The sequence below is a fragment of the Scleropages formosus genome, chromosome 11 (genome assembly GCF_900964775.1).
Source record: "Scleropages formosus chromosome 11, fSclFor1.1, whole genome shotgun sequence".
NCBI classification, from domain to species: Eukaryota; Metazoa; Chordata; class Actinopteri; order Osteoglossiformes; family Osteoglossidae; genus Scleropages; species Scleropages formosus.
Window position 1 is genome coordinate 12,208,915 of NC_041816.1, and position 72,089 is coordinate 12,281,003.

The 72,089-nt window shown below is 42.3% G+C and overlaps 2 protein-coding genes across 6 annotated transcripts in view; one reads left to right on the forward strand and one right to left on the reverse strand.

Annotated features, from left to right (window-relative positions):
* Positions 1 to 20,006: 20,006 nt before the first annotated feature.
* Positions 20,007 to 58,116, reverse strand: arnt2 (aryl-hydrocarbon receptor nuclear translocator 2). 4 transcript variants are annotated; one of them, XM_018763758.2, is made up of 20 exons: positions 57,710 to 58,116; positions 54,468 to 54,582; positions 50,808 to 50,855; positions 49,557 to 49,601; positions 48,631 to 48,844; positions 48,131 to 48,344; positions 38,143 to 38,245; positions 37,017 to 37,082; positions 36,487 to 36,572; positions 34,155 to 34,231; positions 33,416 to 33,550; positions 32,446 to 32,520; positions 30,337 to 30,488; positions 27,277 to 27,352; positions 27,071 to 27,194; positions 26,678 to 26,777; positions 25,420 to 25,558; positions 25,019 to 25,184; positions 21,352 to 21,488; positions 20,007 to 21,139 (listed from the first exon to the last, which is right to left on the reverse strand). In XM_018763758.2, exons 1-20 carry the CDS (start codon positions 57,738 to 57,740, stop codon positions 21,041 to 21,043), a joined length of 2,202 nt encoding a protein of 733 aa, XP_018619274.1. In that variant the 5' UTR covers positions 57,741 to 58,116; the 3' UTR covers positions 20,007 to 21,040. The 4 variants fall into 4 exon arrangements, with proteins under 4 accessions (XP_018619274.1, XP_018619273.1, XP_018619276.1 ...); XM_018763757.2 differs by having other exon boundaries at positions 21,352 to 21,497; XM_018763760.2 differs by lacking the exon at positions 49,557 to 49,601 and having other exon boundaries at positions 57,710 to 58,115.
* A 5,934-nt stretch (positions 58,117 to 64,050) lies between these two features.
* ctxnd1 (cortexin domain containing 1) overlaps positions 64,051 to 72,089 on the forward strand; it is a 12,598-nt gene continuing 4,559 nt past the window's right edge. The window contains exon 1 of one of the 2 annotated variants that reach the window (XM_029256527.1): positions 64,051 to 64,278. The gene's annotated coding sequence lies outside the window, so the exon portion shown is untranslated. The other variant, XM_029256528.1, reaches the window with a different exon arrangement.

Below are 72,089 nucleotides of genomic sequence, written 5' to 3' on the forward strand. Positions count from 1 at the left end.
CAGCATTATGCTGCCACCACTTCACTGCAGGGATGGCATTTTTTAAGGTATGGGCAGTGTTAGGTTTACACTTTACACAATGCTTTGAACTTTGACCAAAAAGCTCTGACTTGGTTTCATTTGACCACAGCACCTTTTCCCACATCCTATCTGGGTCCCTCTCATTCACTGTGGTGAACTCCAGACGTGCCTTTTTATGGATATTCTTGAGTAACTTTCTTGCCACCCTCCCACACAGGCCTGTGTCATGGAGAGTTCTTGATATATTGTGGACTCATGCATATGTACCCTAGTTTCAGTAACTGACTTCTGCAGTTCCTTCAAAGTGATCTTGTGAAAGCGAAAGCGAAAGGCATCCTTTTTCCATCTCTTACCAGTTTAAATCTTGCTTGGGTAATAAGTTTTGATGGAGAGCCTTCTTTACACAGCAACTGGGTGGTACTTTGATATTTTTGTACCCTTTTCCTGACTTAAGTATTTGGATCAATTTGTCTCTTACTTCAGTACTATGCTCTTTAGTCTTCATTTTTACTGTGTGCTAATGACCATGCACAGAGTAATTTTTATATCCAGAAAACGTGACCTTTACTTTAATTGCTCACTGGTAGACACTAATTATTATTATGCCTAAATAAGCAAATGTGTGTTGTTCGGGAGCAATTTGCCACTTAAAGGTTTTGAAGCACAGGGGTTTGAATACTTATGAAAGCAACACACAGTTTTATTTTTAATATTTAAGGATAAAAAACTCATTCAGGCTTTTGAAGGATACTGTTACCATCAAATAGATCTCAGTAATGATAACGACTGGGAGAACATTTGTATGTATCTTTTGAAATTCAGGAAATTGTGATAACTTTTCAGGGGGCTGAATACTTTTGTAAGGCATTGTATTTAGAGTTCACTTTCATTTCAGGTGATGTTGATGAACCTCCCTGTTTAGGACACCTTGTACAAAAGGTGGGGTGCAGATGGAGTGGTGGTAGGTTTTCAGAAAAGCTTGCATCTGCAGAGTGGAGGTCAGTAAGTGTTTGTATGTGTTTTGTTTGACTGACAGCTGGGGATGACCAGGGGTTTGGTCTAATATTTCTCTCCCAAAATTTTGTTATTACAAACTTCAGTTGGGAACAGAATTACAATTTTGTGGGTTTGTAATAACCTCTTTAATTCTCCACAGTCTGTTTCCTTGTACACTAGAGTTTAAAAACCCTTCCTATAAAGGTCATGGCTAAATAGAACTTATAAACCTGAAATAAGTAGAACAGCATTCTAACAAATGAAAAAGCCTCCTTGACACATACCTGAATCCTTAATATCATTGTGTAGTTTATTTTTAACAATTGTTACCTATGCTCCCCCTTCCATTTCAGTAGGGAATGTAGTGGATATTCACTCCACATTTCAGAGCCAAATTTGAGGACTTTTCCGTATAGATCAGAAATCAAAATTCCTTACAGCTGTGTTACTATTAAATCACTCATATCTAATATGTTTCAGTTGATTAAAATTCCTCAAACTACTCAAATAGTAGAGGTCTATGAGGATGTCTGTGCAATGTTACCAAAGGTAACGAATTATATTGGATGTTAGTTTTTTGCTATAATGCTTTGTGGGTTTGCATAAGGGCCATTGAGTCTAGCCGTGTGCAAAAGTGCAATTACGTTGATGAGGAATGTTTTCAACAATAGAATTAGATTATAGTGAAGAGAAGAAAAAGACCTTCACTTGCCTGATTTTGTTGAAAAAAGAACACTTCCTATGCCAAAATGCTTTCCCTTGTGAGTTTTTCTTACCAGTTTGGTCCCTTGATGTAAAAATAATATGCCACTGGAAAAATTGCAATATGGGGTTTGTGTTTTGGTTCTATTGTCTCTAACACAGAGAAATGTCCCTAGGTATTAACAAATGTATGGTCATGACAGAACTTAGAGAAGGACCAGTGTCAATGTAAGAGTTTATAACAATGTTTTAATGGTTAATCTTTTAACATTGTAATAATATTTTTTCTGACCATACTGGCAGTCCTGTGCTTCACTCATGCATAAATTACACATAGTACAGCACAGCAAAATTATTTCCCCAGTGTTACTGAACTGTAAGACGCTGTACTCTTTACCTACACAAAAGACAGACGTCAGACATTCTTTTATGTTTTGTCCCCTGGGAAAGTAATGTGAAATACAGTTGAGTGTAGGGAAATTAAATCAAGAAACCAGCAGAATCATGTATACATTTATTAAGATTGTGGATCTGAGTTCAGAGAAACAAGGGTGTTAAAAACAAAATGACTACAAGCAACTACCATTAAACTCGTGCACCAAAGTAAGCAACTGTCCAAGAGATGTTACAGGGCAATGTTGGGAGTATAACAGCACACACTCAGAAAAGCAGAGCGTGACCAGGCCTGAAGGTCACGAACGGAGGCACTACTGCCTGTCTTTTCCACTTGAGGCAAGCATCCTGTTTACATTGGTCATACTCATGGAAGGACAGCTTCTCCGTGCAACAGGAGCTCACCTGCGCCAACGGGGAGTATTGGCTGAAGCCCTGCATAGACCCGGGAGCAAATTCATTTCTCAGCTGGAGGTCCAACAGAAAGCAGAGGCCAGGCCCAGGAGAACTGCTTCTTTAATGGTAATGAAGGACTGACGCACCGGTGGCAGTTTTAAAAACGATCCGTCTAGCGCGTGCTTTGCACGGTCTAATGAGAGCGGGTGAATCGCACGCCTCTAGCTAAGGATCATCTGACTGCAGACTTTGATGCAGAAATGATTTTTTCAGCTGACTCCTGGCTGTATAGCTTGAATCAATATATTTTTTTTTTATTAAAACTAAATAATGAAAACACAATTAGTTTGTCTGAATGGCAAACAGCTCACAGCACATAGCATAAATGACAGGCCCTTTGTAAAAAAACCCTTGAACACAACTAAATATTCCCAAAAGGCTTCTGCAGAGACTTTATCCAATAGGGATGAAGAAATCAAAAGCACTAAAACACATTTTCTAAAGCTATTGCTCTTAACACTTAAAATGATCAGATTTTACATTTATTTAGAAGATGCTTTTCTCTAAAGTGACTTCCAATGAACTCTATGTAGTGTTATCAGCCCACACACCTTATTCACCGTGGTGACTTGCACTGCTAGATACACTACTTACACTGGGTCACTCATCCATACATCAGTGGAACACACACACTCCCTCTCTCTGTCACTCACACACTATGGGGGAACCTGAACAACATGTCTTTGGACTGTGGGAGGAAACCAGAGCACCCAGAGGAAACCCACACAGACACGGGGAGAACATGCAAACTCCACACACACACACTGAGCAGGGATCAAACCCACATCCTCTCACACCACCCAGGCGCCGTGAGACAGCAGTGCAACTCATTGTGCCACCACTTTTCAGCTTTTTAGTTATTCAGTTATTTAAAGCATTATAGCCATAACCGTGTGAGTAACCAACAGAAAAATTGACCTTAGCTTTGCCTTACAATTTGTTGTCTATGGTACAATATTTATTTAGGCTGGCACAGTTACACAACGAGCAGTGTTGGTGCCTCACAGTTCCTCCGCTGTTAATTCAGATGTTCAAAACTGACTCGGTCTCTTTGCACGTTCTCCCCATTTGCCTGGTTGTCCTCTGGCTGCTCTGGTTTCCTCCAACAGTTGAAAGATATGTTTCATATGAATTGGTGACTCTAAGTTGCCTTTAGTGTGCGTATGGGCAAATGAACGTGTGTATAATTGCCTTGTGATGGACTGGCACCCCGTTCAGCTTGCACCCTGCCGCATGCCCTATGACTCAGGGATAGGCCTCAGACCACCACGACCCTCCATTAAACACAAGGTTAATGAGCGGATGAATGCTTGTTGTCGTTTGTCTGTATTCTGCATAATTAAAGTGAAAACCAAAAAAAATGAAAAAAATTAAGACCAACCTGTATTGCATCTCAAATTATATCAAACAATTCTTTATTAAGTGCAAATACATCTCTTTTTTTGTTGGCTTCAGTCTGGGCTGTGCTCTGTGACACGGAGTCTGTAATATCTGCTTAATTTTCTCGTGACCTCTAATAACCTTTACTGTTTATTTAGTACAATGTGGGCATTGGATAGTTTCGCTGACAGCAGCGGAATTCCACTTTGTAAATGTCACACAGATTGCTTCCACAGAATGGCCAATACTGTAAAGTGGGTAATAAAATAACCAATAATTCTGAAGTGCCACTCATCTACAATACATTTACGTTCATGCATTCGGTAGATGCTTTTCTGTAAAGAGACATACAACCGAGCATACAAAGTGCGTTCAGAAACAGATGAGCATTACAAGCATTAAACAGCACACAGTAATCAAGGCGGGGTTGTTTGTCGCAGTACTTAATCCTCTAAGGCTATCTACAGAACTGACAGCCAAACAGCAAGCACCAAGATGGCAGTGTTAGATTTCGTCGGAGGAATTTGCAAAGATGCCTGGCGATCACGAGAAACATTCGAACAGCAAGCGAAATCTGATGCAGATGAGTTTTGAGATGTTTTTTGAATGCCACGAGGGATTCAGCAGTTCTGAGGGATAGCGGAAGTTCATTCCCCCACACTGGGACAAGGCAGACAATTGGCAGACTTTTGATTTTAGACCACTTGTGAGTTGGCCCACTAAGCACTCATTAGTGGAGGAGTGGAGTGCTGGAGGTGGAGATTGATCAGGGCCTCTGGATATCTGGGTCCCGATCCTTTGATCATCTTGTACAAGGAAGAGTCTTGAACTGCATACCAGCAGCCACAGGAACTGATTTGTGAGAGAAGAGGAAAGAAGACAAATGGGAGCGCTTGGGCAGGCTGAACACAGCTTGCTCTGCAGCATCCTGTATCAGCCGGAGAGGCTTCCCTTTCGAGTATAAAACACCACTCAGACACAACACAGAATAACACAGTAGTGTAACTATAGTGAGTATTGAAGATGCAGATGAATTATTAGCAATAGCAATCCATACGTAAAAACTGAAGGATTATAATAGGCTTGCCTGAGCATTGTTCGGGACATGTGTCCCTGCCTGTCCCCATTGGTATCCCTATGCATTGTCAGGACAGGAAATTGTAGGTATGTGTTGAAATACATGTTGACAGCATAACCTAAAACTCTGAAGCTCATTTCTGGCAGGATTCACACCAGAGTCACACCAATAACACTTTCTCCGTTTCCCTTTGAGTATAAAACACAGATTACATGCCAGATTAAATAGCTAAATGCCAGTGAAGAATCTTCACTACAATTAAACTGCCGGGGGACAGAAACATAACCGGTGCTTATAAAAATTGAACTAGTCATGTATTGCATGTATACTGGTGATGAAAAATGTAGTGAAAATTAAAAAAAAGAAACAGTGAGTCGTAGCACTTGAGGAATAGAAAAAAGTACAGAGAATGAGTAAAGATATTCCAGATGTAATTAATTGTAATTAATTGTCTTATTATCATAACTTTAGTTACTTGTGCAGAATAACATACTAGATAATCTTAATTTATCACAAATGCTGGGAAAAACCTACTGGTTATAATAACATGCTTCTAGCTACTTTTCAAGCATTGCAAGAACATACGAGCGCAATAGACTTCAGGTTGGGACTAGTTTTAAAATTTAATAATTTACAATTAAATATAAGGATAAAAAGTGTGATTAAATTATGTTAACAGTTATTTATGCTTTGTAAAGGACGAAAAGATAAATTAGCAAGTTTTCAGCGGTAACCATGGAAACGGAGGAAAACAGGGGAGGGAAATAAGGCTTCCTCGTTCCACAACAAACAAATTTGCATCCTCTGCGTCCTTCATTGACGAGAAATGACGCGCTGCTGTTGACTCACTTCACCCGTTGCATCTGCCAGGCAACTTCTATCTCAGAATGCACTTTCTTTTGAGAGGACGTCCTGTTGCTGACCTCATACCCTGAATAAACATGTGAAAAGCAAATGCAGCTGATCCCGGCGTTCAGACAGATATAGAAGCTGCACATCCGGTCCGGGTCCGTTGCACTGCTGTGGACGAACAATCAGGTGTAGTGTCAACCTGCACAGTGTGCAAACGTTTCCCACCAAGTTCCAGTACATGGAATACCTCAACCACATCCAGCCTATGCTGCAAGCACTGCCAGTCAGCGTGCTCAGGCAGGAACAAGCTGGAGGTCCCATCCACTTGTGTACAGACCAAGTAGGTAGTCCCTGGGGGGTGGGTGGTGTGGTTGAAGGGAGGCAAGCTGGACGAGCCGGGCAATGATGTGGCAGGATGGGGCGGGCAGCAGAGCAGTCAGCAGAGCCCATGCATGGAGAAACTATTAATCCTGGGGCCTTGCTGGGCCACTGGGGGTCTCAATAACAGTAATACCCCTATACAGCCAGTGAACTAGCCACAATTTGACATGGATCATTCTTAAACAACAAATATTTTAAAATTTACACTGAGTCCTGGTGTTACAAACAAAATATTTATGTATTTTTGAAGATTTTTCCAGATGATTAATTTGCATTTATTTATTTAGCAGACGCTTTTCTCCAGAGCGACTTCCAATGAACTCTATGTAGTGTTATCAGCCCACACACCTTATTCACCAAGGTTACTTATACTGCTAGATACACTACTTACAATGACTCACTCATCCATACATCAGTTAAACACCCTCTCTGTTACTCACACATTCACATGGGTGAACCTGAACAGTATGTCTTTGGACTGTGGGAGGAAACCAGAGCACCCAAAGGAAAGCCACGCAGACATGGGGAGAACATGCAAACAGCACACAGACTGTGAGTGAGAATCAAACCCACATTCTCTCGCACCACCCAGGCACTGGAAGACAGCAACACTACTTGCTGTGCCACCATGCTGCCCGAACGTTGTTTAACATTACAATTATAATTAACAGTTTCTTCACTTATCTCTTTTCTAAAATTTCTGTCTGTTCCAGAGTGAAACCTTCAACACACAGTAACATCCAATGTCAACAGCGATACTGGACTTTACACTGTCACTTTCTGCAACTAGATTTTGCACCGATCCCTCCAAGGGCATCACTTGCATTGTCACTTTTAATTTATTCATTTTTTTTGCTATTTATTGATATTGGTATCATTTATTGGTTTTTTTGTAGTACTGTATTTTGTATCTTGTGCTGTCTATAGTCTGTGGAGAAGCTTTCAAGCAAGAATTTCATAGTGCTTTGTACTTATGACAATAAACCTTGAAGCCGAACTTGAAAACTGTATTTCCACCTCGTAACATTAGTTGGCAGCAAAACACATTTGAAGAGAAGAGGGTCGTGGGAGTGTCTCAGTTCATGTCATTTCTGTGTTTTTACGAATATCCATGGGCGATAATATCAGGAACGCTGAGGAATGTTTATGGAAATAAGTTCTGATTTTCATTTTCAATTAATTTTAATTTTAATATAGCGGAAAGTTAATAAGGATGTTAACATAAGAAGTCTTGAGCATATTTTTACATCGCATTCAAGAAGGATCTCAGAATGATTTGAACCCACTTCTGTCCTGATCTCCTAATACCTCTAATAACTCCTAATAATTCTGCACCACATCAGCTGTCATGATCACCTTTGTATTTCCTATCAGACTCAGTTCTACTAGCAGCTACTTTGGTCAACACATATTTATAATTTCCCATCCTGACATAACTATATGTCTCTTTAGAGGAACAGCGTCCACAAAATGAGTAAAAGCAAATTTAACAATCTGAGACTTTCACGGACTCTCTCACTCATAAACAAAGAAAGTGAGTATTATTAAGCTTTAATGCATTGTGACGTAGTAGTAAAGGGGTCTTTGAATTTACAAAAACTTATAGTCGCAGTCGTGTTTCTAAATTGAGGAGTCAGTGTATAACATGCCATCTCGGGAATACAGCACTATCTGGCATGACTAAAACTCACTAGAAGCCAGAAACCGACCAAACAGCAGTTAGACCTTAAATACAACTCTTTCAAAAGACCCTTGATCACCACAGAGGTGAGAAATTAAATAGCACTAAGCAGCTCACTCATTCAAAAAGGTAAAATATTCAATTTAGAGTCACCAATCAACCTGAAAGACACATCTTTGGACTGTGGGCGGAAACCAGAGCACTCCGAGGAAACCCATGCAGACATGGGGAGAAGATGCACTCGCCGCACTTGCCGAGTCAAATTTCAATCAAACAGCTAGAAACAGCTCAGGTGCTGTGAAGCAGCTGTGCCACTATGCCACGCAGAACAATTTGTATTTTTTGGTGCAGTAACTATCAGGGTTGAATTTCATTAGAAATAAATGTCACCATGTTAATGAATAGACTCGCAAATTATTCACGAAGGACTCCACCTGTTCTATAGAAGCGAAAAGTCTTCTCAGAAGACATGTCCTGGAGGTTCACTGCCTCTGCTTGTTGTGGGTTTTTAATTTTGGCATTTTCTGACGTGTAACAGAATCCATGCCTTTCATTAAATATAATTAAAGTCCTGAGTTGAAACAGATCTCGGTACCTGTGTTGAGGCAATCGCTGTTGCTACAGCACAGGTTCTTCCATAATCAAACGTCTCGGGGGAGACAACGAGCAAAGGATTTGTTCTTGATAACGCAACATGTGCTGATGTTAATACTGCCTTAGTACAGTGAAGATATTATAAGACTATACCTACAGCGCCAGGGGAAAGTGTGAGTGCACTGATTTTGTTCACAAGGGATTCGGTTAGCAAGTTCGATCATGAACGAAGCCAAAATGTCTCTCCAGCTCTTCTTCAGCACTTCCAGAGACGTAGGACACTTGTGCGTCGCTTTGCTTTCACTCTTCCATCCGGTTTGTCCCATGCAAGCGTTGTCCATATTCCCCAGATGGACGCACACTTTTCGCTGGAACTCTATATACACATGTACAACACTGTAAATGAAAAAAGGGGGGAATTTTACCACCAGCACACACAAGCACTGCTATTTATAGAAATTAAAGTTTTGATCAGAAATACCACAGTTTCAATGGCAGCCCTTCAAAGCGTCCGCCTTCGTGAATTCCTTTAAATTATTTTTTCATTTATTACGTAACATTATGATCGAGTTTCAGCATTTAGCCGTTTAAGGCTGTTACTGAAAGAATGTGTGACATGTAAATATTACTCAAGAGATCTCTTTCCATAATTGCAATAGGCTTAGATGGGGAAGCTGCCCCCTGAAAATATATTGCCTATTGAGGGGAACAACGAAAGCACACAGAGAGTAGCTTGATACTCCACTTGTCATATGTCATTTTAAGAGCTTTTCTCAGAGCCAAATGCCAACATGGGGCAAAAAACGGTTCCAAGCTTTGCCTTTTCCATCTTGATGAATAGAAGAACATAAAAACAAGCAGCGTGGATCTGAAAAAAAAAAACATATGCAATGCATGTATAATCAGAGGATGGTTTCTTAACACGGGGGGTGCAGTGGCACAGTGGGTTGGCCCGGGTCCTGCTCTCCAGTGGGTCTGGGGTTCGAGTCCTGCTTGGGTTGCCTTGCAATGGACTGGCGTCCCGTCCTGGGTGTGTCCCCTCCCCCTCCAGACCGTCTCCCTGTGTTGCCGAGTTAGGCCCCGGCTCCCCGCGACCCCGTATGGGACAAGCGGTTTCAGATGATGTGTGTGTGTGTGTGTGTGTGTGTGGTTTCTTAACTGTTACACTTTCTTGTGATTGCAAATGAGGGAAAAGGTTCATCAGAACTGAAGTCAATTTCATTTTGTAATCACAGAAAAAAGGTTTCTTAATCATGATAATATTTACACAGACTTGACAAATCCATCACAAGAACAAAATTCCAATATTGACCCACTTAATCACAAATGAATAGTGTGCAATTGAGAGCAATTTTAATTGAGAGTTTTTGTTTATTGTCCTTTCTATATAAACTTATATTAGTATTGTAATTTATGAATAACAAGGACTCAATCAGCACAGACGAGACCCAAACCATCTCATAGGAACCCATTCCTACTTCTCAAGGTAATTTCACATTTTGAATAGTAATATAGCTCCTGTGTCAGCTGTAATTTTATTGCCATTTTTTATCACACTTGCATCGCTTCGAGAAAAAATGAAGAGGGAGAAATAGCTGAGAAATTTTGTCAGCAGAGGAAGAAAAGAGAAGGAAAAATACTCGAGTCTTGCTGCAATCCTTACATTGCAGGGGGAGAAAGAAGTTTGACTAACTGTGAAACTGGAAAGGAATGACAAGAGTATCAGTCAGGGGAGTGTTAGAGACAATTCCCTTGATTAGAATGAAAGAAATAGCACATCCGACACAAACACCTATCTGAGTTCCCCCGGGGGAGGCTGGCCACCAAGGTTATTATCACAGTCTCACATAACATTTGAGAACAGTTCAATTCCAATCTGGTGTCACAGCAAAACTCTGCAGTGCTCTCAAAAAAAAAAAAAAAAAAAAAAAAGCATATGAATGCTGTGAAAAGAGAATCAACCTGGAAGATTGTTCACAATTCATGGAATTCTGATACCTTAAAGTGTAGCACATTGTCACCTTGTCAGGTGTAGGACAAGGTGACAATGTGCTACACTTTATGGTTTGCTGCAGTTCCAGGATGGGAAAGGCTTCTGTAATCACAAGTCAAGTGTGATTACAGAAGCCTTTCCCATTAATTCAAATCTCTGGCTGTACAATGCGGTATAGCTGTGGTGGCTAGGGGGACGTAGTATTGTCACGCTCACGCCGTCAAGCCAAATGACCGCACCTACTGCGCATCGGACCAATCAAGGATAAAGGAAGCTGCGCCGACGCACAGGGTTGCGGAGTCTCATTGATCCCATCACTTCTCCTGTGACAACCAGCGAAACCTGTTTACCTCCTCGTCCTTACAGTCCCCCCCCGTTGCCCTTCATCCCCTGGTCCCTGTCTTCTCGGTTCCTGATCTCCTGCCTCGTCCGATCAACCTCGATTCCTGTCTCGCCCGAAGAACAACATCTGCCCCCTCGAACGACCTTTGCCTGTCCCCCGACTACGAGTCTTCCCTACTCCCTTGGCCGACCCTCCCAACGTAAACGAACCGGCGATCGGGTCCTCGCCTACTCCTTGTTCCTGACAAGTATAAGAGACAGGGAATTTAAGGTGAAGAACTAGAGAAAGATGATAAATAAATTCATACATTCACATACCTTGGAGGAAACATTGGAAAAGCTATTAAAATTGGCAAGCTCAAAGTCAAATATACAGACACAATCATAACCCAGCCATCGATCCATTATTAATAGGCAGCTGTGCTAATGTAAGGTTATAGTGGCCTAGAGCCTATCCTGGAAGCATATAGCGTGAGGCAGGGTACATCCTGAATGGGACACCAGTCTGTCACAGCACAATTAAACACACGTTCACTCACGTTTACACTTTTGTTCGCACCATTTGTACCAAGCTTGCACCATCGACTGTGGAAGGAAACCAGAGCACCCAGTGGAAACCCATGCAAAAATGGGGAGAAATGTGAATTCCACTCACACTGAGCTGGATTGCAACCCGCATCCGAATCCAGAGTCCAGAATCTGCGATGAAGCGATGCCACCCACTGCACTACAGCAGCACCTCGCAAACATAATAATGTAAAAGACAAAAAAAGAAAAGAAATAGAATATTACCAGGAAAATCCTACATGCAGCGCTCAACAAAAGCTTGAATAACTTAAATATCCTGAAAAAAACATTTCCTTCCAAATGCGCAGGAATGTATTACAGCTGACAAGTGCATTGATTACTGTGTGCACTTGGATCATTGCGAATAGCAGAAGAGAGTGGAAGAGAAGCTGGTAAAGAACAGCTCTCCAAGGGGTAGCAAAATATGACAATATCAAGTGAAGGGAGTTCAAAGACAGCAGCAGCTGAGCAACTAAGATGGACTGTGTTTCAAGTAGGTTTTGTGGATCTGGAAGGTGGCAAGCTCCACGAGCATGTATTCTATTCCCCATTATCATTATCATGAGCGTAATTATGGTAAAGAATGTGGAGGGAATTATATATTTCTGGAGGGTAGCAGCATATTATGTTTAAAAAACTGTAAAGCTGAGCAGTTCCTTCTACCATCTCTGTCGTAGGAGTGTCTTTTCTCGGTGAATAACTCCATAGCTTAGTTCAAACTGCCCCGCTAATTATTCTCCCACCGCACGTGAAGAGGTTGTTAAAAAATATCATGCTGGCCGAATGCCTGCAATGCAAACCAATCAGGAAAACCAACAAGCACCCAGCAGGGGAGGGGGACACGCACCTATCCATCCGGCACTGCATCCTATATCTTTACATCTTTATATGTAATATGACCTAAACAGGCGAGAGCTTTGTGTCAGTTATGATTATTTGCAGTGTTTGTGGGATGGGATGAAAGGAAGCCCCCTTTGCCATACAAATGCTTTCTGCTATGTACGGGACAGCTGATGGTGGGATGGTTAGAGCTGCTCTTTTTACACCCAAAGGTAGCAGGTTTAAATCCCACCTCCAGCTGTAGTTCCCCTGAACAAGGTATTTTACCCTAAATTGCCCCAGTAAACTAACCCAGTTGTATAAATGGGCAAGGAATTGTACGTAACTTAACACTGTAAGTTGCTTTGGAGAAAAGTGTTAAACGAGTAAATGTTAGTGTAATTCTCCCGCAAATCAGGTAATAGATGGACTGGAGAGTCCAGGATTTTTTTGGGTAGAATTTGAAAATAAGGGCAGAGGGGCCAGGGAGGATATACATGGTGCACATTTCCATCCTATCAGTAATAACCATATGGAGGCAAGTTTGGGAGAGATTATTACAGCAAGGAGGGCAGATAGGTTTATCACACAGTCTGATGTATTACCAGCGAAAACGGATCGCAGAAACACGCTTGAAGGTATGCCTGATAGACACGTTCCCTTCCCATTGGATATTATGTGGGAGGAAATCAGCTAGAAGCTGACTGGACAACATCTGCTTAATTTAACATTTTGCAGGAGGTAATGTGAAGATACAATTGTAAAGCGTGAATTTCCGATGAGACCAATACAGGCATTAAAACAGAGCTGGTACATCAGCAGCACATTTTGCATGAGGGCTCCTTCGCTCTCAAAGTGATTGCAAGTCTAACCCATTTATCATTTTTATGCAACATGTTTTGCATGTCATCCATACGTCTGACACGTTATTTTATAACAGTTCCAGTACATTGCGTTTTTCTGCTCTGGCATCTCAGAGGAACGCAGAAAAAAAAAAAAAAACGAAGACAAGACGCCGGCGCCCCGTCCGGGTTTCACAGGCAGGCCCTGGACCTGCAGTTGTGCAATGGTGAGGAGTGGACAGAGTTCAGATAGCGGTCCCAAAACCAGACGGACACTCTTGGTATGTCTGGATGCGTATGGAGACATGCCGGCTGTGCTGGTTGTACGGTATGTCTGCGTAAATGGAGGAGTTGGCAAACCTGCAGCCCACACCTAGTCAGGCCGTTCTGCGGAGGTGGGATTCAAAAGCAGGACTCCTGTTAGGTCTTGCTCTCGTCCCCACGGGGTTCTCAGAGGCCGCCCACATGCCTCTCCAGTCATCCCATGTGGGTGTTGTTTGCTCTTTTGAAAACTCCATCCTCAGAAGCAGACCAGTAGACTAAGGGCACGGCGAACATGAGCATCGGCAAACATTCTGGATGATCGGTCCTAATGAAAACATGTCAAAAGTTGTACCGTCATCTATGAACTACACATACACAGTCAGAAGCTGCTTGTCCCATACAGGGTCACGGCGAGCCAGAGCCTAACCCAGCAACACAGGGCACAAGGCTGGAGGGGACACACACAGGACGGGACGCCAGTCCATCACAAGGCACCTCAGGCGGGACTCGAACCCGAGACCCACTAGAGAGCAGGACCTGGTCCAACCCACTGTGCCATTCCCCCCCCCCCATGAACTACATGTCGATTAATTTTGTACTGTCCTTGGTCTTGTTCTCTTGTGTGGAATGAGTGAGGAAGAGAAGTTGATCACGTCGAATAACCGCACCTTTTAATTGTCCCTTTTGCGACACCTCTCCCTGGCTCCCAGGTAAATAATTACAACAAGCATCATAACATAATCAGGATTATTATAACGAGTGTATGAGAAAGTTGCCGTTCCAGGGCAAGGGTTTGCGCTTCCCGTTTGTTTTGGGTGCTTTGGCAAAAATATCACAGGGCGTACTAATTGTGTGTTTTTTCCACATCGCCTGTCTTTGTACTGTGTGGAAAGAAGGGACATTAAGGGTTTCGAGTACAAGCCTCATTTTTCATCTCAACCTTTCGCATCATCTCTTCAGAGAGATCAAGAGAAGAAATCCCACGTACATAGCAGGGTCCCCCGGGCCGGCCCTCCACACACAAAATATTTTGCATTTCATTACCTTTTCATCTTCTTTCATGGCAGCGTGTTTTATGTGCAGCACAGGGAAGCCAGTGTTTTTGAACAACGTGTCCACTGAATAATATCTCGCCCCCTTTTCCAGGCTATTCGGGATGCGACAGACGTGAAATACAAACTCGGGCCCTTAAAAACGAAAATAATTGCATTTCTCCTATTGCTTCCGTTGAAATCGATGCACCGCTTGGTGATAACTCGCTGCCATTTGGAAGCAGGTAACGGTTCAGGATGGCATACTTGGTGGTCTCCAAAGAGTACAGAAGCACAGAGACTGTCCACTGGATCTGGACTGCAGTTATAATGCATGATACACTGTATGTATGGATTATGCAATGCCACCTCCCTTTTTTCGTGCTTCAGCTTTATTCACACACACACACACGCACACACACACGCACTCTCTCGGAAACGGCTTGTCCCATACGGGGTCACGGGGAGCCGGAGCCCAACCCGGCAACACAGGGGGCAAGGCTGGAGGGGGAGGGGACACACCCAGGATGGGACGCCAGTCCATCGCAAGGCACCCCAAGCGGGACACGAACCCCAGACCCACTTTTGCTAAGCAATGAGCGACTTTATAACATTATTCTTGACAAGCGTTGATGGCAAATATCAAGTCCTTGCAAGGCTGCTCTCTGTATTTACAGCCGACAAATTCTACACACACAAGGCAGCAGCGACGTGTAAATAAGAACAGTAGCAATATAAAGGAACATTATTTTAGAAATCGATGTAAAAAGGGCCAGTGTATCTGCACCAAAAACCAATAATAAAAATGCCACTGTAGCCCCTACGGAGACCCTGTATAATACAAATGGCCCGGCAGACGATGCTATCGATCGAAACCTTGACGGGCTGAAAATCGGTCAGAGTCAAATCCTCACAAAGAACGTGGGAGGAGCGAAATAGTCACACCGCAGAAAATATTAACGCGCGCACGGTTGTTACGCTACTTCATATCTCCCGTTGAACGTATCTCCCCAGCAAAACAATCTACTTCATAGTTTAAAGGACTGTTCGAAATACCTGGAACTGCTGAACTGAGCTCTTACATTATTTCAGCTCAACATTAACCATCATAATATTACAACATGCTGGACGTTTTCTTCCTTTTTTCCATCTGCGCCGTCAACTTGTAACGTAACAAATTACATGGCAGGTTCCTCAAACGCACCTCAATAAAATTCCACTTGTACCGCAGGCGGTATAACGTTAATCCAGGAGGGATTTCCTTTTTTGATCAATCGTAACGCGTTCCAGCGCATGGAAAAACAGAAACGTCCTCTGTCTTGTGGTGGAGCCTCACTTGAGCGTGGCACATCTGATCAGCTGCACGTTCCATAACTGAATCGATCGCAATTATGCATCAACCTGCAAATGCAGCACTTTGCAAAGAGTCCCTGTACTTTCAAAGCGTTGCCCAAGGGAGCCGGCGATTCCGACTCCCACGCGCTTACTTCTCGGGGTCTTGTTTAATTACACCGCTATATCCATATTTTTCCCGCTCATAAGCACACAAAATACCTCCAAAGTCAGTCAATGCTTCTAGGTGTAAATCGTTCAATTGCCTTCACAGATGGTTTCGTAATTATGCATGTACCCTTGATGCTTCGCGGTAGGCAGCTTACTTTTCCACCACGTTACGGAGACGGTTACGAGTGGGTTGAACCGCGAGGGATGTTAACAAGCCGAAGAGTACGGGGACCATTCCTTTGCTTCGCACCACCTTGTGCTGTTTGAACAATCAGAACGTGTCACACATCATGAATCACTCGACGGACCAGCCAACGGAAGGGAGGAGGCCATACGGAAGCGACCTTTTCGTCAACAGTGTCCATTTCCCATCCTCGTGCATCACGCCCCAGCGTGGCTGCGACATCCCCGCGCTCGCCTCGGTTGTATCGCAGGAAGCTCCGTCTCAGATCCGGCAGCAGTTTCCAGATCAGTCATCGCCGCTCTCGTGAACCTGCTCAATGATGTCAGTGCCGTTCCTTGCATCAGAGCAGGCCCACCGCTAAGCCGCTCAACAGATGCAATAAAAATGGCTTTGCGTAAATGGAGGGAAGTTGCCGAGGAGCTTACATTTACAAGTGCAGGAATCCCCGGGGGCTTTGTTTAACAATGCCGGTGGACGGCAATAACGGTGTTATGCATCACACATTATTAGCACAACGCTAGAGCGATCCGGTCCGGCTACTTCTTCAACAGGCTGAAGTACCTGACTCATTCCTTCTGGGAACAAGACAACAATAAGCTCAGCGCATCGACAACATCCACATTCACGTCGTAAATTACGCGCAAAGCCCGTCTTCAAATAATGTCTCCCGGATAACTCCACAGCTGCCTTGATGGCGCTTGTTTCGGAAGCCTGTTTGTTTCGCAAATGAAAAAAAAGTCTACTAGGATGATGGATCGGAAGTACTTTATAGCCCCGCTTTCTCAGAAATCTCAAAACAATAAGACATTTAAGAGTTATTTACATGTTTTCGCGTCGCTGAGCAACGTGGTGCGCCGATGATCGATAACACACATACACACACACCAAATACAAAGATCTGAAACCTCCAATAAATTTAATGACACTAATACGGCTCTCGGATGCAGGGAGGAATTCCAGCAATTTAGAAGTGACCACCTTGTGAAATGCCCACAGGGATCCTGCCCAAATGAAATTCCGCTTTTCAGCGCTTCTCCTCCCACGGTGTGTGCGGCACCATCGCATATTGGGGTTAAGTCTTTTCTCGGTGGATCTCAACACCCGCTTAGAGAAAAACCCTGCTTTCTCTTCTCAACATGGGGCAGACCTGTCTTGTCAGGAAGGAGGAACCCATTCTCCCTGCTCTCAGTGTGGCGTCCTTCAAGAAACAAGGGCAGCGTAAGAATGTGTTGCATACTCACCCAACAGGCTTTTGTACGCCCAACACACGTAAACTCCTGCTTTGTCTTTAACAAATAACTAATTAAATGTGTTATAAACTGCAGGCAAATTCTTTAGTGGTTATATCCCATGAAACTGTAATATCTGCACCTATTTGCCTTGCCTGGCTCTGCTAATTTTGGGCACAGTAACATCTCACCTAATAAGTATGACTCAAGCCCAATCTAATTTTTCCACGAGGACCAATTCTCCACTCATACCTGGAACCACCTTCTGCAAAAAGCAGTGGATGTACAACTGAGTCCAAAGGATCCAAATTAAGCAGAATTTAGCCTTTGGGAAGGATGGAAAGAAGGAATATTATCTTCCCCACACTACACTCAAGTATGCTCTTTCATATAATATGTACAACTATAAGTGAAACACTCATTACCGGCAAATCACACACACACTGGCTGAAACCGCTTGTCCCAAGCAGGGTCAGGGCGAGCTGGGGCCTAACCTGGCAACACAAGGTGCAAAGCTGGAGGGGGAGGGGACGCACCCAGGATGGGACGCCAGTCCATCACAAGGCACCCCAAGCGGGACTCGAACCCCAGACCCACCAGAGACCAGGCACAGGCTAAGCCTGCTGTGCCACCGCACCCCCCCTCATTACCAGCAAATGATATGCATAAATACAATATATTCTTACCTTCACGCTTTTGGTGATGTTAAAGGAGTCTGTAGCCGACGTCTCGGACAGTCCAGCGGTACGACTGAAAAAAGACTCAGCCTTCTTCCACAAAACTACCCCCAGACTAGTTGAGCCCAGTAACATCTTTGTGGGATACAATGAAAATACATCCAAAAACATGTAATGCATATAAAGACCTAATATAATCCTCTCACATGTTCCCCGCATATAAAGCATCTGTGCTGAGAGGCTCACAGAGAGCAGCTCAATCTGGCATTCTTAGGCGTGGAGAGGATAACGAATTCTCCACGAAATGGAGCAACACAAGGACAAATTTGTTTTGCGGGCGAACGTGCGAGAATCATATCATTGTGGTGGAACGCCTAAAGGTCACGTGTGGTTTTGGCAGGGACGAATAAAATGGAAGCCCTGCTCAGCCGGTGGCACGCAGCGCTGTGAATAACTGTGCCAAGGAAGAAAGCAAGCGAGGAAAGCTCAAAGAGCCCCTGCGGTTGTTTACGAGAGCAGATACTATTTTGGAGAGTGTGAGCAGATGGGAAGGCAGAGGTTCTGACGCGGGACGAAAACAGAGATGTACCTGGTGTAGAGGGAAGCGCTTTGCCCACTATGGACACTACGCCAAGCTAAGATGAAGATGAGCAACTTGATAGCGCCTATTACCCACATACCTCATTGAAGACTACCACCTTTTAAGATGTTTCTGAGCAAGTGCTTGTAGTGAACAGACCCCTGCATTGCCGTATGCTGAGGATGCCACCGGCATACCCCTGCGGCTCCGGAGGGCTTTGGGTGCAAACGTAGTGCTGGATGGTGAAAAAGCTAACGCTGCCAAGGAGACCCCGTGCACCGCCTGGCTTGACACCCACGTCGAAAGGAAATGTGTCAAGACTGTTCCACGTTGTGTTATTAGCAGCACGACACTGTAACAACCTGTCTGCACACTCAAACCATGCATATGTGGGCTTCAAAGTGAGCTGAAGTCCTACACTGTCCATTCCCTGTGTATGTGAATACAGAGCTGTGTTTTTTGACCAAATTTTTCCTGCACTTGTGTATTTTTTATATTCCAGCCAAGATTTAACTTACGTAGGTTTTATTCTGCCGTAATTGAATTACAGGGACCGATCTGTCATCTCTTGACTATTTTTTCTGTGTTCAGAATTAGGCTCTAAGTGCAAACCTGAGTCTGACAGCAAATGTTTCCTGCATTTACTCCCAAGACTACCATATTCAAAACAAGTTTTAAGAAATACAAGTTACATTTAAAGAAAATATTTTTCATTATGGCACTCTCAAACTTTCACCAGCTTCTTAGAGGTTCTCAGATATCCAGCATTTTCCATCTGCTTAAACCTTCAGGCAAGCATTTTTCCCAAACGTGTTTTCCTTAGTTCTTCAGCAATTAGACTCTTCAAACTGCCAGCCAGGTGCAAGATAACTATTTCAAATACTAGATAATTAATTCAACAGTAATTATTTTAATTGTTACATGACAGTACTCATTTTTCCATTTAGCAAATTACAGCATATTCCTATCTATTTGTGCTGTATTACAAAATACATAGTGCGAAAAGGTCCAAATAACCAGAATCAGTGAATCTCAGCAGTTGTAAATTATGTGATAAACAGTTGGAAAGACTGGCCAAAATGGGGCAATGTTCCCTCGCCTAGAACCAGCAGAGAGCAAGGGTTAAGTACACGGTCAGTGTTATGTGTTCCAGATTTAAGGAAAGCACCTTGGGGCTCCTGTGACTTGGGTGAGGTCTGTCAGCAGATGCAGGACTCCTCATGCTGCCAGTAACCCTGTGAAAGAGCCAGGGAGTGCCCCGGGAAGGGCTACCGGTGTCCACCCGCCGCTTCCTCCTGCAACGGAGCTCGTACTGAAGGCACAGCCGCTGAGCACACAAAAAAACCACAGCTGCTGTGAAAGCTCTACCAAAAGTCACAAAACAGGGAGATACACATCTGTTCAAGAATGTATTTGTGTAGAAAAAACTGACTGTACACCGTTTAACTTGCCTGACTGAAAGCCATGTAACCAGTAGGAATTTATTGTCACAAGCACATTTGTTTATAAAGTTACACAAAAATAATGGATCACATTTACACAGTTTTTACAAGTCTAACCTCAATTTACAATTACCAGACAAACTAAGGACAAGTAGTTAAATATGCACTCACATTGCACACAATATTAAACCTACACAAATATGTATAGATGTGCATGTATAAGAAAAAACAAAAATCACATTTTATTTACAAAAACATCCATTTAGCAAAAAAGACAGTGATTTGTGACCCCTTTCTAAGTCCACATTGTTATACATTACACAATCTTTTCATGTGAAATGCCCCGACTATAAATCACTGCTTTTCCCTTGAACAGTTGAAATGTAACTCTCATCAGCATTTGCTATACCGCTGTGCTTTAACTGTCTGATGCTCTCCCCTGCTTAAGAAGGCTGGAGGCTAGTGATAGTAGCTTTATGAAGTGCACTTTAAGCTCTGCCTTAATGTTCAGCAACTTCCTTTTAAAAAATAAAACATAAAAAGTAAACTTTTGTGCAGCATACTATATCTGCCCATGCCCACATTAGTTTACCAGGTTATGGACTGTGCTACAAATACAATATTTTATACTGTTAAGCATCATATAGCAATGGTGAGCAGCAGAGAGATAACATCAGCGCGCACAGTTTGGCAATAAAAACAAAGTGCAGGAAGAAAACACTAGCTGAAGTCCGCTTGAAAATGAACCCAGACTGCAAGTCCCACATTCAAGAAATCAGTTTGAGTACAGTGACATTGAGGCAACACTGCCCTTCCAAATACTTGACCGGAACAACGTGACTCTTGAGATGTGTCAAACTGGTTAAAAGAACCAGATGGAGACATGCTCCATCATGCGCCGCAGGTGTTCATGAGTGCGTGTGTGTGTGACGAGGGCTTCCTGAAATCCACTTGGTGTCCAGTGGAGTTTGCGTGGGTGAAAAGAACAAAGAAGTTTCCTTTCCAGCAAGTTCTTTTCATTTGGACCCAACCATTACTCGGAGAAAGGAGGAAACATGCCTAAATCAGCAAAATCCTCAATGTTATAATTGGCGGTGCCCTGCGTTGGATCCCCAGCCATTGGCAGCATATCCTGCAGTTGAGGGAAGGACATGTCAGTCAACCCAAGGAAATACCGCAGACTTCACTGCTGTGTGCAGTTGTCACAATAAGACTCGGTTCAGAGTCGTGGCCTCACTCAGCTTCCACAGCACTGCGTACCCTGCTTTCTGTTCGGCTGATAAACAAACTGTACAACTGCACACAAAGGTAAAGTGCGCTGTTCACAACCCTAAGAGCGTTCACCTGAAAGACCTCGGTTTGGCTGGGCTGAGCGTGCGCGTGCTGCTCGCTCCCCTGCTGGCCGTGGTGCTGGTTCTGCCACTGCGACCACACCTCCGAGGGCCGGCCCTGGAACTGCCCTCCGCTCTGGCTGCCTTCGGCTGCAACATCAGTGACGGGGAACAAAGACAGATAAACCATGGCTCCAGGCACAGGGAGTGAAAAACTGAGCTGCACAGCAGGAGAGCCTTTCTATCCACCCTGTCCTTCTCCACAGCAGTTGTACATATTAACAAGAAAGAATACATTTCAGAAAAGCTCAGAAATAAATGATACTCAGTGTAAACAATACAAACAACACCATTTACAAGAATAATTTGTTAGTGAAGATCCTGTAAGGACTTTTAAAAATGTAACCCATAATTACCATTAATTTAAAAAGGAAAATTTGTTTTTAGACACACACACACAAAACTGACTAGGACTTCACAAAAACACAAATCTCCGTTATCCAAGCTACTTTATAGCAGTGGTGGAATCCCATTTAAATGGATTTACAACTACATTCTTTTTAAGTATTGTCAACATGTTCCCTTATCTGACAGATCAGTATGGGATGGAAAGGAGACGTATTCTAGAAGTAATTCCAAAGTTATACCCTCCCTGCCATACCACACTGCCTGCAAACTGCGAAGTCCCACCGAGTTAACAGACAGCTGAGGAAAAATGACAGACACGCCTACAATCAATGCTGCAATTACTCCATAGCCCCAATTAGCCTGAACAACAGGGAAATAAAAACAACCCATCTGTTCATAGCTCAATGATCAAGTCAAAATTCAAATAAGACTATAAGCAATGAACCTTGTAATACAGGGGGTAAAATGTGCAGATGCATTGCAATTCCACCGACACGAAGATGTATGACTGTAGGATTGCAGGGGTGGTCTGTCACACATTTTTACATGATTAATGTTCCTTCAGTAATTTGCTTGCCTTTGCAAGAAGTGGTGAAGGAACTCGTACCAATGCTCTATAGCCCTTCACTCCTAGGAAAGGACCACGCTTGTGCCAATGACAATTCGGAGACCTTCTGGTCCAACCCCACTCTGAAATACTTTGATCTGATCATGCTGTTAACTAAATTATCTGGCCACATTACATCGATTGACATTATAACATTTGAATTACTGTAAACATTTATTCATTTAGCTGATGCTTTTCTCCATAATCATTTACCCATTTATACAGCTGGGCAAGCTTAAGGTAAGTATCTTGCTCATGGGTAAGACAGCTGGATGTGGGATTTGAACCTGCAACCTTAGGGTCCAAAGCATCAGCACTAACCACTACACTACCATTACCTGTCCCCATGTAAATGGAAATGTAAATGTAATTCTGAATAGAAACATATAGAGTCAAGAGATGAGAAAGTCCCTATAATTCAATCACAGCAGAAAAATGCTACATATCTGAAAGCTTGAGTGAAATATAAAAAATACATAAGCTCCCTCAGGAAATTAAACAAAAAGGAATGAAAAAGTATTTTAAAAATGTCAAACTTCATTCAGCCTCTACAGTTACAGAATTTAAAAAAAAAAAAAACACAACATATTTGCCCCGGTTCAAAAAATAAGAAGAGTCACGCTCCCAGAAAGGGTAGCAGAGGAAACCCGAAGGCTCCAAACTTACAGCTTTCAAAGTGGATTTCCTGTGCTGTCCTTGAACACAGTATTTAACCTGACTGGAACAAGCTAAATATACAATTTAGCTATGTCTGTGTTGCTATGTTGGCTATGTCTGAATGTGTGTACCGGGCGTAATTATCATTAATGACAAGACCACCTGTTCACAGAACAAAAAACATCTAAACCAAACGGCTGATCTTTATGGAAGCTGAAGGTACATTAAACACTTCCATTTCCGAACTCCACGCAATCCGTTGGGCCACAGTGAGCCTTGACAGAACAAAAACACGAGGCTTCAGTGAACAGACAGGTGCGTGACTGAAATGTGTACCTGCAAGAGGCAGTTGTGGTCCACAGGCATGTTCTGTTTATGAGGAACATCTGCAGAGATACTGTTCTCATTTCTACAAGTGCCTGAGCCCTGCTCTCATGCTCTCTCTCACACACACACACACACACACACACACACACACACACACACAAACACATACACAGTTTTTTGTGTGCATGGAGCCCATCAGCAAGAAACAACTGTCAGTCTTATCATTAATACTCTCTCCCAGGCTCTACCAGAAATACCCACCTCCTGAAGGGAATGCGGAAGAATAATGGGCACCATCATCTAACTAGGCTAGACGTTCAAAATTATGCAACAGTTTAATAAGCTTTTTTTTTTTTAAAAAAAAAAAAGACTAAATGCTGAAGTCCGTTTAATATCAGAAGAGACAGGGAGATTTCTTGGGGGAGTGATTTCCAACACATTTCTAAAGGACAGACAACGGTCATACAGCAGACCTGACAAGTCTAAAAAGAACTAATTAGTCAGTAAATATCAAAGAGCTTCCAATTTAATTCTTGGGTTTGTCATCAAGAAAGAATAAATGGCACAATCATTATATATTTGTAACCTTTCCTCTCATCATATGTGTGCAAGTCAGACACCAAACCACAAGTGCCTGCCTGCATAAGAAGAGGGAAAGGAAACATTTCCATTTAGTTAATGACAGCATTTCACAAGAAAAATTATTTGGACATATCTACTGTGCGATTTCCCTAGGCTTTGCAGTTGTTTAAGTTAATGTTTGGTGTTCTGTGCACGATGACGTAATTGTAATGCCAGCTACAGAAAATAAAAGACTTATGGAATCAACAGGACAAATTCAACATTAGGTACTGAAAAGTTAGAGGGAACATGCCTCCAGTAATTCTGTGACTATAATTCAATGATGAACACGAAGAGTCCTCATTCTTAAGAAAGTCTTACAAAAAACCTTTTCACATGTAAACGTATCTGGGAGTTTTCTAACATTCTGAATTCTACACGAAAATATCTCTATAAGCAGCTGTATTTTGCACTGCAACAACACAAGCCATTCTGCATTTTTTCCCTTTACCACAAAACTGAAAATCATGTCATTTACATGTACTAATTCAGCTGACGCTTTTCTCCAAAGTGATTTACAGTGTTAAGCTACCGACAATTACTTACCCCTTTGTACACTTAGGTAATTTTTAATGGAGCAATTTAGAGTATCTTGCTCAAGCATACTACAACAGTAGGTGAGATTCAAACTAGAAACTTTCAGATCCAAAGGCAGCAGCTCTAAACCACTACATGATGAGAAACCCCAACGCAACTTTTATTTCCTTGCACCTAACTATTACAAAACAATATCTGTGATATCGATTAACTTGGTCCTAAATGTTATTAATGAAAAAAATTATAAAACAGTTCTGAATTAAACTGCAACAACTGATGAAATATTTTAAACGAGATGTCAGTCTTATAGGACTGTGCGATATGTGTAAAATTATTCTGAACCGATCGCTGTCTGTTTGGACAGGGGTCAGGTGTTCATCTGATAAGTGCCAAGGAACTACACAGCATAATTCAATGTAAAGCTGGCTTGATGCTACTCTGCACTGAATTTATTTCAACCATTGTGGCTTCAGATTTGCTGCTGAACCTGGCCTGCCTCGCAGCAACATGCAGAGTGCCTCACCAAAAGCTGTGCTGCGGTTGGCCAGGTTGGAGTAGGCATTGCCACTTGGAGATGATGTGGAGGGACTGGAGAGGGGGCTGTAGGAAGATGGGTCGGCTGGGTAGCTATGACCCGACCCAATGCCAAAGGGCGATGACTGTGCCTTGCCAGACTGAGAGGCAATTTGCTAAGACAAGAAAAAAAAAAAAAAAAAGCAGCAATGTCAGAAGAACCCATTAAGTGTAGATAAGCGCACAGAGAAATACGAGAGTGAATCCGCAGAAGTGAGTCACTAAATTATAAGACACCATCTGTGGATGCCACTGGAAGCTCTGCAGCAAGATTTTGATAGACAAAATATGTATCCATCCAATTGGAGCTTGCATGATTACCAGCACAAAAAAAAAGTCTTGGATCCTCACCTGTCCTGAAAACGGGGGGCGGCTTCCTGTCCAGGCCACCTGACTAGGGTTGAGCTGCCGGGAGATCTGGGCCAAGTTCTGACCGGCAGAGGAAGAGGGCTGGATGTCATTCACTCCGGGAACATGGATCACAGAGGAACTGAAATGAACCCCAATTTCTTACGTGACACAATGAACCTCCACCAGCGTCTTTTGTTTTCTGCACATGGCTATGTACTGGGAAACATACTATTGTCAAATTGGTTTAAGCAGTTGAACTTCCACAGGAGCAACTGAGGTCAAGCACCACACTCAAGGTAACAACAGCATGCTGTTAGAGAGCTAAAGGTTCAAACCTCTGGAAAGATGGTGGAACTATAAATTATAAAAGTGCATCCACCCTTCACCTAACAGAGTTAACTGGTTCCACAAAATCACCCCATTAGGTGGGATAAACCTGACATTATTTCTCTGAGATAAAAAAAAAAAATGGGTTCCTGTGCAAAAATAAATAAAAGGTGTTTCATGCATGACAAGGGCCATATCTGTAATAAAAATAATAATTTCTAGCTTGTCATTTGACAATATACTTTTATTCATTAGCAATTACCACTTGTCCAGTGCAAGGTGGCAGTGGCCCAGACTCTACCCTGCAAGCACAGTGTGTGAGACAAGGTAGATGGTACGCTGGATGGAAATATTCTGATAACCTAGCTCACAAATGCATGACACAAAGAAATAAAGTTCATAGCACGCTGTTTGTTATTCTACAAAGCACACAGAAACTACACTGTTATGCTGGCATTCCACCGTGTTACTAACAAATGCCTGATGCTAGATGACTTTAATGGTGTGCGGTGGTACTGTCTGTTGAGTCTTTTTCATTAATATGTATTTTCTCTATGCTGTTCTAGTGATTTTTCATTGTACAGAATCCCATTGTATTATGAGTGAGTGTACTCTTCTACAATTGTTTTAGAATATTGAGCTGTACAAATGAGTGGTATGAAAATGGGAAGCTATACTCATGGCATAAAAGTGATTTTTTTTTAGCAAATTCATAATGAATTATAATTGGTGAACTCAAGAGTACTCTTCAATACTACTCAGAACTATAGTTGTAAGGTTAACAGTAGAGTTTTACTGTGAACCACAGGCTACCAACTCTGTGTAAAGTGTTACACCATCACTATATTAATAACTGCATTGCGAAAGGAAGGATGTCTATCTTCATGGCCTTTAGCAAGAGAAGGCTGTTTTCCCAAGGGGTTTCCCACACCTGAAACTCTTCCCAGCATGCCCAGGTTGAAAGGGACTCCCCTGAGGGTAGAGCTGCTGTCCCCCAGCAGTGGACGATGGCACCATCATCTTCTTATCAGCTGCAAGAATAAAAAGGCTCTCAGGCGAATAAAGACGACACAAGAAAGGATTCAAAGAAATATCTCAGAGAACTATATAAGGCAGCAAGGAGCTCCGGAAGATAACATACACAGTGCATGGATAGACATATCACTAGAAATACAAAAAAACCTCAAACACATAAACATATTCTAGAGCTAAACTTATTTTTGTCTTGAAAAATGTGACATGCACTAGTGAATTAATATACTATGAAGCACTGATAAATGAAGTATAAAACCCTGAGAGTCAAGTGAAAAATGTCAACACATACAGCCAGAAATACTGGTGTACATATCGGCAAAGCGAGGGTCCCTTTCCTGGGAGAACATGGCCTCAGTTTTATCGATGGCTTTCCCCGCTTCATGGACCCCAGCAGGGACAGTAGCCACAGGAACCTGGAGACAGACATGACAACCTGAAGCCCCAAAGGAATGCAAGGAAGTCACTTGATGAGGAGCGGCATGCCGAGTGTCGTACCTGGGTGAGGTCGTAGGCAGACAGACCATCCCTCTGGTGCACCTCCAGCTCAGCCTGCTGCTGCTGCTGGAGCTGCCTGAGAACACAAGGAGGCAGGGTGCGCTAAATGAGAAGTGGGGAGCAAAGGGCAAATACATAGGTGGCAGGGCCCCTGAGTGCACACAGACACAGAGACAGAGGAGCAACTGTACAATCTAGCCATGCATAACATTAGTACTCAACAGAAATGTACTCGACATGTGACCAACAAGGATAAAAAAAAAAAAACAAATCAGAGACTTAAATGTGGAATAAAAATATTGACGCAGGATACACTATTCTTATAACGTGCACTGGACATGTGTTATGTACATCTGCACATCACAATCATGCTTAAAATTTTAAGAAAAGCCATGCAGAGAAAAAATGACACAAACGTCCTCCCAATTTCCCAGGAAACCCTAAATCTGGCCTATGAAGAGCCGTCTGATGACAAACACACAGCTATGGTTCAAAACAGCAGGAGACCCCTATGAAAGGAGAATCCAAAGTCCCACTGAGCAAGTCAAATTAAGAGACTGAATTTTCATCCAAACCCAGGTATTCGATAATAAAGCCCAAGCAGAAACAGTGCTCCCTGAGCCCGGCTTCAGGCTCCCTGAGACAAACAGCACTGTTTACATCTTGAAACATTCGACATCAGAAAGAAAAACAGAGGGCAACAAGAAACGACCGCCCAGCAGCACTGAAGAATGCGAGCGCTGAGCCAGCAGCTTACGTGTAGCTCAAATACTTTAGGATAACAAAGTCTGTAAGTAATTAATGTGACTAACTATAGCTCACTTAAGCTACCAAATCTGAACTGCATGTTAAAGTAAGGCACATCAATCTGAATAATTACTACAACTGTTTCTCCAAATTCTCATTGTGCAAGGCAGCATTTAGAAACTTTCCCAATATATATAGTCAGGGTTACATTACATTCATCTTTAACCCTTTGGCCAGAGGCAGAAGTGAGGCCTGAGTCGACACAGGATCCACCAGAGCGTTCACGGGAATGAGACAAATAACACCTTAGACGTAAGGGACAATGAAGGATTGGTAGGTGAATTTCAATCGATAGAGTCCAAATTACCTCCCATCTCAAATACCCTCAGATACACCAGAAACAAGGTGCACGCAAGCAGTGGCTTTTACCATGCAATGATGTTCATGGCTACATGAACTCCCCCCAAAACAAAACTGCAAAGTTTCTCATCTGTTTCTAATTCATGACACATACGTATACACGGTTACAGGAGCAAAAAACCTCTTAATGGGCGGTTCCCTCTACACAGACGGTGCAGGTAGACAAAGAGCCTGATCGCTATGGTAACTGTGAAGCGACGCGAAGAAGGCCACTCAGCTCCTCTATGCAGTAAACCCAGCAACAGCCAAAGAGTGTATCCCAGGAGCATGCCGTGGATCTAAGAGATCATCGGTTTGGGACTAAACTGGCTCCATAACAAAGGAACCTTCCCTAATCAAATCAAACCAAAAAATTTGCTTTTTAATAGGTTTGTTCATGACTAACAGTCAAAATAAGGTGAATTGCTATATTTGACGTTCTTGCACAAGGTCAGGATATTTTTAGATAAGAGCACCTGATACTCTCCATCCCCCAATGCAACTTCAAAGCCACAACTTAAAGCTCAAAGTTTCAGTTAGCACTGTCCTGGCATAAAATGCATCCAATTACAGCCAGTTCACAAAAGACAGTTCTCTCCAATAATAAGTAGAATTCAATTTACAAAAATGAAAAATGTTCTACACAATAAAATTTATAAATACTATTAAAACATATTGGCATCAAGAAAACATCTTTGACTGAAGCAACAGCAGTTCAAATATACAAAAAGACAAAACATCTATTTATCACAGATAAATAAAACAATAACAATGCATAATACTAATCTCATTGAATTAGGAAAGACCTTGCAGAGTACAAAACCTAATTTTTCCAAAGCCAGTCTTTGCCCACAGTCACCCTTCCCCAGAACTTCTGCTGACAATACCGGTGGTTGCACTGAACGACGGCAAAATCAATGAAAGGATTCATAATAGATGTATGTGCGCAATGAGCTTTTGACTCATACAGGCAATTATCCTGCATCCTGACGGAGTATCTGCATGTCTATCCATCATGACACCTGACACCCTGCTCTCTGTGCTCTGTACCAAGGAGCAAAGCCCTACACAACAAGCCACGCTGCATATGCGGGAGACAGAGAGACAGCCCACACACGTTATCAGTGACACCTGTGTCATTAAGTAAAGCTCAGCATCATACTGTTCCACGTCATCTGTAGTGACCACTGTGCTCACATCTGAAATTAAACTAAATGTTATTAAATTTAATCGTACCACAGGTATTTCATACTAGTACAGCACCATCATTTTAACGAAATCAACCTGGATTATGAGAACTGTTCAAAAAAGAAAATTCCAAGTAGTTCATGAGGTCTTTTAGTGGATCGTGTTTTATATCACAGTGAGATCAGGACTGTATCTATTTTCCAAAGGTGTGCTGCAGGTAGACAACTTAAAAATAAACAGCTACACAAGTGCCCCCTATTGACAAAAATGAGGTTCTCTTATGACAGCATCACAGCACTAACACACGTGCAAAATGCTTTACCTGTTGTGCAGTCATTTACTGTTCATAAAACACAGAGCACTGTCAGTAAATTGTGTTTTTATGCCTGCTACAACAGAAAGATATGCGAGTCCTGTGAGAAATGTCACGTTTCAGGCTTCCTTCTGGAGCAAGATTATGTACACCCACATAAGACAAGGTATAATATCATTTCATTTCTTGGAAAAAAATAACAGCGCTAACCAAAATATATTAGCACTAATCTGCAGAACACTAGTAAGAACTGTCAAAACACTAAAACAGAACCGATTACGTGTATGTATGTTCAAGTCATAATAAATGGGAAATGCAAATGCAGCATAACACACACCCTTGCATATGATGATTGCCACCCGGTTGTTCATGGTGTATATGAGGGAGAAAGCAAACCAAGAAAGACAGCATACTTGACATTGGTGTTGGTGCAGATGATGTACTCAATCTCATCAGAATAGGGGTTCTGGAAGGTGAAGCTGCTGGTGCGGATGAGCATCCACTCTCTGGTCTTCATGCGGAAGCGGTACATCACGGAGAGAACCTGGCCCTTCAGCTTCACGACCTGGGAGCAACAGTAAGTGGAGTGGCGCTGTCATTGCGATGCACTTAGAGGTGGGAGTCATTCCACTAACACGTCAGAGAAGTCAAGTTAAAGCTGTCTGAGAAACACCCTCCGACAAAGTAATTAACACTGAAAATTATTCTTGTCAGCTGAGAAATGGATCACAGATCAATTAAAGCTCTAGAGCACGTACTTTGTGCAGCTAATGCAAAAATGGTATTATCACACCATCTGTGCCGTAATTTAAGCAGAAAAGTAAAACACCAACAACAGTCATTGTCTTCTGACAACAGTCTATACATTCTGCATTCCAAATTGTAAAACCCAGAGTTTCTCAAGAAAAAAAAAAAAGAAACTTTGTATGAGTTTGCAACAAGTCAATGATGACTTTGTAATAGTGGAGATTCAAAGCACAGAAACTGCTGGAGACACCTCAGAAGCCTCTACCACGCTTTGTAAAACAATTATTCTTCGCAGCAAATAATTTTGGTTGAAGAAACAGTTAAACGTGTTCAGTACCTTTTAATTTACACTGGTACACAAATAAACCATCCCTTAAAGAAAATATTCCGTAAGTGTCAATGGTTTTCCGCTCACAGGAAGAGAACTGTACTTTTCTAAAGGGAGGAACACATCAACTTCATCTGTTTTATAACGTCTTCATGCAGGAGGAGCTCATTCCTTCTGTAAACAGGACTGACTACCCCACCTCAATGGAACAAAGTAGCAAAAGAAGCTGATTCTGCAGAGGTTTCTAACATGAGCTTCCTACTGGGCGGGAGAAAGGCCCTTTGTGAATGGAGATAAGACAGAGAGTTGTTATTCTTTGGAACAGAAACAAGAACTCCAAACCCTTTTCTTCATTGCCAGTCCAAATATCTCCTTCCCAGGAAGCAAAGCCCTTGATATGCAGCAATAGCAGTTAAACAGATTACCAATTATTTCAATGCTTCTCCTTTCCATCAACCAAAAGTGATACTGTTAACACCTTGGAAGCACATGAATTTTCCCTTTAAAGGAAGAGCAAGGCCATCCAGTTATAGTTCTATGGAATTTCATAATTTAATTTTTGAGGCCCTTCAACCAATGAAGCAGTAAACTAAAAACATTATCAAGCATAGAAATAAGCGGTCTTACAAACAAGGCTTCTGAGCTTAGTTATAACCACAGTTACTGGTTATTTACTTACTAACTTCTGAAACGCTGAGAAGAATAACTACATAAATGCTTAGTGTGCTCTGTACACTGAATCCACTGAACTGCAGCTAAGCATACAACTGTACAAATGAGATGCATGTGAAACTCTGAAGTAAATCACCTGTTGGAGGAATAGCACTATAAAAAGTACCAAAGTGCCAAAAGACCTGTGCTGAACAATTACATCCTGATTGGCAGATACAAAATGTTGCTTTATGCTGCAGATTTTAACCATTGAGTAAAAGGCAGACACTTCAAGGACTGGGAAGAGGTGTGCCTCAACAGCACAACAATAATGTGTGTATGTCTATCTAAAGTGTGTTAAAAATGGAAGAGCAGACCAGTGGTAGGTCCCGTAAGCTCTGCTGTGTTCTGCTGCTAACACAACAGCTTCAGTCCTCTTGCAAACAAAACCTGCAAAAGTCAGTGAATGTAAAACACTTCACATTCTTGAGAAACCCTTGGCTAACAAGAACTGCCCTTGCAACAATTTATAGTGAACAACAAAAATTCGTCACATGGATATTCTTAGCAAGGCATACAATTCTAATAACACAAAAGCAAAAAATGAGTCAAACGAGTTATAGTGAAACATAGAGGAGAGCCTGGTCACCAGAAGTAACCCAGCTCTCTATCTGACTACATTACTACACAATCTGGTGAGATGCAGCTGCAGTAGGAAGATTTTTCACTACCAGTAATGCGTTCATATGTGAAATTTGGAGAAGGTGGGAGGCCCTCCTGTCTCACGTCAACATACCTGCTGGAAACTTTCTCGCAAGTGGCTCTGGTCCTCTGGGTGGCAGAATTCCAAGATGTCCTTTCCAAGGAGGTCCTGTGGGAGTCAACAGCACATTTAAACGAGAAGAGGGAAGGAGTGGGAAAGTTAAAAAATATAAAACCATTCCCGGAGGCAGTAAGGAAACTGTATAGAACATGGGTCACTCTCTGCACCAGACTGAAGACAAAATATTCGTAGGCCATCAGTCAGTCTTCCAACCTGCTCACAGCTGCCTGGGCTTATTACTCTTTTGACAGAAAAGAACTGATTTTTCTGCATGTCCTAATACTGCATCACTATCCACTCTACTTTCTAAATGTATAGTATATCCATCCATACATCCATACATCCATCCATCAACAAACACTTGTCTAAAGCAGGGTCACAGTAGGCTGGAGCCTATCCTCAAAACACAAGTTGTGGGAAAGAGAGTACACCCAAAATAGGACACGAGTCCACTGCTAGGCAGTCACAAACTCCATCACTCACATATTAACACACTAACGAATAATTACAGTCACCAATTCACATGAAACCCGTCTCGGGACTGTGTGAAGAAACCAGAGCACGTAGCAGAAACCCACAAAAAAACGTGAAAAATTTGCAAATTCCACACAGCCTGAGGCAAGCTCAAACCCACAGCTTATAAGTTGCAGGGTACTAGCACAAGTCACTGCGCTAACTTGATGTAAAAAATGTTGTGTCATATTCTGAATTTGGATGGCAATCCTCTCAACAAGCCACTCTTAGAATAGCGTAACCAGTATCTGGTCATTTAGAAATAAAGCAAAAAGTCAATCTGTCCACTATTACACATAGAATTTTCTGTCAGATGTATCTCGAGTGATAGGCATCAGATGAAAAGGAAACTGTCTGTTCAACTACGATAAATACAGCAATTCCACGGCCTCAATTATAACAGCCGCTGCTCTGCTACGCGAACACAAACCTGGGGCTGATATCCAATCACGTTGATGCACCGTGGGTCAACGAAGGTGATGATGCCATCAGAGTTGTGGCGCGAGAGAAACTCGGTGGGGACGGACAGCCCATTCATGTCCATGGACACAGGTGAGCTGGTGACCTGTATGCGAGACGGCATTGCAAGCTGACACATGGTGCTTTTAAGGACTGCCCTCAAGGTCATGGCCCACTTACCCTACAGTGACCCCAACACACTTAAATATTTAGGTTACCATGTGCTTGCCAGCTCCAGGTCACTTGAATATCAGTGTGTTGAACATATGAAGCTCATAGTGGTGACTGCACTGATCCAAGCATACCACCGCTGATTAATCAATATTGTGTCACACTAACACTAATGCTGGTCATCTAGCTCAAAAAAAATACATAAAATTAAACATTTTATAATTCAATTTTAGCTGCGCAAAATACGGTGAAGTTTTAACGTGAGACGATTTATCTGACACTGAACTATAATTGCCTACTTTCGAATCAACTTGGCATGTTACATAACTATAAGAATTCTGTTATGAAAGGAAAGGCTTAAGAATTCTGCTCCGATATTTACTACCTGAGAAATTCCACATGGCCTCACCATCTTCTCTATTAGTTTAAGCCCATGGAAGGAAGTGCTCTAAGGCCTCATTGCCCCAGGTCAGACGCACTCATCTCACCATGCGATCACAGACCGCTTGTGCAGAAACATCAAAGCAGCACGTTCATACCTGCAGTCTGCCGATGGCAACCAGGCAGTATTTGCTGCTTTGACCAGCTTCAGCATCCTCCTCCGGTATGGTCATGCCTGGGACAGGGAAGCAAGTTGGGTGGCAAAGCCCAAACATAAGGAAAAAGATGTAAAGAATAAAAAACTTTAGACATCATCAATATCATCAGCTAACTTTCAACATGCTACTTTTTCTTTAAAGTTCGTTTGGACTTCAGTAAAAACAAAGTAGTCTAAATAAATAACATTAAAAACATAATATAAAAATAAAAACTGACATCAGGAAACACTGCAAAAAATGTTGAGAGAAAAAAATAATAATTATTGACACACATCTCTTATGGAAACGTGATGTAATAATTTTGTGATTTGAAGAAGATATTAGACAAAGAATACTGTATTAACTACCACATTTGGCTACTTCACACACTATTGATGTAATTTTCTCTGACCCCACAGCTGCCACGGAGATTTGTTTCTTTTTTTAACATAAGAAAAGCAGGTGACGGCCTTTCCATCCACCCCATTTCAATAACTGTTTGTCTCGAGCAGCGCTGTGGCGAATCAGAGCCTATCCCGGAAGCACTGGGCGCAAGGCTGAGGGTGGTACGCCCCAGATGGGACACGACGGCCTGTTCACTTCACACATACGTTTCACTGTGGGTATTCATAAAAGTCAGCAAAATACAAACATTATCATCATTTGCAGCAGACTACTCAGCAGCGTCAACTAATGTCCTATAGACTCTCACTATAGACTTTGGTTTTGTTAATTAAACCGAAGGACTGAGATTGCGGTCTCAGGGCAGAGCTTAGAAAACACAGCTCAAACTGTGGTTTCATTTTATTCTCCATTCCTGCTCGTACCACCCGAGGTAAACCCACAGGTCTACACAGGCCTTTCTTTGACAGAATGAGCAATGGATTGCGCCATAATGAAAAGGTTAGTCGACAAACAGTTATTTCACCTTGATCTGTCCTAGAGGCTTACAAGTCATTATCATTGGTCGGAAAATGCAGTGAGTTTTTAATGCAACTGGCCACCATCAGGTAGGCAACCTGGAAAATTCTTTTCTTGAGCAGCAAGTAAATTCCTTCAATATAATCACTCTGACTTCCAAGTGATTGGGCAGAAATGTGATAATATGGGGGGAAGAATCAGATGCCAGTATCAGACCTTTCCAAGTAAACATTTTACTATATGTAGTAGTACAGCAATAATTTTCTATGTGTACACAGTACATTAAATTTATCTGCAAAATAAGACCAAGTTTAAACATTGTTTTCCACTGACACTCTAAAACCCAAGAGGCCTTTTATATCAATATGGAGTGCAGTTCTGTTGTGAGCAAACCTGCTTTGACAAAGTATTTAGATGCAGATGGGAAATCAATGTAATGGCTATGCCTATGATCATCCTGTCATTTATTTACAAAGCTAAATAATCCAGCTACATTTCCCAGCTAAAAAATGATAAGACGACAAATGTAGTTAAAATATGTCTAATGCACGACAAGCTCGGGGGGGGGGGGGGGTAGGGGGGTGGTGCAGTGGGTTGGTCCAGGTCCTGCTCTTCGGTGGGTGTGGGGTTCAAGTCCCGCTTGGGGTGCCTTGCGACGGACTGGCGTCCCACCTTGGGTGTGTCCCCCCGCCTCCAGCCCCATGTGGGGCGAGTGATTGGGACAAACAACGATCTCTCACGAGAAAGTTACAAATGAACATCCTCTATACCTAAAAACAATATTGTCTATTGAACACACATGAACAAATATCTATCCTTTACAAACATAGGAATCTAAATACTTTGTAAAAACACACTACGTTGCACTTCATATTTTACACATGCAGTGAAAAAAGTGTAAACATTATTATGTATTCTATTTTTAAACCAACTGGGGACCCAATTAATTTGTCTTCTATATGCCGTGATGTCGGGATAATTTCCGGACAAATTCCAGCACAAAAAATTTCACAGTACAGTCCATTTCATGCTGTGTTGCACTGTGTTCTTCAGCTCTGTGAAGACAACAGAGCAGAGCAAGGGAATCCACGAGCATGACCCTGTGTGTGACTTAGTAAATATGGGCTGCACGTGATGTGTTGTTTTTCTCAGCTTGTGCCCCTGTGGCATGTATGTTCCACCACATTCCGGGCAGCCACGCGATCGGGCAAGCGGTCCAACCTGCACTCTGATGAGCAGCCCCACCTCCATGCACAAGGGGGAGGGGGGGGGCGGCATGACGGTCCTATCTGCAAGCATGATCAAAAGCAGGCCCTTGCACAGGACTGGCAGCTGGCCCGCATTAGCAGCCACACGACGTGACAGGACGTACCTGCAGGTGGCCAGGCCTTGATGTACCCCGTGCAGTGTACCACAGAGTACTGCGCTTCCCCCTCCTTGGAAGGTCCCAGGCCGTTCCTACAAGAAACACTCCATCATGTCTCAGCAGATGGTGTCTCACAAAAATAAAAAAAAAAAAAAAAAAAGTAGAGACAGCAGTGGTCCATCCCAAAGTAAATAACCAGCTGTCACCAACACAGAAATCTCAACGTGTCTGTTTTTCAAGAAAGAGTCATTCTGCATTCAAAAGAACTGCCAACAGTTTTAAGTCGCACTCTCAGCAAGTACCCGTTATCTGCCGGGCAGACTGGAACACAGGAAATAATCCCTCCCTCTCAAAGGGTGTTCGTGCAACTCTTCCACTGCTATCAGATGGAATAGACTTGCCTTGGCAGTGCTGTGCATGCACTGGGACAGTGTTTCCACAAAAACAAAGCATTCCTGTGTCTGACAGGGGATGGGAGAAGGCATTGTGTTGATCAACAGTTGAGCTGCATGAAGAAAACTTCCCAGGGTTCTTACCTGTATCTCTTCCTCATGCTGGACAGGCGGTTTAAAGAGATGTGGTCTAAAGGGGCATTCCCACACCTGTATAAAGGATGAGAGTTTGTGTTCTTACTGTGCTGCAGTCAGGGACACAGGGAAGGAGTCCAGTGCCGCCTTAAATATCATCCAAATTGAATACGAAAGAAAAATTCCTGAACAAACACAGGAGTTTGTTTTGGAATACCAGGCCTACTTTGCACATTGCACACAGATGCCATGTTCCATTCTGTGACATTTTAAATGAATTTTTAAAAAAGCAATGCAAATTCTGTGTACGAGCTCTGTAGCACTCCTCGGAAACTTGGAAACATGTCACATGACAACACTACTCTTCACTCCGAAACCTTTCAGCAAATATCGAGCTGGCTTATGTTAATCTAACTGATCAAAGAAATCTTAGGCTAACATTACGTAACGTAAAAGCTATTCCGCTTTGGTAGATCCCAGGGCGTTCCTGCTGTGGTACTGTACTGTACGCAAAAAAACAGCACTGGAGATGTCTGAATGTGGTCATGGATGCAGCCAAAGACCAGTGAATATTCTCCATGAATGACTTCATGTCACACAGGGCCAGGCCTCCTTTAAAGTTGTTTGCTCATTCTGACCATGTCGTTCGCCAGAAGTCTTACCGTGACTTTGCCATCCTGACATGATGTTCCTATTAAAAATTTGCCTTAAAAAAAAAAAAAAAAAAACTTAAGTGCAAACACACTTTCGGCCACATTTTGGACTACAACTACCATTTGTCAAATATCTCACAGCTGAACACGAACCAAATTTTACACAGCAGTTTGAGCTTTCAGTGATCGTGACATGGCCCAATGTTCCTCAGAGAATTCACATCCGTTCTTCATTGCTGAAATGAGACGTTTCTAAATATGGCCATAAATCCCACAAACAAATTCCTCAGCATTCTTCTGTGGACAGAGGAGGAATTTAGCTGAAGAGGTTCAAGCTTTGTGAGCAGAAGAGACCATAAACACTTCATTCAAAGGCATGCAGCTGATGCGAAAGGCTATTTGTGAACCGAGCAAACATGCACAATCATGTAATTCAGTGAAGGATGCATCAATGACTGGTGAACTCTGTAGAAAGTCATTACCTCATCCTGCAAATGAAAGAGCGCCGGGAGCCCATGCACATCCTCATGGAGGATTGTTGACCCTCCTTCTTCACCGTGCCCGTTTTCAGATCCAGGATCCTCCCTGAGGGGCAGCCATGGGTCACAGGTCAGTGCAAACCCGTAACAGTTAACGATACACAATAATGATAAATAAACAGACCACTTGAGTCCAACCTTGTTTAAAAGCAAACTAATTTGCTGTGGTTCATGAATAAAACATATTCAGACACTACTGTGTATTTTCTTAAATCACTGCGTTACTACCGTATATGCTGATTTTTATGACTGTGCAAGAGTTAAATTGCTGGCGTTCCGGCAAAACTTCACAGATAATATTGCAATTTCCACATAATATCCATGAGATTTGGTTTCCCCTTAGGAAATCCTGTAATGTCTGCCTTATGTCAACAGGGTTGTAAAAAACAAACCAAATAAAATCTGATTCATTAGCAGACCTTTTAAAAAAGGCAAGTGCATACTTTACCCACAGAAAAAGATAAGTTGCAGGGTGACATAGGAACAATTTTAAAAATGGTGACTGCAGTAAACCTTGTACCACCATTTCTGAACTTCACAACCCACAGAAAATTGCAGCCCCATGTCTGGAGGAAATATGAAGGATTGCACAACTTCACCAAAAGCATCTGGAATTGGAATCTCCTTTAACAGAGAACATGTGTAATCTGTTCTGATTTAACATCACTGCTATAACCAGTGGTGTCACATGATTGAGAGATGGGTCCTAACCTAACCAGAACATAGAGTGTTTCAATGATGTATGGATGAGTGACCCATTGTAAATAGTGCATCCAGCAGTGTAAGTCACCTTGGTAAATAAGGTGTGGGCTGATAACACTACATTGAGTTAACTGGAAGTCGCTTTGGATAAAAGCATCTGCTAAATACACACACACACACACACACACACACACACACACACACACACACACACACACACATTTTCAGAACCGCTTGTCCCATACGGGGTCACGGGGAACCGGAGCCTACCCGGCAACACAGGGCGTAAGGCCGGAGGGGGAGGGAACACACCCAGGACGGGACGCCAGTCCGTCGCAAAGCACCCCAAGCGGGACTTGAACCCCAGACCCACCCGAGAGCAGGACCGTGGTCCAACCCACTGCGCCACCGCACCCCCTCCATCTGCTAAATAAATAAATGTAAAGATAAACATGAACTGAAAAATGACAAAGCCTACATAAAAAAGAAGGATCAGTGGAGCATCTCTGACAAAACCCCACATCCAGTATAGCTCCAGTTTCTACAGGAAGAAGGCAGAGAACATCAAACTGACAAGCACACATGCAAAGGAAACAAAAGATTTATTGGGTGTCTTGGAAACCTTCTCACAGCCACATGAAAACAAATAGAATGTTGCAGATTTTTCTAAATCATATTAAGAAGCCCAACAGGTGGCGAAGAAGGACATGAAATGGCCATGAAATGGAACCATCCCAGAAAACAAAAATAACAGTTCTTTGACTTGCCTTTTTGTTCTGCCATTTTTGCAATGTAGCTATAGTACAGATATAGTACACAATGATCTAAACACTAAGTTATTGTCACAAACAAATTATTCTGAACACCACTCCATTCAGACTGAAATGGGCCAGGACATTTTCATTAACCAACACTAATTGCGATTTAAATCCCCAAAAAGCATAGGACTGAAAGGACGTTATCACCAAGGTGACTTACACTGCTAGAAACACTACTTACAATGACTCACTCATCCATACATCAGTGGAGCACACTCTCTCTGTCACTCACACACTATGGGGGAACCTGAACAGCATGTCTTTGGACTGTGGGAGGAAACCAGAGCACCCGGAGGAAACCCATGCAGACACGAGGAGAACATGCAAGCTCCACACACGCTGAGTAGGGATCAAACCCACGTGCTCTCGCACTACCCAGGCGCTGTGAGACAGCAGCACTACTCGCTGTGCCATTGTGCAGCCCCATGTTCCAAATGTTTCAAGTAAAGCTCTGCTATTGCACCTTCCCAGCTAGTACATACCGAGAAGGGAAATACAGCTATGCAACTAACTATGGATTAAGCTGATGAAAAACACCTTAGTACAACGTGATGTACATGTCCGTGTAAAAGGTGCAATGCTCAACATCGCCCAGGACAACCAGCCCTCTCTGACACAGATGCTACCTCTCACTATGGCAATCTGGCTGCCATCCCAACCCCATTTAATGGTCTGAATGCATCATACCCTCTTCACCTCTGGTGTGGGACAAGAGATTGCTTGGGCTGCCAAGTAGGTGCTGGCTGGGTGCTACGCAGCTCAGATCATTCTCCCGTCTGCCAGGGTCCGTGGGACTCGAATGCAAAGCAGCAGAGTGTGGAGAACCCATCTGAGCTGTCCTGAACAGGGCTGCCAGGAAGGCAGTGCTACAAGAATCCAAAAGACCTAAGGCTGGTAATGGAATTTCTGTATCAGAGAAAAATATTAAAACTTGTTTGCCTTTGGTAAATTACATTTGCTTCAGCACTAGTTGCAGGAAAACTGTAGGAATTGTGAAATGTGAAGAAACTGTAAAACAGTTGAATGTGCAGATTCAGTCAATTTTTGTCTACTACACTTTTGAGATTATCTGTTATTAATTACCCTGTTCGTGTTTCCCACTTCTGAAAACCTTCCAACAAGCAAACTAGCAACCTGCGTTGAAACCTTTCAGAAGAGCAGAAGAGCAGACGAGCACTGTTTCTTCCAGCTGAGAGCCACACTGGTGGCCCTGCCCCTAATCAGTACTGTGCTCCAGGGCCCGTTTTCCTTTGGCCTGACTGCACAACGGGTAGGCAAGGACACAGCAGGGCGGTGTGTAAGGGAAAACACCACACACCGCCACACTGTCCACCATCACAGCTGGGGAGAAGCACCAAACAGGGCCCTCCAAGGCCTCATCTCAAAATTAACTTTTAAAGGCACCCCTGAAAAAGCAAAACAAAGGATCTAGGTTGGTGAACATGGGAAGAACATGAGAGCATGAAAAGGACATACAACAAAAAAAAAAAAATTCTTAAGGAACTGAAACAAATTTTCCCACAATTCTTAAGAAAAGCATTAATCAGATTTGTGGTCAAATTCCCAGGAAGGGCAAAGTCAAGATGGAGAAAAGAGTAAGAAAGATGTCAAAGGAGGAGTGCGGACATGGACCTTGAAAAGTAGATTTCAATTTTCCTCTGTTGTTTTCCATGTGAGATTCTGTAGGGAACCTAATTACCATCCTGACTGCAACAGGCCACAATGGAGAGCTTTCCAAAGGCATAACAACATAACAAAGCACTTTGTCGCTGTCATCTGGAACACAGCCACCCACCTTCCCATGAAGCTGTAACAAAGCTATATATTGCTTCATTTTAAGCAGAACACTATAAAGAATAGCAAAAATTGCACTTAAATCTCAGTCCCACAGGAAAGCCATGTAAGATTCCTATTAAGTACACAGTAACATTGAAGGTAAGCCGTCTCAGTATTAAGCTGTGTATTTGGACAGTTTGAAGAACATGTTAGTACAGAACCTCCATATGAACTGCACTTCATGGGTAACTGTGTGATCCTCGGTTTACCCCACAACTCAGGGTGCGCCACAGTAAACATCTGGTCAAATCTTAGCTGTCAATGAAAGAGAACACAGCTGTCCAAATTAAGATGACTGCCAAAAATAATCCAAGTACTGGATGCCTATGTCAGCGCAAGAAAAAATTTCACTGAAAGCTCATATGGGCAAGGAAAGGTGTAAGGAGGCAATGAATCAAAGTGTTGCTTCTATCCTTAGGACAAACAATGACAGTGCCAAGTATTAAATTTTCATTAAAAAATGTTCAGATCAGATGACTTGCAGAAACGACACAAAATCAAGATGCTGACTACCACTAGTAACATTCTAAAATGCGTTGAGACTGTTGTCTTACTGTGCAATCAACGAACCTTTTAATTCAACCCGCTCCCCATTACGGGAACGAAGACGGTGGAACCCTGTTACACAAACAGACTACATTTCATGGCCACGTTTAACACATAATCTATGCAGAAATTCGTTTAACACATATAACATAATCAGATACCTAAACAAGTATATAAATATACATTTCACACAGCAACTGTCAATACATTCTGAACACCTCTACCACAACAGTACATTCCCAAGGCAAGGGTGGGCAGCACTATAGCACTATAAAGTCAGTTCAAACTCACTACCTCTGTAAGGCAGTGAAGAAACAGTACGTATTCCACTAAAGGGACAATTACCAAAACAATAACAAAAACAACGCTAAGCACCATATTACTGCATATGTACATGGTTACAGAAACAAGTGTTAATTTTTTCTTACTCCCCAAAAACTGAATGGTAACTGTTAGCTGTAGCAATATGACCTAAGACAGTATTTGTGTGTGCTCTAACAAACACAATGTTGTGATATTGCAACGCTTTGTGTTTGCCTTGCTGCCAGTATGGCGACAGTGGTTGTGTCTTTCCATGGATGCATGTAAGTGGCCATACTGGGATAGCATGCTCTCTTCCAAATGCACTGGGTTTTTAAAGTTATTTTTCACTCTTCAACTGCACCAAAGCAGATCTGAAAAGATAGTTACTGCACATGCAGTTTTAGTAAGTATGAACTGGATCTGGCAGACTTGGTAAATTTGGTATGTGAGATTATTGCGAAACTAATCCTGGAAACAGATTTATGGTAATAAACTAGAACTTTTGTAAAACTGACCTGAACTTTATTACATAAAAGTTTTCAAATGAGCTGGTCTGTAAAAATGACATTTGAAAAACTGACTTTTGGACTTTATCAAACAAAACCTGGCCTGAGCAATGGCACACCCAGAACAGGCATTCAAACTGGGTGTGACTTGTGCAACTATGTTACACCTTCAGGCTTTCACCAGCTAAGAAGTTACATGCATCCACGATATACTTGTCACTGAAGTGATCTTTGGACTTTGCTTTCTAGACGTGCTCATGGCGTGGCCACTACAAGCAAGCAGGTATGGTGCAACATAGCCCTACATCCAGCTGGACAACTCAATTTATCAACATTTTCAGTCAAGACAGGGAAGCAGGTAGTGTAGTGGTTAGGGCTGTCACTGTGCAATCTAAAGGTTCTTGGTTCAAATTCCACTTATGCTGTAGCAACCTTGATCAAGGTACTTGCTCTGAATTAATACAGTAAGAATGACCTGCTGTATAAATGGGTAAATCACTGTAAAGTTGATTATCTAACACTGTAAGTGACCTTCAACAAAGGTACTGACTAAGGAAAAGTAACTACCGAACATTATGTTGAATGCAAAACTGAAACAAGTGCCCCCCCACTGTTTAAGCAAGTAAAATGTGTCCCTAAAGAACGTTTGTATGTTGTAAGGCACCTTGAACAAAGATGCTAAATAATAACTAAAAATAACAGAAGTCCTGGGAGTCTTCACAGACACGAGTCTCCTCCTCCACATACACTATGCATTTAACCTAATGGTGAAGACAGCTCAACATTTACTGGCTCTACACATTCAACATTTGAGAGATCTGCCTGATTCAACACACTTAGTCTAGCTCCTGATGAAAGTTATGATGATACCATGTTCTGACAGTTGGAAACACTTACTGTCTAGTCTTCAGGCCTCCACCATGAGACCTCTAAAGCTGCTTCTGAATGCCATTGGCAAAGATAGGATTTCAACTTGCTCACAAACTGCTCTCATTAGTTTCTCTCCTCTTTTCACTGGCCTCCTGTGACTACCAAGATCAACTTCAAGACTACTTACAGCCAACACAGTGATCAAGGGATCAGCACTACCCTGTCTCTAAGACCCAATGTGACCTCATCCCATCAAGACTGCTGAGCTCCTCCACCTTATGTTTGCTTCAGTCACAAGAGCTCTGGAAACAAAGGCATGGTGGTTTTTGGCATTGCTCTTGATGCGGTGGAATGGACCTCCAGCATTCCTGGACGTGAGGGGGGCATCTAAAAATGGTGTCAAAACTCAACTTTATCAAACACCCTTCAGTGCAGGTGGCAGCATAAAGGAACTGTAATTAAAGACACATTGAAAAGTAGCATAAAGATAGTGGAATGGAAGGAAACTGCACTTAAATGACTTCATTTGAAGCTCTTTGTCCATACCTGAATACACTGCCCACATCATAAGTTACTTAACAGAAGAGAGTCTCTAAATGAATAAGTGCATTCTTTTAAAAAGTGGACAGAAATACTACTCACTTTTTACAAACAGTTTGGAAACTTTGGCCTAAGATGAAATGCATTTTTACTGATTTTTGGCTCAACTCTGGCATAAACAAATACACTGTGCTGTCACTTAAACTGTGGTTGGAGGCTCCCTGAAGGGTGCATATCAAGGCCTATGCACTCCAGTGATATAAGAGCCCCCTGTGGCTCTGGACAGATCAGCCGCAAGCTCGTCTTGAGATAATGTTCAAAACATACTGGGAAATACTACATACTTGTATAAATAAGTCACGTTTTATTGTAATTACACAAATAAGATGCGGTGGTATAAAACAAGCAAACATCCTTACACCAGCACTTTCTCTGTAACTGGAAAAAGCTGGGCTATCAAAATCTCATCAGCACATTTGGGATATTTTATCTGGACTGTCTTTGGGAACATATCAAGTCAATCACTTTGTTTATTCCCCCATTTCATGTCCTTACTTTCAGATTACTTAAAACCAGGTCATCTTTAGGATTTTGAAACACACATTTTTCACATTTTCAGAACCGCTTGTCCCATACGGGGTCACGGGGAACCGGAGCCTACCCGGTAACACACGGCGTAAGGCTGGAGGGGGAGGAGACACACCCAGGACGGGACGCCAGTCCGTCACAAGGCACCCCAAGCGGGACTCGAACTCCAGACCCACCGGAGAGCAGGACTGTGGTTCAACCCACTGCGCCACCGCACCCCCCAGGATTTTGAAACATCTCGTTCTTATTTGTCAAGAACATTCGCACTGATGATAGTTTCCTTTTAATTTTCTACTGTTTCTTAGAAACTGAAGTCATTCTTAAATGCGAAAGTGAGGAAAAACTGTCTATAAATGTCAGGTGCATTTCTGGTCATCGATATAAGCAGTTGTGGTCCTGGGTTTTCTAGTTTAAAGCTTATGTTCATGGGCAGGGGTTTCACTTTAAGACTGGAAGGGATGAAGAAGATGGTACACTGCTTCTGCCCCCACAAAATGTTACTGCGTTTGATAATTACCTAACTATTCAAGTATCAGTCTGCCATTCAACTACTCAAATGACTTTTAATGAAAAGCTTGATCTGTCACCCTCTGGTCTACACCAAAAACTCCCTTCACAAACACCAGGCTTATTTAAGAGTCAAAAAAAGGTAACAATTATCTGTGGAACAAGTTAGTCTCCAAAAGATTAGGTTCACATTTACATTTATTCATTTAACTGATGCTTTTCTCCATCCAGATCAACTTAGTGTTACAGTACACACACGTACACACACACATTGTCTGAAGCTGCTTGTCCCAAGCAGGGTCGTGGTGAGCCAGAGCCTAACTCAGCAACACAGGATGCACGGCTGGAGGGAGAGGGGACACACCCAGGATGGGATGCCAGTCCGTCACAAGGCACCCCAAGCGGGACTCGAATCCTTGACCCACCAGAGAGCAGGCCATGGCCAATCCCACTGCGCCACCACACCCCCCAGTGTTAAAGTATTTAAAGCTATTTACCCATTTATATAGCTGGGTAATTTTACTTGAGCAATTTAGGGTTAGTATCTTGCTCAAGAGTAGTACAGCTGGAGGTGAGGCTCAACCCTGTGACCTTTGGGTCCAAAGGCAGTAGCTCTAGCCACTACGCTACCAGCTGTCCAGCACTTCATTATTGTAATTATTTTCCTTTCAATACTAATAAATACCTGTAGGCACTGGCATTCTAAGTATATTGATTGTGTCACTATATTGTCTATATCGACGGAGTCCTGTTCTGTAGCAAAGCAAAGAAGAAAAAGAGTGGGGAAAGAAGCGCCACTGTATTCCCCTTCTGCCCCCACAAGAGCCTACCTAAGAGACAGACAAAAAAAAATACAAAAAAGAACAACACAATGTTCTGAAGTAACTCATTTCATACTCAACATTTTAACCGTTTGTATTGCGCACACATATAAATCAGGCAAGTCAAAAAAAGATAAGCTGACTAACATTAACCAGTTACTATCAGGCTGCAGCTACATATCCATGAACTATTTAAATTAAGACAGCTTACTGGAGAGATTTAGAGAAAAATAACTGGCAAGACATTAACTACGACATTAACTCAAATGCACAATTTATAGGCAGCTATAAAATAAAGCTACAATTAAACTAAGTACACTACAACATTAAAAACTAGTATCTTCCGTTCCACAATGACTGACGGTGCCAGACATACCGCTGATTTAAGACTGAGTGCATTAATGTTCCTCTGAGCAAGACAGTCAGTTGTTCTGAACAATCAGTCACATTCATCAATATTCAGTCATGTAACCACAAATTACAGAGGAGACAATTTAATCATCCATCAAAATTTAGCGGAACATGGGGACATTACCCATTAAAGTTATGTCTACGCACCACGTGTTAAAATCATGTCTTCTCATCATGCAGAATTTTACTCATGAAGAATTACACCAGCAATTAGATAGCAGAAACTAATGATAAAGTTAATATGACACCAGAGTTGATGTCAAAATCTTGGTTTGACGTGGAGTTAAACTAGTCAGTCTAACAACCATAATAGATTTTCTTAATTAAATTCCTTAATTAAATTTTAAGCTACTCGACTGCTCTAAGTTCCTGAATTCCAGAGATGTAATGGGCCATGACAAGTGATGACATTTATTATGATGAATTTTCTATTATGTGCTTAAAAAGGTACCAACGTCTTTCTGCAGGTTTTTTTCAAAATACCATGTAACACCATCACAAAAAATGTATCATTATGTAAAGTGACTTAAGTATTGAGCCTTGTCAGAGTCCATCAGGAACAAGACTCATTTACATGTGTACAGCTCCCTCTAGTGTTCACAGGCACCCCAACATGACTCTGTAGGGCTCTGACTTCAGTAAGTACATTATACCTTATATAGAGCATTACTCATAATGCAAAACTGTTATTAAAAAAAAAATGCATTAATATACATCAGCATAAAACAAACTAAATTCAAGTGACAAAGAAACTATATTGTAAAATTAATTGTATTTTTTCTGGTAAGGATGTAGGGGGCACGGTGGTGCAGTAGGTTTGGCCAGGTCCTGCTCTCTGGCAGGTCTGGGGTTCGATTCCTGCTTGGGGTGCCTTGCAGCAGACTGGTGTCCCGTCCTGGGCGTGCCTCCTCCCCCTCCAGCCTTACACCCTGCATTGCTGGGTTAGGATCTAGTTTGCAGCAACCCCACTCAGAACAAGCAGTTTCAGACTGTGCGTGCATGTGTGTGTGTATGTATGGTAAGGGTGTGTTAAGCTTGACCGAGGAGGACTTCCGCAGTTTCCCTTTTACAAATCACGGACTGGTAAGTCTCAGACTAACCACATCCATCAATATTACAGGGGTCGCAGCTGTATTTAAGCAAGGAATTTGATCAGAAAAACTTCATGACACTTGAATCTGTACCCTTTATAGTCCTGCACTTAGAGCTACAAACACTAAAATAGTGACTTTTTAGGGACAACGTGAAACACGTTGCGCTGTCCGTGCCATCCTGCTTCAGATGTTAAGGATGACATGTACTATGGCGACAGCTGAATTACAGAAAAAACTGTACTTCAATAATATGCATATCTAAACCCTGTCTATTGTGGGATGCACTTTTGCTTATTCTGAGTTATACTTTGCTTTGGAGAAAAGCTTCTGCCAAATGCAAAAATACAAAACATAAAGTGGGTACTGTGGAGACTGTTACATCCACCCACCTGTCATGGAGTTCTCCGAAGTGCTCAGCTGCTCCCTCAGCTTATCCACGTCATCCGGGTGGACCTGCTCATAGAGTGTGCTCCCAAACCACTCGGACTGCGGCTGGTTCAGCACCGGCGTCACCGAGTCTGACACGTAGATCACACGGCCTGTCTCCGCTGCTACCACGAACAGGAAGCCATCGGCCGCCTCCAAGATCAAGTGCTTCAGTTCCTGAGGAGGGAGAAGAGTGACCATCCAACCAGTCAGGGATGCAAGTATGTGACAAGATCAACATATGCACACGTTATCGAGGTACTGTCATCAAAACATAACAAGCTGTATGTTGTTTTGGTTTTCATTCATGCACTCTGGCCTCTGAGGTCTCCACTACATGACAGCACGTGGGCAACAATTCAGAGACCAATAACATACAAACGAATGTGTCATCTGCACGCCTTCCAAGCTTGCGACAGCGAGCGACTCAGGTCACAAGAGGAACCGCGGCAGCGTTTCACACCTGCTCAGTGAGGAAGGACGGCTTGTAGGCTCCGTCTGTGGAGGTGTTGCCTGTTCCCCGCATGGATTTCATGTGGGACACGGCCATGCGGAGGATGGTCAGCTTGTCGGGCTTGCGGGCAAGGGCGCTGCATGTGGGCACCATGTCCGACAGCTCCGTAATGTACTGGGTCATCTTGTTACGCCTCCTCCGTTCAATCTCACTGTGGTTCTCCCTAGTCAGCAGGAATTAAACAGCAGGTCATGCGGGAAAACGCCACTTGTGTGTCAAGCTGACTGTCGAGACAATCACGGCAAAGACCTACCTACAGTCCAAAGACAACAGAGCTACTAAAAATGTCAGTTAAGTTTGCTTTACACATATTGTGTATTTATGACAGTTAGGGGTAGTGATATCTTTCTGTTGCTTCTCTGGAACTGAGTATGTGCTGAGAATATAAAGAAAAGTGCATCCATTAAAAATGTCAATACAGCAGTTCACACATTCAAAGTAATAAATTCTTCCCATTTAAGCAACGGTTGTACTTTCACATCAGTAGTTAACTTATTTCAATAACACAGACTACTAAGAATTTGAATATGTCCAGAAAGATATGAAAGAAAATTTCAACACAAACTGGGTTGGAAATACGTTCACGTTACTTTATTTAGCAGACGCTTTTCTCCAAAGCGACTTCCAATGGATACTATGTAGTGTTATGAGCCCACACACCTTATTCACCAAGGTGACTTACACTGCTAGATACACGACACAAATATTTACAGATCTGGTATTATCTACTCCTGGATCCCCAAATATTTATTACTGACTTTAGACACTGTTACACACAACACGTGAAAATAAATTGAGTGTAGCTTTCACTGTAGCAGCACAGCGGGGCCCCTGAGCGAGTATTATCCTCTACAACCCCTGCAGACTAGCCCTACCTGGCAAATCTTTCCTTATCACCAGGAATCTGATCATCATCATACCTGAAGAGAAAGCATGACAAGAATACACATCACAAATCAAGCAATATATATAAAACTCAAACTTTATAACGCACCCTATAGCAGAAATGCATATCTATAAGAAAGCACAATTTTGATAAAGTTGATTTAATAAGTATTAAAAATTTTGCGTAACATTCAAGGGGCTATTTAAAACAAGCTACAATTCTAAGGAAAAGAATTTGGAAAGAAAATGAATGGAGTCTTGAGACTGAGCCATGCATGGCACGGGACTGCTAATGATGAATGATAAACAGAAAAACAGCATGCATGGTTTAATGTGTACCCTGAGTCAGATATTCCAAAAGCGGTTCAGTGAGAGCACAGGAGCTTCAGACCATTCCCTCATCACCACACATCTGTGTTTCGTGTGGCAGGAAGAGCCCACCTCAAGGTCATGTAGGAAGACCCACTGTGACAGGGATTCCTTCACCTCTGACGGGGCCTACTGAGACCCACTGAGAACTGTGTTCATGTCACCACAGGGACTAGCAGAAAAGCATAGTCCCTTACCAGCAACAAGCAGCACCTCCACAGGCAAAGCTGAGAGGACAAGATCTCGCATATAGGATGTGGAATTTAAGCCATGAGACCAGAAAATTACTACCCCCCCTAGTATGTCTCTGGCACTCTCAGTGCCCTAATTTGTTTGTTCATTTGGAAAACAATAAGAAAGAACCACATTCTTTGGAACATCTGGGGTTAAAGTGATGTAGCTCTCCTTCTCTCCAGCAGAGGGGACTCTCTCCTTTCCAATGCTCACTCAAGTCATGAGAAAAAAAACATAACTGAAAGTTCTGAACAAAAAGAAAGGATACAGATCCTTTAAGAGAATGGATTAAAGGAAAAATCACAAACTGAAACAAACTGTATACGAGCAGATGTCCGAAACAGCGCACGGCTACCGACAAAGTAACGACCTTCAACAAGACCCGAACACATACAGCAAACAAAAAAGTAAATGTTTTGTTGAATGTAAAAAGAAAACAATACTAAGATGAAACAAAGTGCATGCATGAAATATACACTATTTCATAACGTCAATTTTTAACACAGCAGATATACTGTATTTTGAATAAACACTCAGAGCAAACTGTGCTAATTTAGCTGCATTTATTCTGCAAATCTATTGCCTAAACCATTGTGCACACGGAAATAATAGCTGGTCACTGTTTCACGTTTTCCCACCTTGAAAATTTGCTGGGTCCCTCTCCATCTTCATCATCGAAGTCCATTCTGCAAAACCACAATCAGACATCAAAGAAATGTAGATGTAACGTCATCTTTTCAAGGTCACAGTTCACTGTATAAACGTGGTCATCTTTCATGTAACAACTAAGATAAACCAACATTGAATTAACACTTGAAACTAAAAACTTCACAGTCTTTCAGCTCTCAGAAACATTGCCTCTCTATTAAATTTTCCATGAACGTGATGGTCCAAGCATACCATGGATGCATACGATGCACAGCTAAAAAAAAAAACATCCAGATGGATCTTGGATCAAATCACCCAGAACACTCATTAGAAGCACATATGAGGAAACTGAACTTATCGTGCTTTGGAAGCATTATGCGAAAGACAGATTCTCCAAAAAAATATTACAATACTTGAGTAGAGGAGCAATAATGGGCACAGTCTTTTCAACCAAAGGACGCAAGCAGAGGATAGAACATTCTTGTGGCATTCCATTTATGCAGCACCAATAAGTGACATCAGCTTCACGGCATTTAACAACATTAAGCACCGCAGTACCTTGTCATGTAGTAACACACTACTAAATGCAAAGAAGACATCTATTTCTGTGAAGGAGAATAGTCCAAGTGGCACTGGCACTGTCTGCAGTCAGTCAGCCTTGTTCACTGGGAGAACAAGTAAACAGCCTGGAGACAGTGAGAGACAGCTAATAAATGTTTATGGATCACTCACATACAACAGCAATGTACATGCAGCACATTCATGCTACATTTCTACCAATCAATACTGAGCTATTTTCCACTGTAACTGATCTAATTTAAAGAATATGCAAGTACTTCAACCTAAATAACAACAACAACCACTTTAAAAACACTCGGCAATTTTGGACACGACACAATTATGAAATAACTGTTGCTGGTTCATCTGCTGCAGAAACAACAGAAATAAAACAACGCACTAGACCCAAAAGCAGTACGCTACAACAATGTAAGCTTGCCAGGTAAGCAAATGACCTACACACAACACAAAGTACAACATACTCTACAGCCCAAAGAACTGGCACAGCAAAGAATGCAATGTTAGACTAACCAGATGCTGCAGCTCATTCACGCAGTCTCTTTATAGTATTGTACATACTATTGATTCTGAATACATTAAACTGACAAGTTCACATTTTTCACAAACTTTCAAACCAACCACATGAAGTGAAGATTTAAACATTTACGTTTCAGAATAACGTTTTGTTGTGCTGCCTGTTTATTTTGAAATAGTTTATTAAATATTTTGCATTTTGAATTTAAAACATTAGCCCTGAAATCACCTGTGTGAATTATGAATTCTGATGTACTGCTGTAATACCAGTGAGTGCTTTTTCTTAGCAGTTAACTGTGGCAAAATAAACACACACACACACACACACACACACGCACACACACACACACTTTCAGAACCGCTTGTCCCATACGGGGTCACAGGGAACCGGAGCCTACCCGGTAACACAGGGCGTAAGGCCAGAGGGGGAGGGGACACACCCAGGACGGGACGCCAGTCCGTCGCAAGGCACCCCAAGCGGGACTCGAACCCCAGACCCACCGGAGAGCAGGATCGTGGTTCAACCCACTGCGCCACTCCCCAGTAAAATGTGCATCTGTATGCCAAATATTGTAAGTTGTTTTGGATACAAGAATATCACTTAAGCAATGAAGTTACGAAGAGCAATATGTTTTTAAAGTCTTAAAATCCAATTATCTTTTTCCAGTACCTCCATCTAAATGTGGATAGATATATTAATAACAGATTTTTTTTTTTTTTTGCTGTAAAAACAAAACAACCATTCTCATCTGATTTTACGAATTTACACTGTCAACCCATTAAAAAAAAATGTGAAGCTCATTTAAATATATTACTGCACAAGATGTAACGAAACAGTCCACATATGTATATTGTACATCAAAGTGAAAATATTACATTTACATTTATTCATTTAGAAGATTCTTTTCTCCAAAGCAATGTACATCTGAGAGAACAATACACGGAGTGCATTACATTGACAGGACAGATTTGGATGCAGACACGTGATTCTTGAGTACAGTCCATTTGTCACATCCCACCATATGAACCAGCAGAGATTATACGAGTAGCTGAACAAAAGCTTTTCCATTACACAAACTGTAATTAAAAATTATTAAACACCTGAACGATTATTGCACACTTACGAGATCAGGGGAGAGGTCAGTCCGAAAGCAGTGAGTTTTGAAACCTTTCTTAAATGTAGTGATGTATGATGTATGAAATACAAAAAGAGATTCAGTAACGGTATAATCTGGAAAGTATGAAGGTGGGGGGGGAATCAGCATTTCAGTTGAGAAAATGCACATTTTATTGTTTGGTGTAGCAAACCCAAAATAACTTTAAAATTCAGACAAATTACTGAATAATTGTAGGAATTATTTTTATACATTGTTTATATTTGGAGAACCAATGCCAAACATTACAGCTGTGAGACACCCAATCCCATAAAGAAAAAGGTCTATATCAAGGTTTTCATAAAAGTACTATAAAGCCATGTCATCTGGGTATATGCATATGCAATTATTAACAGACAAGAAGCTGTGGTCATTTACTAAATGAAAGGTAAGACCAGCTTAGGATACAGTTTAGAGAAAGATGAATTCTAGGTATCACAGTTCCAGATGATGACGACATAATAACCATTTCATTTAATGACTGGGACCTCAGTACAACCCCTTCTCATTCAAACATTCGTGCAAGTGCCTTAATTGGTTTATTCACTCTGATAGTATTCTCAAACATTCTTACTTTGATGGTCATTTAGCTTGCAGAAAAAAAATAATAACCTTCATTTTATGAGGCAACAGCAGGGAAATGTCTGTATTAAAGACCATTTCGAGATTATGATAGTTACGTAATTATGTTATTTTGGCCTTACAACACAACAAAAACCACACCGTATTTCAAATATTACCGTTCCTTGTATTCGATTTTGTAATAAGCTTAAAAGACCACAGATTGTTATATAAATGATTCCCCCTGTTAAAGTCACTTTCGACACTCTTGCGCAATTATTACTTTTACTAGACACGTGCAATATCCCGGACAGTATAAAAACTGCAAAATTCACCATTTAGAGATGTGGAATACTGTAATTACAGCAACTTCCATTCCTTCTCCCCATATATGTTAATGAAGTTGTAATAATCGGTACCATTCCAATGGACATATACACATGGACATGTGCCCTCGCATTAGTAAATGTGGCAAAAGGGGGCCGTACACTGTGCTGTATACATGCTGTGAAGTACGCAGGAGTGGGTGGGATGCGGTTCAGTGTGCCTCACCGGTACGCACTGTTCCAACGCTCCACGTACCCGGCACACCAAGGCAAACACACTGCCCTCCTTCGTGCTATAACCCACTGCCGTCAGGAATGACTGCAAACCAACGATGTCACATTTTGCTCATTTTCTGTCACATCAGCCAACTGTTGGTGTGGCACTGAAGCTGAGATCTACTCCCTCTGGGCATCCCCGCTGCCGCAGGCTCATCGTTTGCTTGCCTGGTGTTTCCGTATGCCCGTCCATGAGTCTGTTAGAACCTGTGCGACGTGAGCTGTAAAACGAAACACTCACCCGCCTGATCTCCTCTTGCCCCCGCGGCCAGGCATGGAAGCAGCCATCCGCACCTGTCCGGCACCCACCACGGTGCCTGGCATTGCCACAGGCCCAGGGAGGTCTGTGCCCATCTCTGCATTCCAGGAAGACAACAGCAAAAAGCAAAAAAAAAAAAAGTCATTCACAATAACCCTTCATCATCAAATGTAAACAGAGCACATATACAGTCTACCGCAGCAAGTTAAACGTCAGTGCCGGATCAAGATATGATTCTGGGTACTTTCCCCTCCCCCATTTCCAAGGGAGCAAGCAGCACTTCAGGCCTTCACATGGACACAAACCACAAGGCTGTGAACTAATCAAAGACATTTCACCACTTTCTCTTCAATTTTTACACACTAAAATCTTTAGCGGAACTCAGGGAAGGAAAAGAAAAAAAAAAAAGCCCTCAAAAAAAAATTTAAATAACAGTTCTTACAGCTGAAATACTCTGAGCATGTCAGTGTTTAATAAATTACAAAGGACAACAAAGCTACACACAACAGCATTCATTTTCTCCATGGCAAGCTTTCCACCTTCACAGAATTGCAAGGCAGTGCCCGCTCTGTCAGCTGTATTTCAAGACACTACCATGTTCCACAGCAATTTACCACGGAGTTAAGCCACAGAGAAGACAACGCTGCCAGAACCTCTTCTCACCCTCCTCCCGAGAAACATGCTTTTTCAGATCTGCTTTAACAAGTGCTAACTTCAAAAGAAAACAGTGTACACTCCATAGCAAAAAGAGAAATCCTGTCAGTGTACCCCACCAACCAACTGCAGATACTTTCTGAATTGCACTCATATTTAAGAACTACATCAACAAATCATCAGGCTGCATTCCAGCACATCCAGCCACATCTACGCAGATACGACAGATTTTCCATTTTAGGCAAACAAGTAATTCTAACCATGCATTTTGCAAGCAGAGACTTTAAAAGGAAAAAAAAAATCTATTTTCCTGATATCATTCTAACGACATTTTAAAGTATGCCAAACAATGAAAAAATAGTCTGTGTTGCAGTAAAGCCTTGGTACTGTATCTTATGGCTTCATTTATTTCCATCAATTCATTTAGCTCACAAAAGCATTCTGGACACAAAACAGTGTTTATATATAGTCCAGAGAGATTGTCACGAACCTATTCCCCTTACCCGTAGCCAATGAATCAGCCCCTCCCACATTTCTTGCATAAAAAACCTTTCATTTGCAGTATAATTATTTATGTATGGAAAGTCAGGCCTCCATGTTTTAAACAAATGATTAATGTAACCTTTGCTACACTTTCAGCATTTCAGTTCCATGGACTGAATACAAACTCCAAGAGTGGCAGTGTGGGGGCGTAGGAGCAGTTTTTACTAATCCCACTGAACACCAAACACAATTAATTGATAAATCTTTCCAAAATTGTTGATATACCTGAGATGCAAAATAAATTGCAACATCATCCTAAGGAAAAACATCTGCATCAAACTCACCGCTCAACTGATGTATGGATGAGTGACCCATTGTAAGTAGTGTATCTAGCAGTGTAAGTCACCTTGCTGGGTAAGGTGTGTGGGCTGAAAACACTACACAGAGTTCATTGGAAGTCGCTTTGGAAAAAAGCGTCTGCTAAGTGAATAAACGTAAACTGTTAAACGGCATTCCCCTTCTGTTTACCTCATTCGAAACTATGTGCATGGAAAAAAAGTTTATTTCTACAGTAAAGATCACTGGTTAGATCAACAGACAGCATTAAGATCAACCAGATGATGATGATCTACTGCCGGTGAGTCAAAGACAGAAACAGAGTGGGATGCAGATTGAGCAGGTCCCCCCTCAGTTTTAATTCTGACAAGGTGTTTAAACTGTCTTGAAAATATTGCAGGTTGCAAACAACAAAAACAGAAGGCCACAGACTCCAGGACTTCTGGTGCATTTCCCCCACTCTCACCCTTGCAAATTTCAGCACACTGTGAAACTGATATTCTTTATTTATTTAGCCCAATTTGCATTCAGAGCATTTACAGTCGATGTAACAAGGAGATGCCAGCTGCTGGTGCGGGAGAGAGAGAGAGAGAGAGAGAGAGAGAGAGGAAAAAAGAGGAAAAGGTTACATTTTTTGACAGGAGAAGTCAAAGATGCTGGACTATGCCATTTTACATTTAAATACTTTTTATAAAGGAGTCTCAATGTATTCACAGGGACAAGGCAGCAGAGGAGCAGCACGATCCGCTCTGTTGCCGCCGTTCAGCCGCACAGCTGGAGCCTCTCAAAAGTTGCCCTTCTCATGGAGACCAGCGACAGCATCCATCTCTGCGGCTGTCCAATAATAACAACAACAACAACAACAACAACACATAATCCGAAGAGGACATCAAAGCCGATGTGAGCGGAACCCCCGAAGGGAACAAAAGACACCCGAACCGGGGAAGATCATGGGTTCTCTGTTATGTAACGTTTCCATCGCAGTTTCTCAACACGAAATTCGCAGCACAAAACTCGGGCGGTCCAGAGTCGCACTTTCCATGATTAATATCCATTAAAATAAAAATGGGAAAAATTTTAAACTGAATATTGAAACGGTTTTGTTTTTTTATTTTTAAATTTAACTTAGTTTTACCGCACACGGTTAAGAAAAATATGATTTTTTTTTTTTTTGGGAATCAACAGGCAGGGCTGGTAATTTAGCCCTGCTGTTGCTTGAGACGTTAAGGCTTAATAAGGTGGAGGAAATTGTGAAACGATGAAAAAGGTTTACAAATTGGAGCGCTAGCCTGATGGAAAAGCGCGTTTGAATTGTTCACATTAATCAGGGAAATCAATCACGTACCGGCCGCACTAATGTATTCAGCGAAGCCACATTTTGCATTGAGGGGGGAAACAGATTTTAATCACCGCCAAGCGCCGTACACGAGTCTTACATAGATTTTGTGCAAAACAAGACGTGAACTCAATCGACATGAAGTGACAGAAGTGCAGGTTTTTGTGAGTTAACGGCAGCTTCGTCCCCCTTCCCCCCACGTACGCAGCTAGCATTGTCGGCTAGCGCTTTAGCTCCTTTAGCTCTTCGTCGTCGGAAAAAAAAGGACCGACCGACACTCACTCACATTCTTTTGTTATGGCAAAAAACTGTGGGGAAAAAATCAATGACCTCCCCGGAGAAACCACGACGACGCGAGTCAATGTCCGTCAACCCCGTCCCCGTCCGTCCCCTCGGCTCGCAGAGCCGGACTTACCCGACGGGTTGACGGCGGCGGGTGTTGCCATGTCGTCTCTGTGGAGGAGAGCAGAGGAGTGAAGCGCCGAGAGGAGAATGACGCACGATGCGGGGCGCGCGACACGCCGCGCGCTGGCCAAAGGGGCTCCGCTCGCGGGGCTCCGCACGCGAGGACGATGCAGCGGGAGCCAAAGGGTAGCGAACACCTCAACGCGCTCTCGGCGCTCGGAAACGCACGGAACCGGGCGGCACCAGCGCTCGGCAGCCCGTACAACACACACCGCGGCGCACTGTACACGTTACAGCTCACGCGTGTAGAATAAATTTGCTTTTTCTCCCCTACACTCTGGGTGGGGGGGGGACGTAAGATGTCTGAGTGGTAACACCGCGAGACTTGCCTCGAATTAATTAATACAGAACAACCCCGAAAGTTCGGAGCGTTTTAAAAGTTTAGTGTTCGGCGTTAATGGGTCTTTATTCATTTGTACAACTGTACATTCATTAAAACTGCTCTGTTTGAGATGCTTCTGTAGTCCAACCAACTTGGATATGGCGTCAAAGCAAAAAAGTGATGTCATGAAATGTCAACAACACGCGATGCGTACTGTAGAAAGATGTTGTAATACTTAAACTGCGTCATAGATAATTTTAGTGACGTGTGCTCTGGACCCGGCACCTTGGCACCTCTCGGGCTCCACACACACCTGAAGCTCACGGCGCGTGCAGGGTGCGCGCCTGTCAGTTCCTGAGCGCGAGAGTACAGAGTGCCAGGCTGAAATTCCACACTCTGCTGCATTATTCATTGGCCCCAAGAGAAATGTACAGTACAGACATATTAGAAAAGTCAGTAATGTCATACTGGAACCAGCAGGTAGTGTAGTGTTGGCTGTTGCATCGCAATCCCAAAATTCCTGGTTCAAATCCCACTTCTGCTGTAGCATGACTGAGCAAGGTACTATGGTAAAGTGTAGTAACTAGGACTATGTCACACTGTATGCATAGGTGCAGGGGTCTACAAGTAAGTTTCTTTTGCACGCAACTATTCGAGTAAAAGAATTGGTACAAAGAAGGATTTAAAAACATCAGGTCAAAAACTAGTCAGGTACTGAAGTTACTTTGCTTCAAATTAGGATTTGTAATGAATCACTAGCAATGTTAACAGCTGCAATAGTATATACATTTTGAACTTTTTTTTTTTTTTTCCTTTCCCAACAACTATGGGCAGTTGGTAGTGTAGTGGTTAGAGCTGCTACCTTTGGATCCAACCTTCAGATGAGCAAATTACTTATCCTAAATTGCTCCAGTAAATCACGTGGATGTGTAAATAATTGTAAGCTGCTTTGGAGAAAAGCATCAGCTCAATGAATAAATGTAAATAAAATATGCTGTGAAAATAAAATTTGATGTTGTCAATTAGACTAATCAAATAAATGCAAAGCAAAAGACCAGTCAGCAAGGTATTATCTCTAATGATTATTTAACTTACTCCTTTAGGTTTGTATACTTGAGTTCTTATACTTATTTACCAATTTATACAGCAGGGTAAGCGTATCACAGCAGAAACAGGGATTCAAACTCATTCCCTTTAATTGCAAACTAAAAGCTTTAATCACTACCTTACCTGCTGCCCCAAATGAAGTTGTGTAATTTTTCATTTATCCAAAGTGATGTACTACTCTTTATTCATTTAAATTGCTGTGCATTTATAGTAGAACAATTCAGGACAAACATGTTTCTGAAAGGCAATAGAGCAGTGGGAGGATTGGGATTCGAACATACAACCCCTTGGTTATAACTCATTATCCCTAATGATACAGTACTGACTATTCCATAGTAAGAAAACCCACAATCCACAGGTAGTGCTGCTGCCTCACAGTCCCAGGGTGGTGTGAGAAAACGTTAAATTACCCATAATGTGTGACTGGGTGAGTGATTGTATGCATGTGTGGCTACCCTGCAATGGAGTGGCATCCCGTTCAGGGTGTGCTCCCCCGCCCCAAAGCTTCGAGAAAGGCTCTGTTTCACCGCAACCCTCCTCAGCACAAGCGGTCATTGAAATTGGATGACTGGAGGGCATATAAGGTCATACAAATAGTGCTTGAACTTTAGTTTTAACATTTTTATAGGTAAAAAAATCTGTCATAAGACTATCATTGGTGCTTCCCTTTTAGTAAATGGCAACAGATAATTCACCAAAATGAAATAAGGTTAACCTCGAAGAAATATGTGTACTGAGATTGCTAACCTTCATACTCTGTAGTAGGTAAGGTATGTGTTGCAGGCAACATAATTAGCAGATTAATTAACACAACAATGTTATTAATCAAATTTTTAAAACTTAGCTTTACAATTAAATTTTTGCTTACATAAGTAAAGTCTTATAAGTTATTCTTCACTCTTTACAAACAGAAAAAAAATGCTTCAGATTAAAATATTGTTTCTCTATTTAAATAAAAGGAATTATGTTGTAATTTTGTCTTTTCCAACATTTAACTGATGGTTAATGCTGATCAGCATTAATGCAAAAAAAGTTAGTTCATACATTTAAAATAAGAATGACTCATAGAATAACAAGTAATTTTAAAATATTGATTAAAAATATTTATTTTTAATCAATATTTTCTATTGATATTTATTGATTAAATGTCAATATAAAATATCGATTACAAATATTGTTATTATTAAAAAATAAGAACCTGTTTAACTCATGCAATTCAGTTCTCAGAATCCAAAGAAGAAATATGTCAAACATATTTAAACTAACATTTTTGCCTGAGTTCACATCCCTGGAGAAATTAACTAGGTTGTCACTCAAGGAGATGTGATATTCAACTGTAGCTCTGGCTGGTAAAAGAAAAAATGACTGTGAAAAGTAACATTTATTCAAGTAAAAAAATAAAAGTGACTTTTTTCTACCACCTCTGCATAGGTGTAAACAAGTGTTGCATAAGATTCAGGAAAGTTAAATGTGTCTCTCCAGTATGGGTGTATAACCTCCTTAAGCACTTGCGTTAATATTTCTTAGCCAATAGCTGACCAGTTGTTCCATTACTGCAAGAGTGTATGACTTGTGAAATGAATGAGTGAAGAAATGAAACCAAAAAAAATAACACCGCAACATGTTATTTAGTAATTGCAAAGAGGTATAACAGATTGGGGGTGTGGTGGCGCAGTGGGTTTGAGTGGGTCCTGCTTTCCGGTGGGTCTGGGGTTCAAGTCTCGCTTGGGTTGCCTTGCGACAGACTGGTGTCCTGTCCTGGGCATGTCCCCTCCTGTGTTGCCTGGTTAGGCTCCAGCTCCCCACGACCCTGCATGGAACAAGTGGTTTCAGACAGGGTGTGTGTATATACATTTTTCCAACAAATTCAAAAAGTTGTAAGGAAGGAGTACAGTATATCTTGCCAAATGCAAATCTATATTTTCACTTCGTGACTATTTTGCTTGCAGTCGAAAGTGACTTTTCATAGGTTTTGGCAAAGACCCCATTAGAATTTTGCAAGGACATTACTTGCAGTGTCAAGGATTCATTTAACTTTTAAAGTCTTTTGGGAATTTTCGATTAATCTTTTCCAACATAACAATCAAGATTTTCCTATGAATAGACAGTAATTTGGGTCACCAACCCTAGTAATTGTGCAGTCTGTATTTCCCCTGTTTATAAAGTCAGCATTAAATGTGTCAGGAATGATAAAGCCTTCATTGCACACACACAAATTGGGTGCGGGAAAACAAGGTTTTTATTCTGGCTTTATCAGTCATTTTTAAAGTAAGGAAAGAAATGAAGATGAATTCCTTTCCTCAGCTGTTTAATTCCTTTTAATAACTGTTTTGTAGACCCTGCTTGACTTGCTTTACCAACACCTTTAGATTGTCATTAGGATGCCTGCCACTGGAGCACAGCGTTCACTGAAGGCAGCATTCTGCAAATAGATTTTAATAAAGTAAACAACTAATGTCCCAGAGACAACCCTCTCACTTGTATTGCTGTGGCATAAATCATTTCATCAGAGATGAAAACATCCTGTGTTACATTAATTCTAATGCTGCGTAACTGAAAACAAGATCATGTTAATGAACAAAACATGTTTACGACTTCCTTGCTGCTGTGTTAGAAGGTCAAATACATAAATGAGAGCCTGGGAAAAGATAAGTTTCCGATATCAGCAAATTAATTTACTTTGTAAGGTAAAAACCAGTAGGCCTTGAGCTCCTTTTAGCTCACTGGTCTTATCTAACACATCTTATTGTTACTACTGAGCATTCAAGCGTCAATGTAGGGATGGTGCCAAGCTCTCAGTACTACTGCTTAACTTTTACTTTCACAAATTTACTTTCACTGCTCGGTACTTCGGGGGGCGTGGTGGCGCAGTGACCCAGTGGGTTGAACTGGATCCTGCTTTTCGGTGGGTCTGGGGTTCGAGTCCTGCTTGGGGTGCCTTGTGACGGACTGGCATCTCGTCCTGGGTGTGTCCCTTCGCCCTGTGTTGCCGGGTTAGGCTCCGGCTCCCCGGGACCCCGTATGGGACAAGCGGTTTCAGATGGTGTGTGTTTGGTAATTGTTTATAAACTTATTTCAGTGTAGGAACAACACTTTAAGTAATTCCATTACAAAATGCTTGTTGTATTTTACTGTTCTCAAAAGATGTGGACTTAATCATTATTAACCCAATATTTTCTAGGCTACCACAGAGGACCTAGGGTACATTCTGTTTTTAAATGTCTTTACGAATAATTATTTTTCTTTAATTTCCATTGTTATTTTCCCACCGTTTTTTTTTTGTCGTTTTGTTATGTTTTCTCTCATGCAGCGCACGCGATGTTCTGCTCTTGTTTTGTGAAGGATGTAAGAGCAAGGTTGCTCTTTCATGTGGGACCTTTTTATGTGGTGAATCACTAATATTAAGAGGACATAATGGTTAAGAAATGTTGGAGTACGTGAAGAGACGTATTTGTGGTTCTTGTACAGGTTTACAGATGATCACAGTTCCTTCAGATGTTACTTCTACTCATGAAAACAGAAGAAAAACTGTGAAAGGATGCCTAAATACCATTATTCAAGGTAATTATGTACACCTCAGTTTAGTCTCTTGCAACACACCTTCCATGACCGCCTTTCGACTTGGAGCTTAACAGCTTTGATTCAACTGAAAACGGAATTCTTGCTTGCAAAAGTGGAAGGAAAACAAGTCATCATTTGGCGTGTTGATGAACTTGCTGCTCTGAATGTTAGAAAAGAAATTGTGGGTGCCTCTCAGAAGAGGTCTGGCTGTTTACCATGCATATAATGGATGTGTGGAACAGTCCATTGAACACGGGCACTTCAACAACTCAAACACCTTGTGCCACTGTGAAGGGCCATTACTACCTGAGGCAAAGGAGCCTTTCATTTGCTCTAAATGTCGTGCCTCTCACTTGGTTACTCATGCCTTCACCAGGACTTTCTTGACACGGTAAACATGGGAACAATGAACGCTGCGCACGTGGCCTACAAATCAGGTCCTAAAACACCGCCGTACATGAAGGCTGAGGTCTGCTGATTTTAACCAGGGCCAAGGCCTTTATGTAAAATTATGTAAAAGGACATGCACTGGGCGACTTGAAACACAGTCATTAAAAGTTGTTATTTCTGGAACGTGCTAAAGTAGCTAACTCGCCACCTGTTGTGAGTGTGCCTAGTTTGCAATTAGCAGTTCCGGAGCTTATTGGTGCTGTTACAGTCTTGCACCTATCATGCTAACAAAACTGCTTATAAAGTCAATGGCTTACGGTATAATTGGAACGATAAGTTACAACTAATGTCTGTTTATTTTTTACTTTACCCGACACTTTTCTTCGGCTCCGCATCACTCTTCGGATGCAAAAAAAGTTAGGAAATATTTATGGGGCTAAGATAAAAGGCAAACAAGTCCAAGTCTAAAATCGGAGAGGTGATATTTTTATTTCTTGGGTAAAGGCAACAATGCGATGAGACTTTCCCCGTTCGTCCTTGTACGCCATACTGCTGCTTGGCAGGTTCCTGCCGGTACACAGGAAGGCACCTGGATGGGTTATATCACTGACAGGAAAGGCCGTGGGGGTCAGAGCTGCCATAGAGTGAACCTCCCCATTAACTTCTGCTGCCTGTCAGCTTCCGTTTGTGTGTCACTCCCCGCCATCTGACATGGGATGCTTCCTCTCGGACACTTGACCGCAGCAGCTGTCGACCTGACTGCATCTGACACCGGGGCAGAACTTCCTTCATATCAGGAGAAAATGCATGAGAGATGTGCAGAGCAAGAGTCTATATAAGGGTTCAGCAGGCGGGAGGAGAGGTGGATTGCGGTGCAGCCTCTCACGCACACGCACACAGACACACACTCGTGCAGCGTGAACACGCAGCGGCGGCGGCGGCAGTGACAGCGGGGGCTGGGAGTCTGCCGGAGAATGAAAGGACGAGGAGGTGTGTAGGAGCCGGGAGCCGTGGAGCTGGGCAAGGGGAGCGGGGCGTGCAGGAATGAAGCCCCCGTTCCGGCCGACTCATCCATGCGGAGCGGCGGGGAGCAGCGGGGAGCCGGCACTCTTCCTTGGCTGCGCTGAAGAGGCAATGCAGTAAGTGGGCTGTGGGGCGATGCAGCAGTAGGCTCGCTGCTCACCTTGGAGACTCTCACTTTCTCCTCAGCGCAATGTGAGGGCAGGCAGGTAAAGCAGTTTTTTTTAAACACCTTGGCAAACTCATACGCTTACTTTTCCAAAAATTTTCAGTGGTGTGTAGATCTTGCATGTAGGTCCTGAGAGGACACTGTCCAGCAGGTGCTGTTAGTTACTTTGAATGTGTTGGGTGTGAGGGACACTGCCGTATCCGCAACTGAGATTTATCGCAGGGGAAAAAGGTTGGGTGTCCTTCACATTACTGAGCCTTTGTGGGATGAAAGCCTTCTGCTCAATTTGCATTAGATCTTAGGCTCGCCGTGGTCTCTTGTTTGTCTGCGCCAAGCTACGACTGGGTGAATTCATTTCGTTCATGCAGCACCTCTTGATTTATCATGAAAGGGATGTGTTTTCCATCTGAGCGTAAAAAAAGTTGATAGAAATGTGCTGAAAGGTGCTAAAGAGGAACATTTTGCTCAGAATGTACAGGCAGACCAGTTCTGTTTGGCTTTGAACCGCATGCCCCTCCGAACTTTACGTCTTCCAAGACGCACGTTAAATTCTTCTTTTTGTCATACCTGCTACTTAGGTTATACATTCTTGCTACAAAAGAAAAGAGTTGTAAATATTCGTGAAATTTTAAATATAATAGTTACTCTTTCTTCTAATTCAGTGTAAAAGTCTATCTAAGAAACATTTTTTTGAGTGATGTAGGCATTCAGCAGGAAAAAATTGGCTGCAGGGGCATATTCTAAGCATATTTTAGTATTGATTGCGATGTTGTTATGTGTGAAGTAACAGTTAAAATAATACAAAAATGTCTGCAAAAAATTTTTAGGAAAAAATGCCTTTTTTCCCTCTTAACACCTTTAATTCATTTTGATGGCTCAAGATGTCAAATTCACACACACACATTTTCTGAACCGCTCATCCCATACGGGGTCGCGGGGAACCGGAGCCTACCCAGCAACTCAGGGCAAAGGGCCGGGGGACACACCCAGAACAGGATGCCAGTCTGCCGCAAGGCACCTCAAGTGGGACTCGAACCCCATACCCACCAGAGAGGAGGACCTGGTCCAACCCAATGTGCCACCGTGCCTCCATGTTGAATTCAGAATATTCTAATAGCAAAATATAGCAGCATAATATGAAGCAGATCCTTAATAGCTTGAGTTCACATTTTATATTGTTTTCTTTGTGATTTCTGCCAACACTGCCTAGTGAGACAATATACAGTATTGAAATGGCGACCCATGGAGAAAATAGATTTTTTTAACAGTTTGTAATTCCTTGGTTAGGCATCAGCATCCAGCATTTTGAAGGTAAGCTGCACTGATTCCACATCAGTAGTGAGTTTGGAGAGCCGTTGCAGAGCTCTGAGTTTGCCCTTAAGTCCTCTGTGGGTGCAGAATATAGAGGGAACACAACAATACTACTGTGATCCAAGCTGCAGAATGCAGTAAGTTTTTAATGGCCATTTCTTTGATTTAAAATCATTAATTATCTGTTTACGTTCAATTTTTCCCATTTGGAAACAGATAATCTCATACTAGATAGCCTAGAGCTAGAAACCGGCTTTGGCTCCCTTTCCTTCTCCTTCTCTCTTTCTGGCCCAAACCAAGTAAAGTGATTTATTCATAGCCATTCATTACAGAAATTATATATTTGTTTCTATCTGGCATGGCAGAGACCATAAATTATAGAATATGCTTTGATAAATTGAGGTTTTCAAAAACAAGTGTATTGCAGCAACCAAGAATTTATTGATGAATATTCATATATTTACATTTTTGAAATTGCATGTGTGCAGACATGCATTAATCCAGGGTTTAGGTATGAGAGATGGAAAATGTGAGCAAGTGGTCTCAACCTGAGCAGGCTTCAGTTCCACAACTGCTTCTTTACCAGCAAATATAACTGCTAGTATCTATCCTGGCCCGGCTGCAGAGCTCTATAAACAGTCAAACCCAGTGTTTAACACCATGCTCAGAAACACCAACACGCCTGATGAGTGGAAAAGGACGGCTCGGACGGTCTCCTTTTCCCACCTCTGAGTGAAAAATCTGGCACTGCTATCTGGGAGCGAGGGAGTGTGTCAGCACCGAGACAGAGAGAGATACAGTACAAGTCTGTTGGCACCCCCAAGACAGATCTGGATGAAGATCAATTGGCTACTTAGGAATGGTTATTACTATCAATACTGGCACAAAAGCTCCTTAATCGCACTTAAATAGAGCAGCATTTTAAAGCAAATGTGACAGAGGGAAGCCCCATGATATAGTTGCCACACTGGATCACATTTATTTTTTTTCAACATAAAATTACATACTTGTCATGTAGGACATAAGATTTCCAACAAAGGATTTTATTAAGGCTCTTTTTTTTAGCTTGTAAAGATTTGCAGATTATCACACTCTCGTCCATGTAACACCTGTGATAATGTATAGGAGACAGTCAAATGATGATTCCAGATGAATTTTGACACAGAGCAGTAAGCTGATTTCTATATCATGACATTTGTAAGTGACTGGTCAGCTAAGGTGGGTTCCGCCCTTTTTCGCTGACCTGGGTTCAGATCTCTCCTTGTCGTCCAAGTTTGAGAGGTAGGCTTCTCCATATAACCACACAGCAAGCCCATGTACACTGCACACATCCCAAAGGTTGCAAAAACATTCTGCTCTTCTACTCTTCATAGACTCACGAAGGTTGCGTTGCGTAAACTCGGGCAGATTTCGTTGTATTCTTTGTGTCGCTGATACTGATTTCATGCCAAGCTCTTTAGTTTATATCTCCCCATGAAGAGTCCCAACCTGGTGTGAAAAGGTCTGTATGAAACCATTCTCCTGGACCTCAGTTAGAAGCGGCGGTTTGCTGTTCAAACTATCTCCAGACAGTATGCTTTATAAATGAAGAGGAGCACCTTCCTCGGGGGGAGGATCTGTCATTTTGCTCCATCTCAAACATTTCATACTGTAGGTCAGCAGGAGCACTTTGCTGTCCCGTCACGTACAGATGAGCTGCTTTACTTCTGACAACCGTTTGCAGAAGCAGAACATCCCTGTCAGTGTTGAGAGTGGGGCTTGGGAAGCTTTAATGATGGCACAAGGTGTTTCTGGGACACTTTCTCTACGGTTCCATTCCTCCTATCACAGATAGCCTACTTCAGAAAGGCCCAGTCCAGTGGGATATCTGGATAAAGGTTGGAGATGGACCCAACTGTGGGTGTTTGACATTCTTCTGTCTTAGCTGTGTAATGACAGTGAGAACCCCAGCTAGCCCAACGTAACACGCCACCAGTGAACCAAGTGGCCTGGGGGGCCTTGGACAAGTCATTTTATTGGCAGATTGGGGAATGGATTTATGGGGTTGTTTTCTCACTCTTTAAAAAACACAGCAGGTCAGCATCATGCTTTAATACATTTACTCCTCCCGTGGGCCAACTTGTCCTGTAAAACAATGATTGACTCCCTCAAGTATTACTAGGTGGCGGTGGATAACCTTTGTCCCACTGAAGCACTGCAACTTTTCATTAACACCAACACCAAATTAGTCCGTTAGCATTTTACCAAGTTATACACCAGAATGTTTCAGCAAAACCTTGCTCAAAATGGGAAAAAAAAAAAACACATTTCCCCTTGCAAGTTTGTCTCCTTAACCACCTCTGTAGAAATTCATGGTCCTAAATGTTTTTCAGAAATGAACAAATCATAACACAGCTGAACCTCAAACAAATCTGTGCAACTGAAGGCCTGAGTTTGCTGCCTAGAGCACCATCATCTCCCATATGGGCTCCATTGTTGTTTGACTGACTCTGTTAGCAGATGCATCACATGGAGCAGATGTTCTTCATTCCACTCCGTAACAGCAGATGGGCCACAGTAAGGGAAATGATTAGCCAAAACTCTTACCACATTGCTAACGAATAGGGAATGACCATCAAAAGGATTTGTAACCTAGTAACAGTCCCCCAGTCCAAGGTTCCACTTGGACATTAACCCTGAATCCAGGCCCTCGATAGCCATTGTTACAAACCACACTGTGAGAACCAGCTCAGTGCATATCTCGGGACACAGATGCATAGACTTTACGCTGTTTGGACATTTAATCACCATAGTCGATTACGGAAACACTTCATTCGTCACGCGATATCGTGATTCAGATGAGAAAGGGGGAAGTCATCTGTCTCCAGTGACAGGGCTGTGCTTGCTCTGGTGGGGATGGTTAAAGCATCTGTCACGTGAGAACCACCTCGGTGCACTTACAGCTATAGCGTGTAAGAAAAGCACCAAAAGATTCATTGTTCGCGCAGAGCAGGCGGGAGGTGAGAGTTCGGTTACCTACACTTTAGGTCCATTCACTACATGAACTAGAATGCCCTGTAACACAGCTGTGAAACTTTGCTGCTTACACAACATGTTTTGTGCCTCATAATTCTGCTTGTGCCTATAGTGCTGCTTGTTCCGTGCGGCTGGCACGCAGTAATGTTTTGCAGACGTGTCTGTAGCGTAAGAATGGTTTTTGGTTTTCGTTCAGAGTTCTGGAAATGGTCAGCAGTTTTCGTACGGATGCATTGTTTTGAAGAAATTTTGGCAAATAAATATGAGTGAGCATTTTGATTGACCAGTACTTCAGTTTCACACATAAACTGAAACTGCTTGTCCTAAGCAGGGTCACGGCGAGCCAGAGCCTAACCCGGCAACACAGGGCGCAGTGCTGGCAGGGGAGGGGAGACACACCCAGGACGGGACGCCAGTCCGTCACAAGGCACCCCAAGCAGGACTCGAACCCCAGACCCACCAGAGGGCAGGACCCAGCCAAGTCCACTGTGCTACCGCACCCCCTGCTTCCATTTCCAGGGAATTTCTTTTCTCCAATTTTATTTTCTTAGAGACTGAGAGCACATTTAAAATTTCCTTCTGCAACAAAAGGGCCTTCACACTAATGCTCACTATCTGATGTGTTCCACTTCACAACTCTTAATAACCTGCAGTATAGGTAATGTGGAAAAATATCTGGCCAAATTGTACACTTCAGTGCTTTGGTTACTGACAGCTTGTGAATTACTTAGGTTTTTGGTTTTGAAGAATAATACATTTTGTAATAATAATATGGTCATTGGCATCTATGCTGCATCCAATTACGTTTTGTGCAATGCAAAGACTATTAAAGACTATTAAGCAATCATAGGCTATTAAATAACCTTTGCATGTTTAAAGGGAATTATTTTGGAGTCTTGGTTGACAGTTAGCTGTATTTCTTAATTAAATTGCTAATGGCATTGTCAAGGTTACAGCTGCAAGGGTCCTTGAAAAGCAATAATTACTGTTCAGATGGTCCCAATAGCACATACAGAAAGATCAGTCTGCAAGAAGAAATTGCTTATTAGTGTAAATCAAATAGGGCCATTTGAGAAACGCTGACACATGTACGGTGCAATTCTTCCTTAATCCCTCAGATGATATATCAAAGGGGACTCTATGCATTTAAGTTCACATGAGACTCAGGGAATTAAGCATTCCAGCCAGGTATTAAAGATGCTTGTCGCCATGTCCTTCAGGGTAGAAGGTTTTTAGGGAGTTTAAAGAGCGTTCTGAGTGGGCGGACTACCGTGCATTGCCGAAAAAATCACAATCCATTTCTTTGTATCTACCCTTTTCGGTGCTGCGTGTTGCTAAACGATGGCTGTAAAGCATTTTGAAGATCAAATTTTCATCATTAGCTAAAGCAGATGGTTTATTCATGTACCAGAGTAACCAATTAAAACAGCTAAATGTCTACATACTCCAGAAAATTCAATCAGTGCCATCCTAGGAATCTAAATGCTGAACTCTAGGCCATATTAAGATCTTCAGCGTTATTTTCTTCTATTTATCTTTACCGCTTCCTGGCAATATTTGAAGAGTTCACCCCAAACTTTGTAGAGCCTTGTAATTAGAAGTTCTAGAATGCTTTTTTGCTTTACTCTCCGTAATAAACCTTTTCAATCAGTGGCCCTACTCACGGGAAGGATGTGAATAATTTTTAAAGGCACCTCTTCATCATTCTGCCCGAAGAAATTAATAGAGGCATCAATCAGGAGATGCTGAGTCCAAGTGGATATAGCAGGATGAGAAATGCAAGGTGCTTGACTTGGAGACAGTCAGGAGAGGAAATGGTGTGACTTTTGAGAGGCGGGGTCTAGGAGCTGCAGAAAAGCAGTTCAGCGAGTTCAGTCGACACAGTAAGTTGAATAAGGTGCTTCACTGCTCGCCTGGAACTAAGACTTGCAGGGCTGCAGCTGAATAGGCTCCTTGTAGACAGCCACCTACTGCAAATACTGCAGAGCGCTCTTAAGGGGCCAGGCATGGCCTGTTCAGAAAACGTAGATGCAAATTCTTCCTACTCTGTGATCTTAAAGTCTGAGAAATGGAGTGCATTTTGTGGCCATCTCCTACCCTTGTGAAATGCAGTGTAACCGATTAGGCCTTGCTGTATATAGAGTGAGACTGGAGCTTAGCGGAGCCAGCGATGATTAAAATGCACGTAGCAGGGGCATCTAAGAGATGGTATCAGACTTTCATTTGGCATCGCAATACATCATGGAGTGCCATTCCCAAACAGCCTGATGGCTGTTCTGCTCATTCAGCCTCAACAAGTTGTCAGGAACTCCTGGAGAGAAACTCCAGAATAATGCAATTAGCTAAAGAACCCATTTGGGCTGCTTAGCTTGCCCATTCATTCTCTGCAAATCAAAACAGTTTAATGAACCTGAAATGCGGCTTTATTGAATTACTTCTTTCCTCATTGTTCTGATTTCCATCCTGTTCAACAAGAATGGGGGCACAGTGTTCATTCCAGATGCCGTTTGGCCGTTTTTGCCAGCGCAGGCAGCTTTGTTAAAACATGGGCTGTTCTGCGTCGATCCTGGACTTTGTTCATTTTATTTTTTGCTGCGAAAAACTTGGGTGGCGCAGTGGGTTTGACCGGGTCCTGCTCCCTGGTGGGTCTGGGATTCGAGTCCTGCTTAGGGTGCCTTGTGATGGACTGGTGTCCCGTCCTGGGTGTGTCCCCTCCCCTTCCAGCCTTCCACCCTGTGTTGCTGGGTTAGACTCCAACTCCCCGTGACCCTGCATAGGACAAGTGGTTTCAGATGATAGGCGCATGCGTGCTGTGAAACACTGAGCTATCTCCAGGCTCTTTCTGTAAGGCTTTAATTCTGTTAGGATGAAAGGAGACAATCAGTCACCAATGCTGCTCTAGCAGGGTGTAATGTATAGTCTTCTGTGGTAAATTACTAGCTGACATTTCATTATTACTTATGCACCCTGGAGCAACATTGGCATATTGTATTACACCTGAACCCTTGAGATGGGCATGCTGCAACGTGTAGTTTTTTTTTTTTTTTTTTGTAATATTAACTGCTGAAAGTAGAAAAAAACACAAGGGTTAGATGAGAATGAGATGCAACAGAAAGAAATTGTGTACAACAAGATATTTTGCCAGTGAAAAACTCAGCAATGCCAAGTTGCTGCTGTGGTTGGAACTGCTGTTTTTATAGTCTCTGGTTTTCCAACCCAAAATTTTCAAGGATTATGCCTAGTGCCCCAAGCAGTCCTAATATAACCAAAACGCAGTGGTTAATGATTAGACTTGAAAGCTCTAAACGGGAACCCTAGCTCCAGCGATCGGGCAAACTCACCCGATTCCTTCCTACCAGACCTGGACCCTGCTGAACACAGCCTGACTGGAGATTAAAAAGTCGTGTCAACTGAGACAACCAGGCAGACAGCAAC

Excerpts from the sequence above, each read along its gene's own strand:
- arnt2 (XM_018763757.2), bottom strand. The coding sequence starts at position 57,740 with ATGGCAACACCCGCCGCCGTCAACCCGTCGG. Across the intron at positions 30,489-32,445 it reads TGCGAGAAAGTTTCCAGCAG|GTCGTGAAGCTGAAGGGCCA; the intron begins GTATGTTGACGT and ends TGTTGCTCCCAG. Across the intron at positions 27,353-30,336 it reads TGCACCAACACCAATGTCAA|GCAGCTCCAGCAGCAGCAGC; the intron begins GTATGCTGTCTT and ends TTGTGTTCTCAG.